Genomic DNA, 69,177 nt, shown 5'->3' with positions numbered 1-69,177 from the left:
AAAATCCAGGAGAGTTCTGAGAAGCGACTTGGACCTAATGGTGAAGCTGAGTCAGAAACACTGCTAGTTAGGTGAAGTCTTCCGGTCACGGTCGCTTCGGGACTGTTCTTTCAGTGTGAACGAGTCTATGACACACTAATGGCCCACTTGGTATTTATGGCCACTTTGCCGGGCCGAAACTAAACACACAAGGTGTTGATTGCTGCAAGGTCTAACCGACGTGCCATCCGATCACCGCGGGCATCACTCACTGAGTGAACCTCTGGATTTCTATTCTTGGAGCGTCTTCCGCCATATCGGGGCTAGTTCTTGCTCTTTCAGACTCATTCTGGTACTAGGTATTTTGTCGGCTTTGATCGGCGACGACATCCCTTCGGGAGATTTCGCTGTCGATCAGGTCATTCATCTCGGGATTCGTCGTCCATTTACAAATCGCCATAATCGCTCCGGTAGTCGATCTATTCATGTGCGACTTCAATATCTGCGTGGTTCCTCCTGAAATTTCTTGGTCTCAGTCCCGTCCACTTCTGAGCAGAGCTCACAGCGGACATTCCTGAAAGTCACGTCCCAATGGACTTGTCGAAAGCTTCTGCATTGTCCAACAGGTTGTAGGCGTAAGAAGCGTTGTTATCAGCTGGACAATCCCCAACTTACAAACCAGCACGAGGCCGGCTGAGGCCTACATTATGTCTCATCTGTCTCGTGGCTTACTCTGCTCGAGCCGCGATCCCCACTTGCCCCGGGGTTATTTTTGTTTCATCGTCCTGTTTTCGTTCGGTGGTAGTTGGGTCTCTCACAGCTTTTTCTCGCGGTTCCTCTCGATATCTCCCTCTTCAGGCAGCAGCCATGGCGACCCGCGAACACTTCGTAGCTAGATAGTCGCGACCCCAGTCGCCTTATTCGACGACCCGTCTGAAGGAGCTTCAAGAGCCCGCTTGGGGGACCAACTCCGAGGAAACGTTCGGCAGACCTCGTCAATGAGAACGCGGAGCAGCTTGAGAAAGTTTGTGAGCCGTGGTCGGAATATGAATTATTTTGTGCGGCACCGCAGGCCCGCCATCAGGAGCACTTGCCGTCGATCTGTCTTTAGTTCCCAAATCCCAAAACCTCGAATGCGCAACATTCTCAGATGACGGCAGGGGCAGTCTCCCTGGATCAAGAATGTTAGACGGCCGAATTATCGACTAAGCTAATTATCGATCTCTGCATTTCGCTGACAATGTTTCCCCGATCCACGGTTGTTCCCCTATTCACGGACGAATCGTTAACTGTCACGTCGATTACAACTTTTTTCGATGAGCTGAGCCGAGATGCGGAGGAACGCAGGGAAGCCATAGACTCTCACGCCGCCGGATGAAATTCGATGAAGACCATGCGATGGGAATCGGATACACTTCACTTTTCCGCGTCGGTGATGTTCGCATGCTCCTCTCGACTTGGAACAAAGCTCTACGCTCCGTGTGAGAATGACCTGTGATCGATGAATTTATCCGTTGCTGAGTTTGGAAGTCGGAAATATCGCAGGCTGTTCTCGAGTCATGAAAACTAATCATGTAACTGATGAATACGCATTCAGCATTCTGATGTTACATTTCCGAAATCGATTCCGCTCATCTCAGGGCTCTCAACGTTTCTCCAAGTCTCTCGGCGCATTCGTCAGCTTTATCAGAGATCAGGAGCGAATATCAAGTCGAAAATTCGGACAGTATTCTCCCGAAGGTTCTCAGAAAACAATGACTTCCGGAATACACCATCCCGCGCATACTCGCAATGAAGTTTCCTCGGCTCATGGTGCGATATTCATTCCATTCGGGCGATGCGATAATTCCTTCTTTGACTTCCATCCGAATTCACATGACACGTCCGTCGACACATGCTGCGAATACGGCGCATTCGAACACGGAGCTGGAAGTGGAACGAATGTGGACAGAAATACGATACAGACGCATTCCGCTCGACGGAATCGGAGACTCTCAACTGATTTCGGTCCGGAGCGACACTACGCTATCTACATTGTCCCAGCGAGAGTCGAGCAGTTCGAATTTCGGTAGCCGTGCGCGTCGACGTGGACATCAGTGTCAGAATCGTTCGAGATATTCGCCCTGGATTTCATCTCAATGAGGAAAACTCTCGCTCTCGATGATTTCGCGAAGTGATGGAGTGATTGAGCCTGAGTGGGAGGACATATGTACATTTGTATCTCTTGAGAGTTTTTCCAAAACGAGAGGGCTCTCATTCTCTAGAAATGTCGGATATGCGTGGCCCGTATGCAGCTCTCTCTGATCCCGATCGACGAAGCTCAGGGCGGCGAGTGGCGATCGGCGCGGTGATGCACTCGTGTTTCGGGACTGCGCCCCAGACTCATTATTCAGTGTCTGATATCTGAAACGGAAAGCCGAAGAAGAAGAGACCTGACGATAACTTACGCTGTCCCAAGGAGAAAGCCAGACAGACAAACGACGAGGACCAGAGCGACATTTATTTAGGCGTGTTCATTCCCAATTAATAATGCTGTTCTGTTTGATGTTTTCGGTTCGTATTCTGGAACGGGCTCCCAGGAAAGATGATTCTCTTTCTTTCGAAGACGAGCTCCGGTCGAGAGCTGCGTCTCGCTTCCACTCCGAATTCGCTCTGGGAGCTCCCATGCGGAAGATGTTGAGCGTTGGAAATCTCCAGAATAGCAGCTGGTCGCAAAGTTTACCCTTTGCGCGCATCACTCGATCCGATCGATGTCAGCCACTTATCTACTTTGTTTATTATGGGCTTATTTGCCTGACTCTCTTGTTGACGTTGCTCATGACATCGGTGTTAAGTGCTCGTCCGTCCGAGCCACAAGGAATCAAAAGCCTCCCTCATAAAAGCTACACGCTCGCTCCTGTTCCAAAACGCTCCCGACGGCAGAAATGCACTCATATGTGTCAATGCTTCCTCCCCTTCTCTTTTCCATCCTCGTCATTGATGTTATCGATATTGATCTACTGAAACAACTGTGGGGACCGTAAGACATTGGGACGACTGTTGACGTCGACATATAGCGGGTTGTGCGTCCAGCAGCTTCGAGTCAGAGTGTCGCAAGCGGCACCACCCTTATATTAGTCAGGAAGCGGTTTTTTAACAATGAGCTCTTGACACCCTCTCAGCACGTATCGGGAACTGAATGAGAAGAAGAGGGAGGCTTGACGAATCTCCCGACCAACTGCCGACGCAGACGCGTTTTGACCAGAACGACAAGGATCGAGGCAGGAATCGTCATAATGATGAAACGACTCTGGTCTTGTTCCTCAATCTCTGTCCTCGGTGAGAGCCGATTCACCGTGGGATATGAATGGAGCCAGGAAGATTTTGATTGACGATGAACTCTCAGTCGGCATTCCGTTTCTCCTCCGGCACTTCCGACGCTCCCATCTCCAGCGGAGGGGAGGGAGGAAGTATGTTATTGCGTGCCTTTCCTCGCTCAATCGCTCCAATCCAAAACATCGACGAGCTGGAATAGAGATTTTCAGCCCGATTCCGACGACAAGCCGATATGCTTCCACAACTTTCGGCTGTCGAGGAGATCTTATCGCTCGCACATCCCGAACGATCCTACCTGCTTAGCTCCGTGTCGACCGAGCCCCGAACAACATCGTGGTGAGAGCGGTGACGACGATCAGTCCAGCCTCATCTTCCGCTTGCTCAGATGATTATCGAGACGACGTTGTGAGAGAAGGAGAAAGTCGACTGTCATCTCGGAAAGACATCCAACACCTCCGGGCGTCCGACCGCAGCGGATCCATGAGCGGTCAGTCGATGATTTTCACACCCTTTACACACCCATTCTGCTCGGATCGCTCTCGTTTGTTAGGCTTTCTTCTCGATTCACAGATAAATGGGTTAGTACTCGGAGGATGTTCACATGTACTCATCGACGCATACATTCTCTCGAATGAGCTCCGGACGATGGGTGATCATGACGCTGCTCTTAGGACGCCCACACCTGGATGCGCTTTCGTCGATGGTTCCGTCGAGATCCGCGATGCTCACTTGGGAGTTCAGTTCATTGGTGTACATTGGGCGTACGTTCAGGCAGCTTGACGGGGCTCTCAGGAGAGAGGAATGGATCCGATGGACTGTTTCGCGGAATCTCATCCTTATTGAAGCGGAGAGCGGGTTGGAGTAATTTATACACGAACCCAACTCTTTGGATCCATAGGAGAACGAGAGCAGTCCCTACATAGCTAGCTCTAGTCCAAAACCTCGGCTTCTACGTCTGGAATCTTCTCCAGGCTTCTCTTAGGATTGCTTATTGGTACTTAAGAGTTCATCGGGAAGGATCCGGCAGAAGACTCCGACGATGACCCGTATCAGAATTGAGCTAGAGAGCTCCGGTAAAAACCTTCCCAAACGAGAAACCGTCCATCTCGCTATTCAGAATTGTTCAGATCGCACCTCCCAGCGCTCTTGCGAGAACATGCATACGGAAATCCGCGGACTTCAATTAGTCGTTTATCATACCTGGGCCGAGCCCTATCGATCATGGAATGCATGCCCACGAGAGTGAAATAACTTGTATCCGAAGCTCCAAGTCCCTGCATACCGCTCCTCCTTCCCGGAAGACTGGAAATTAAACCGTTCCGGAGGTCTTATTAGACTGCGGGGATCGCTGTCGCAAGGAATCGTCGCTGGAGTCTTAAACGGTTGAGTCAAACCTCCGTCCGGTGCGCTGGTAAAGCGCCTCCCGAACTTCATCCGAGCAGTTTCGTTGAAGATCCACGAAGAACTATGGAGCCGGAGCGTACCGCGAGATTTCCGCCTTTCACTGCCTTGCATCGATTCTCCCACAGAGTGAGTGAGACAAAACTGCCGGGAAATATGGTTCTCGGAAAGTTTCCTCGAATCTTGGGAGGGGGAGCTCTGGCTCGCGAGAGGCGGAAATCAGCCTTGGAGAATCGTCCGGAGACTCACCTCACTCGACATGTTTCTTTTTAAATTCACTCAATTTCTCAGAAAGTTCTCTCCGTCCGTCACGAGTCATGCCATGAGCGCTAAACATTATTCTTATGCCTTTGTGGTTCTTTGGGTCGCTATGTTCCCCGCTATCATCGACGAAAGCTCCAAGTAGCCGTTGCTCTCTACGAGTTTGGCTCTTCAGGACCGGGAGACCGTATACTTGGATATCGTATGTATTTTCTATGTAGCTACTCGGCTGGGTGTGTAGCTGACTGGTCGGTTGGTTCGCTGGCTTGCTTCAGTTGGAGAGTTCGGAAGTGAAGGACCCTTGAAAAGATTAACTCCACGCGCTCTCGTCACCCGCTCGAAATTCATCGGCTTCTCGGGCGACCCACGCCTCGCGAAAATGAACATCGTCAGCTGCGATATGAACGAGTCGCTTGCTTTTGCACATTTCCCGCATTTTCGCTTTCGGGGAGCAGCGGGCCGAGGAAGTCAGTGAATGAATCTTCCTGTTCGAAAAGTACCCTTTTCACCTTCCGTATCGGATCGATCGTTCGATGGAAAAGCGTTCGCTCGAGGCTTTCTGTTGTTCCCGAACTTTATTCTCTGATCGATCCCGATGGAACGCCATCTCCCGAATGCCGGTTGCTCTCATCATCGATTCCGTCCAAGGAAGCGTAGTGCATATTCCAGCTTGTTCCGAATTCGTCGTGGCCAATGTCAACTAATGTTGGGCTTACAACAAGATGGAGATGGATGATGGCGGTGTTGGTGCGGGACGCAGCCATTCGTGTCCCAGCTTCTCGATTTGTCATCCGGGTCATGTGACATCCGTCATTTTTACATGCGCGCACTCAGACGCACTTACACATTCACAGGGCGAGACGACTTCTTACCCAGAACCCGAACAACACCCGGCTGGAAGCAAACACGGCTCATGCAGACTTTGGTAGACAGCGCGAGAAACGAATCCGGCACGAGCGACACCGAGCGATCCAGGCGCCTACAACGCGTCCTGGGCACTCACGGAAATCGTAGCCGGCACCATAACCTACTCCTATGTATTATTTGTGATTCCAGCGAAAATGTCCGTTAGACCTGGAGACACCCACACATGAGAGCCGGTCCTCCATTAGATTCAGGATGTGAGAGACTCCTCGGAACGATGATTGGAGGAAAATCGACCATCAGCTTACCGAGAAATCGAGACCTAAAGATTTAGATATTCGCACCATAAACTCATTCTGAGAGGATGATTATCTTCTCGATATCTGAGATAATAAAAAGAGCTGGGATATGTTCGTTCTCAGATTCTGCACTTTATTCTTTTCTCCGCTTTATCACAGGGAAGACTACTCATCGGAGTCCGCCACCAGTCGATCCAACAGTAACTCACGAGAACTTTCCGGCACCGAAGTTCGCTGCCCAACACTCCCCCAATTCAACGGGGCGGGGAGGCTCCGCTCGAGATCGCTGCGGAGACGCAGTCCTCCAGAACACTGTCCGATATTCTCATTCAATTTCGAGCTCCCCTGGAAACTTCCGAAAGGCTCTTGCAGGCTCGATATAGAATAGAATGTGCACGATAGATCCAAGTCCCACGGTATAGTCAAGTCCGCAAGTGGGGGGAACGGAGACTCGTCACGACCTCAAACAAGGATCGCTGTGGCGAGCAAAGACATTATCAGATAAGACATGAAGTCGACACCCAAACACTGTGTGTGGTCTTCTTACCAAAAAGCTCCTCGAGCGCACCGGTTGGATCTGGAGAGGACCAGTATCTCAGAAAATTTACCGTTTGATCTCGGATCGATCGAACCAGAGTCGGAAGCCAACCTCGCGCCGCGATAAGAATGGTTCCAAACAAGTGGAGAAAATCGCTTGATTATTCTAGGAATTCGCTCGGCCGAGAGTGGTGATGTGTACCGAAATCATAAGGACTTCGCCCTCAAGGGAGGACTTCCAAGTGAGACACGAGGTTGGCTTCAAAGCTCTCGGGACTTGCCTGCGCGTCGAATGGGTGGCGAACTCCGGTGAATACCGCAATGCCAAACCTTTGAAAATTCCTCCAGACTCGTTCTTCTTGTGACTGGGACGAGAATGAGCTAGAACTCCTCCGGAGATGGCCTTTTGGAGGGGCACACACTTTTCGCATGGTGAATGATCGGCAATGACTGGCAGAGACTCACGGGATCCAAGAATATGCACAATCAGAAACACCACTTCTGCTCACGGAAAAACGTATCCATGTCCGGAGGAACGGCTTGAATCACGGTATCATCGGGCGGAAAGAAAAGGACCACGGAGATCTGCGGCCTCCCAGCTCTCGGCTACGGAATGGTTCTCGCTAAAGGTGAAGCGCTTTATATCAGGGATGTGTTTAGAGAAAAAATAAGATGGTGAGTGTGAGTGTGCAGATCGTGTGTCTGAGTATGTAAATAAATACATGCTAGATATAAGAATAATAATGGACGGAGTGCGCGGCCAACAGCATGACGCCTTCGTGCGGATAGTGCAGACTGTCGGGCCGCGGTTACGACTTCACGATTCCGCGGGTTCACCGGCAAGGGCGAGTTCGTTTGTCCAACGCCGCGCCGGACAACACTCGTGGAGACCACTGACCATTCAAATTGGCTGAAGTTAGGAATTGCCAGGCGAATGCGTGAAGTCTGGCCACTCGACTCTTTCACTTCGATCACGCGGAAGCCTGAAAGGTCTCCGCGTGATCGTGTACTGATTCTGGCGTCACTCGTGTCGCGACTATGGAGGCGAGCGAGCTGTGTTGTGAGTGCAAACAGAGAGAAACTATCCTTACGAGCTTAGAACAACAAATTTTTGCTGAAAATTCCTTCTTGCAGAGAGAACCTCCAAACCCTTTCCTTCGACGATATACCGGTATCGGAGCGAGTCTCGAGACGAGCGTTTCCAGTAGTCTGACGTTCTCCCCGGAAAGCCCACCCCAGAATTCCGAGATTTACCTATCATAGTTGGAACTCTTCCGACGGTGTCTTTCGAGCGCACAGGATCCTAGATGGATCCGCTCGCACTTCATCGGTCCTGCTTCGAAATGCTTACTCAAATGCCCGATCGGAGCTCGGAACTCGATCGGAGAATCGTCCTAATATTTACTGCTTCTGCGATTATTCGTTTTTGAAGAACGAATTCCCCGCGGAGGCTAAGATCGAGAGCTGCGAAATCGATGACTACTGTGGCCGAATCGATGTCGTAAGGAGTGTGAGGCATTACTCGAGCTTGCTCCGAACGAAGACATCAAAGTGGTACTGGAAATTTCAGAGATCAAGTTTGCTGCTTCCTCTACCGACATCGCCCGCAGTCTCAAGTCTCCAAACTCAAAACTGTTGAACCTGGTCGCCCGGCCTATAATCCCATTGCTCTGAACCGGTGTGCCATGAAATTCTGCGGTTGATGGCTCGAACCGAGTGGGTCCCCGGCGCGATCAGTGCTGACCAAAAAATCGGAAGTCAAATAGAAGCGGAAAAAAGACAGACCAAACGTTCTGAGCGCGACCGACGAGCCCATTGTTTCAACACCTCGTGAAATGCTTGTCGAGTGGTGACGTTCCCCCAGACTGATGCGAGAGCGAAATTCCGCGTTTGTTGAAGATCTGCAGAGGCTTCACGAGGCCCTCGGTAGGGCTTGGTTTTGAAACCGCTCCGTCTGGAGCGCTCCGCGAAGAATCACACACCGACCTGGGATATCGGGGTACTCGGATTAGGGCGGATCTCGAAACCTACGAAAAGTAAAGCCGGCTCGGGTGATGCGCTTTGTTGGGTAAACAGTGGATTTGCACCTTGTCGCTCGAGAGCGAGACCACCAACGTGCGACTAGGAGCGACGAAAAAGTCTTTAAACTCTTCAACACTCATTTCACCCATGAATCAGATTCCAAGCATCTGGACACGCGCTATATTCGATGATTACCATTTCTTCCCTCCAATTCTTTATATCCGCTAAGGAATGCCACAGATCGCAACCGGAGAACATAGTCGGCCCCGTTTCAAGAAGATTCCGTTGATGCTTCCGAGTATTCCCGAATTCCCGGGCTTTTGGATTTTCGGCGTGTTCCAAGTCTCATCGGGAAAAGCTTGAGAATCGCTCAGTCAATATGATTGCTTTCCCAGGCGGAGAAGCGGTGCATCGACGAATAATTGAATCGGGGGATCAACGAATGAATGGATGGCTGAACGAAAAAGTGTGTGAAGGGAAGAAAGAATAAATCGTCGGCCTAGCGGTGCGCGGTGTCCGAGAGTGAAGCCGCGGCTGAGCGAGTGTCACTGTGCAGGTCGAAATCCAAATCCCGTAGCAAAACATACTCGACGAGCTAAAAAGGGAAGAGCTTGAAACTTGCTGTGAGCCTTCGAGAGCGAGAATCATCGACCGCGAACTGGTCTCTCTCTCATCTCCTATTCTCCCTGAGAAGGGTTCACGCTGTCTGGCTATCGGGGGAGGTAAATCGAGAATCCTCCGTTCGGCACTTTCCCAGGTTTTCCGCACACCCGAGTTTCGGCCTTCGTTCATCCACATGTCAACCTCGTTCGGAGTTTCTGCGTGGAAACTCTCACTCAGTTGATAATTACTCTAGAGCTTGAGAGTTCACGGACATTGAACGCTCGGTATAATATCCTCTCTCACCCAGGAGCCGTATGACGTGATCAGCTCGGGAATGATACCTTCGAATTCCTCAAGATGGCGCTCCCAGCGGCCAGTCGACTCCCAAACTCTTTCTGAGTTGGGATCTTCGGAAGCTATCTCTCCATGCTCACGCACGATACCGTCCATCTTAGCGAGGATCCTCCATGGAATTCCTACAGCACGAATTCGAAATTATCGGATATTCGAAGAATCTCATCCCCGAAATGTGAACTTGGAGGCCTTCAAACCTAATGATACTGAAGAGTAGACGGACTCGATAGCGATGATCTCAAGTCATTCAGCGATTTTCGGTGATGACGTCAAAAGGATCGTGGAAAAGGGGAGCTCGGAGACCATGGCGAGGGCGGACCGGAACTGCGAGATTCCCCAATTTTCTATCGTGTTCAGAAGCGGTCCTGCTTTTCTCAGATATGTACTCTAGTGCGATCAGGCCGCTTCTCGGCACGGTCCTCTCGAGAGCTTCCGTTAGAAGGCGGTGACATTGGCTTTTGGGTTCGCTAATCGCGATCAGGTTAATTCGTTTTGCTTCCGATTCTGCGGTGATCGCTCGAAGATCGAGCAACGATCGGTGATGGTGTGGTGTGAAGAACCTCGGCCTATCAACGCCTTGTTGCGACCCGACCCGGATCGGCTTATCGACTAACTTTCGAGCGATTGAGCCGGTTCGGATGGGCTCCGTTTCTCGCTCGGAATGGTCCCTCGATGGGTTCCGCTCACGGGGAAGGCTCCGATTCGATTTCAGTTATTCGTACAACATCCGTAGGATGGTTGATTGGAACACTGAGGTGATCTTTCGGAAATTAGTTCCAGCATACGTTCGTCGAATTTGAAAAGCGGTCGTTCACTAGGTGCGTTCTGAAAGATTCAGATCGAGAACAGCGTCTAGATCGCTGGTAGTGTTCTCTTGAGAACTGTTTACTTTATCAGCCGACGTCGAAGCGTCTCATTCTGAACGCGAGCGCGGCGCCGCAACAATTTAGGCTAAATATTGATATTTTATCGTTTGCTATGCGGACCGGCCGGATGGCCAACAAGACCTGCTGGCATTCGGAATGCACGTTCGTCCGTGCGTCTCTTCGCAGTTCGCAGAACACTTGAGATCTCGACGGTCCAAACACAAATCGTGTTACACAACAGACAAATGGATGTGTTGAAACAATTCCCCTAAGAGGAGAACGGATGAAGGAGAACGATGATTTCGAGTCTTCTCGCATTCTTCTGTGGGGAGACGAAGGTTTCGAGAAAAAGTCGACTCGAGCGAGGTCGAGGAAGAGGAAGCGCATTGAATTATCGAATTTAGCGATGTGGAGATCTTATTAGAAACATTCAAGTCAGAGGGGGAAGCGTCCAGTTCCACCGGATTTCTCTCGAAACAGGAATCAAGCTCGAGGAATGAGGTCGGCGGAGGAGCTTTCCGCGGGAGGCAAATAAATCCGTTCCGAAATGGTAGCCGAAGTGTGCCGGGACACCCAGTTGCGTGGATGGCCCCACAACTCGAAATGAATTGAAGTTTATCGACGACTTGACTTTCTTTGCTTGATGTTCATCTCAAGAGAGGCAAGTGGCCTTCTTGATACCGATGAGTGGTGCTTCGTCTAGCTGCGATCCAACGGGGGTTTCCGTAGTACTTGATCATCGCCGAATTTCACGTCCAATTTTCGTCTGACCCTTGAGCGGGCCAAGAGCTTCTTGGGGCTTTTCTCCGCATTTTCAACGCGTGCATTCGATTTACTGCCGCTGTCGACACGTTCCCTCCTTGAATTAGAGAGAAGACTGCCGCTCTAGTGATGGCTTCTGATGCGGTATAGTTTTCAATCTCATCCCGCTGAAACAATCCTTGTCGTAGCCTCACCCGATTCCCATCGGTTCATGCAATTAAAAACAGTCATTGAGGGCAATCCCAGTCACCGGCGGTTCGGCGGGCCATCTCCGAGCGAATCTACTCGCTGTCTTTGAGCATTCTTTTGGAACGGACGAATGCCTTCAGGGTGCTGGCAGGTCAGAGTAGATAAATCAAGGATTAAAGAGGCGTATCTTGTAGTCTGGATGCTTGAAACAGCACATATTCAACGCATCCATCGCAAGCGTAGAAGAGAGGGGAGCTCATGCAAATTAAATAATCCGGCGAGCCGATCGCTGTTTTCCTGGATTAAAAATTGAGGATTATGAGGATGTGTCAAACGTCTCGTTTGCTGTCGATGGTTAGCTCGCGGTCGGCCCGCATGTCTCGTTTGAAACATTTTAAAAACGTGCATGTACCGACATACGAGGCTGACGACTCATCCGTCACTGGGTTACAATAAAAAAAGATGAGCGGAGAGAAAATCTACTCCGCTGCGTCCTCGTTTGCAGTGAGACACACATAATAGTCGGTAAACTGGCTCGCAAGCCTATTAGCTGTTCGCCCACAAGTTGTCTTGGCGAGTGGTGAAAACCTCCGAGACTTCGCCGTGGAGCAATAATTACCCACCATAGGGGACTCATTGCGAAAGATGACGACTGTCCAGAGAGAGAGGTGTCGTCTTCGGCATTGCGTCACGTATTGCGCGCGTGCTCCAAAACACCAGAGATCAGCGACAAATTATTAAACCTACGTTCTTACCTCAACTGGGATCGCATCCGATTCCAAATTTAGCTCTCGAGTGCAGTAAGATGTGGACGTTTGCGTAAATTCATCCGATGGAGAAATAAATCATATTCGGGAAAGTCGGGCTCGTTAAGAGTTCAGAGCAGTTCGAGGCAGCAATATTTCATCACTTCCTTCTGGGACTCTGCGCTCGCGCCGGACTTGAGTCCACATTCAAATTCTACGGGGAAAGGAGTCGCGGAAATTACGATCGATGAGCGCTCTCATCATTACATGCGCATTTACGAAGAATGTCCTCAATAGGCATTTATTGAGGGGCAGGCGGAGAGGAAATTCCCACCACAAGCCCTCCAGTCGCGCTCGACACAGCGGCCGACCGCGGGAAAATGCTGTTCCCAGCTTCGACCATCTCCTCTCATGCATATGCTTGACATGCTCAGAAGCAGAAGGTTCCCGTATCTCTCAATGTCAGTCAAGGTCGATGCTCATATAATACCACAATTCCCTTTATAGAGGGGATACTTGGTTTCCAGCTGTTCTGTCATCTGTAAATGACCCCCGGGGGGAATCGTCGTGAGCATATCTCCGGAGAGGTCGAGAAAACGTCGAGGATCATGAAACATTATCATGCGTCGTGCATGCCGAGCAGGGTTCCTCAAAAAGTGATACGTAGATCTTTCAGAGGAGGACTTCTTACGACGAAGCGAGAAAATTATGTTTCTTTGAAATCTCCCGAAGTCACGTGGAGAAAGCTGCCCCTGTGGTAGAGCGTGCCCCTGTTCAGGCTGGAGCACTTTATGATACCTCTGAGTTTCCATTTCATCTGGTTATACTCTCGAATCCATGGTGCTCTTCCAGAGTGGATCTTCTTTTTGCGGAGGGAACACGAACTTGCTGCTCTCATTCGTGGTTTCTTCGGGTATCCGGATACTCATCCGGATGAAGTCTGCTGCGGTCCTTCGTGTTCCATCGAGTCAGGACTGCGGTTTCGTTGCTAGAGTGCAGACTCTGATATGTCGCAAGAGCGCCCTTTGTGCGGGCACCTATCCTCGCTGCCGCTCGAATTTTCGGTTCCTCCCGGGCGGTCCGCTCACGTGCTGGTGTCCTCGGATCTCCCATGTCGGAGGATCGTCCGGATCAGATCGATCCCCTTGCATGCATTCATCGTTCGCCGACGGAAGATATGCGAAACAAGGCCCGACGTGAGTCTTTCTAACGCAGAAACCGCTGCTGCGGGGGATTCGACCTTGGAAACAATTTCTCTTATTCTTCTTACAGAAAGAGAAAATTTTTCTTATTGACAAGTCCCGACCAAATCATCCGAAAAAATCAGAAACATATTGTTCCCCAGGGATGAATCCCGAGGGAAAGTATGATAGAAGGCTCGGAGACAGCAATTTCTGTTCAGACGTGACAAGCGACGATTGGGCAGAGGATCGATCAGGAGCTTAAAATATTGAAATCCCTTCATGCAAGTTTTCACGTCGAAGCTTGCTTAATCGGAGCTTGCCCACGATGTGCTCATCGGGTGGAGCGATTTGCTCTCGCTGCCGCTATCATTCAATTGTACCTACCTGATTGGGCCATTCTCTCGCTGCAAGCCGGTTGCGGATCCCGGATTTTTTCAGTCTAAATGATCGATCGCTAGTTTAGGGGAGAGGATGGAGCTGCCTGATACTTCTTCATACGTTTATCGAAGCATGGATTTGTCCTTCCTACGAGGTTATTCATGAACGCTCGGAGCCTAAAACCTCTGTCTGAGCAGCTATCCGCCCGTTAGGATGCTCGCTCGTTGGGAGTATCGAGTGTTTATTCTACCACGGCCAACCAGTCCGTTCAACTGTCCGTCCGCGCGTCCACCGGCCTAGGCGGGGAAGCTAGGCTACGGCCAAATGCTCTGGGAGTGCTGAGAGGTGCTTGCTGGTTTCAGCCAGGTCTCCTCTCATTCATCCATCTACCGATCTATCCATCCATCCCGCGAGCCTGCCAGCGGAAACGGTTGCTCTTTCCCTCCACCTTCGTCCCTCTAGCTCTTCGAGAAGCTATCTGGATAAGCCAAGGTGTGTTTACTTAAGGTCTTTGCGCACATATAGATTGGGCATTTGTATTATGGCTACATCCGGCGACCGCGGCCGATATATGTATGCGGCTCCGTAGGTGTTAATCGCCGCGACGGTCCGCCTCCCCGATTTCGTTTATCATAAGGACGATCTCTCCTTCAATATACGAGCCGCTATGGGGTAAGCGCGAACAATTATTGCGATCGATGGGAATCACTTATGGATCATTGCGTCGTTGGGCCCGAGAATCGATGAGCCTGAGGCTCGCATCAGCCGATCTCAAGTGACCAAGTCAGCCTGCTTTCCCGGACTTGGCACTTTTCGATATCCCGTCCTTTGATTCTTGAGAATCGGGGAGCCCCGGGATCTCTTGGGATCACCTCCCTCAATCTGTCTGATCATCTGACTCGCCACACAGCCTTCCTCGGCGTATCGATGGGCGTATGGGATCGGAATCAGATATCCCGGGAAAGATCCTCCTCGGCAGTCATCGGAACGAGAGACGCTTTTTCGGTCTCATCATTCCAGAGAGAATCAAATCAGAAGAATAATGTCTATGCTTAGTAGCCTTGTCCGTGTCGGGAGTCTCAGTGGCGCCTCTTGGGTCTGTCTTCTTCGACCAGCTTCAACGTTCTCATCGTAATCACAAACATAATCGAGCCAACACGAAAAGAGGCAATAAAGAGAAAAAGTGTTTTTGTTACGAACTGACTGTTTATTTACAGTGTACAAGGTAAGGTCGGGATTCATACAGTTATATTTTCATCCACTTGTTCATCTGATCGAGTCGCCATTTGTTTCCTCCGTCCGCGCATTTCTCAATCTCATCTCCCTGGAGCTGACGAGTAACAAAGGCAGTTGAGATTCCGAGACGGGACCCGCGAAGTCCCGATCAGAAACAAATGTCCTGGATTACGCTTTCGAACTTCGCTTCGTTTTTGACTTACTGGAGTTCCCCATTGGAAGCTCGGTCATAGGACCCCAGAGCGACAATTTTTTCTTCCACTCCGAATATTCACTCTCGTTGACTAGTTTAGAAAATGAATTGCTGTGTCAATACTGTAGCAGCCTTTTAAACATCTACTCGGACACGCTAAATTGGGTACGACCAGCCCTGCTGTCGTGCCGTGGGCGAGCCGTTATCACAAAAGTAACCTAAGTGGTTGACGGCAGCAGCAGCGGCGGCTGCCGTTGCGTGCCCCGAAAATCCCGACGGACCCGCAGCCTGCGCAGGATGGTAATCCTGAATGCTGGCGACATAGCTGCCAGGATCAGGACTGGAACAGTCTTGCGTGTGCCACCTGTAGCCCATCTCGGTCAGCTGGTCCCCGGTGTTGTTAATCGGCGCAGCCTCCATTGCGGGATAAACCACGGATTTTTTCAAATGACCGTAGTGCCAATGTGTTTGGGAATACATTCCGGCGTCGATCCGTTCGCTCCCGACTTGATAGAACTCGACACCTGCAGCGCTCTGTGGGGGCGAGGGATATTCCTGTTTGACCGTTGCGGATTTTGAGGTAAGAAGCTGCATTTCCGATGGCGAGCCGAGCACCATGTGCTGTACTGGGTAAGCGACCGCCATGTCGTCTTTCGCCGCAAAATCTGACCGTACGGCTGCTGCAGCTGTCGGAGCGACAACATCTGCGGCGGTGAAGCATGTTTGTTGCTGCTGATGTTGATGGTGTTGTTGCTGCTGCTCCTGTTGCAGTTGCTGTAGCTGCTGTTGTTGCTGCTGCTGCTGCTGCTGAAGTTGAAGATGGAAAGGTGGTTGCGGCGTCGAGCAGGCGAGAGCTGTCCGAGCCGCGGATGTGACGCTTGCAGGTGTTGATGTCAACGTAGTCAATGTTTCACCGCTCGATGAGAAGGAGACTTGCTTCTTCGACTTTTTTGGTTTATTTGGCACTCGCATTGTGGGTCTTTGTGCGCCGTTCGGAGCCGCGTTGACAGCGGGTTCGTCGACGTCGTTCTTGCGCTCCAGGTCGCTTTTCTTGAAACGTCTCCTCCTACGCAAATAACTTCCGTTCTCGAACATGTTGAGCGATTCTGGATGTAGCGTCCAGTAACTTCCCTTGCCGGGCTTCTTCTCGTCGCGAGGAATTTTCACGAAGCACTCGTTCAGCGAGAGGTTGTGTCGAATCGAGTTTTGCCAGCCCTGTTTATTATGCCGATAGAAGGGGAATTTGATCATGATGAAGTCGTAGATTCCGCTCAGAGTTTGCTTCTTCTCCGGCGTGTTCTGGATGGCCATGGCGATCAGAGCGATATAACTGTAGGGGGGTTTCACCATGTCCTTGTGGGCGATATGCGACGACTGCAAAACCGAGTTCTGGTGCGTCAGCGCGAGGTGCGAGCTCCGGTAGTCGTCGCTCGAGGCGTACGGGGAGAGGATCTGAGATCCCATCGGCATGTCGTTGTAGGAATACGAAGCATACGCGGAGCTCAGACGGCCCACGTCGACCGCAGGAGATAGGGGGGTTGTGGAGCGTCGCATTATCATCAATCGTCTCGTGATCGGAGGTCAAGCGAGCAATCGGGACGTGTCGAGGCTGAGAGGAACACCTTATAGACGACTGCAGTATTTGGAGATCCAAGACAACCTCGTTGGATTTGAGGTCCACCTGCGGTCAGCCTAGCCCGATGACCCTCACAGACAGGCTTGCGACTTGCGTTATTGCTTCGAGAACAACACACAGAGAACGAGACGTGCTTTGCACGTAGGTAACGTCACGGGAGTTCACTTCACTGCACTGCACGGCACATCCGCCTGAGCTGCTCACAGCGATGCCGGGAGGCAACTAAACGTGACCCCGTCCAACATTTCCTGTAATTTCGAATATAAACAATTTTAAGTTTCGGTTTATTTGGCAGCGGAGGCAGCAACGACTGAGCGAGCGATGAAGTCTGAGACATAAGCCAAACAGAACGTAGGAGTAAAAAATTAAGAAGCAAAAGGGCGGACGACATGACCATTCTACTTCCACAATAGACCCGACCAGCGTTCGGAGCCATATCGACCTGCTCGAAAAAGAACGTCCATGCGAGCAGTCAAAAATTTGAGAGAGCCGTGAATGGAATTCGGGACCGACATAGGTTTACATTTCTGGCAATAATTGCGGAAGGCTTCCACCGTCTCATCGCAAAAACCGAACTCTCGCTCCGGGAGAGACTCCGCTGCGTCCGCTACGGCAAAGTATCAGCGGCGTTCGTTTCGCTCCAAAGAGTCGGTAAACCTCAACCTGCGCAAAACACGCGTGTCCGAAATTTGAGCAGTACCTAGATTAACCTCTCAAATGTCCCGGGTCTCAAATGACCGAAAGTGCACGGCGAGCTCACTCCACATTGAATCCTATTCCGATCGGGCCAACGATAATTATCGATCCTTCGCCGGCCAGTCGCACTCACCGCTAGGACGGCCACCGGACGTTACGCTGGAGTTCCATGAGGGCACTCTGGACTCGAACTCACTCCCACAACTGACGGACATATGCAGTTCCACGCTCACATCAACAGCTCCGTACGGAAGCTCGTCGACGATGTTGAAAAAAACACTCGTCGATGCCGTCGCAGCTGCCGTCAAAACAGTTGATTACCAGTTCTAATTGCAGGCTGCTTGGCTAGCTGCTTGGCTGACTTGCACACAGGGTTGGCTGGTCAACTCGAACCGAGACCGGTTTGTTTACTTTAGCTCGGCTAGAGCCAGAGTCGTTCCAAAGCGGCCGGCGACAAAGTGCCAACGCGGAACGACCGCCTCCGAGAGGCTCCGCCCACAGAGCGCTCCGGTCATTTGGGCGTGGCTTGCGACGAGCTCACAACTTCGTAGACTCCTCCTGAACGTTCGATAAAAAGAACGAGCTCACACCGTTCGCTGTTCAGAGCATAGAGGAAGAAGGAACGCAAGCGGGAAGGCTGGCTGCTCACTGGCGGGCAGAAAGGCTGACAGACGGACTGCTGCTGAACGTTGATGGCAGGCCATGCTGGTGCTAATCGCGCTCTGTGAGACGCTCGGTGTTGATGAGCTATGACTTGTTCACACGTTCTCGCTCTGAAAACTACCATTTCGGATGAAGCACCGCTTCCATCATCGTCTCCATCAACACTCGTTTCAAGCTGGGCGAGATTTACCCTCAGTCAGTCAGCCTACATCATGGACCTGATTGACTTACAGACCTCGGGTGGACGCTCGAATCTGTCCCAGCGGGAAGAATAAGTTTATCCCCCAACGTTGAGGCGTTACGATGACGGAAAATTCCTTTCTTCTGGATTGTCCGGCTATCTTTCTGTCCAGACTGTCTGGAGGTCCAGAGTGAGGCCGTCGAAGGAAAACTATCTGTCTCAGGAACCCGCGGACATTATTCGCGATTCGCGCCTGCAGAACATAGTTTTCCCGAATACTTGATTCGAGCTCTGGCTTTTTTCGATTCATTTCTCCTGGGAGCGGAAGGAGGGGTTTGATTGGATTCTCTTTGGGGCTGAGAATTTGAAACGGCGACCCGCTCCTATACTTCAGCATCAAGATCAAAAGCTTGGGGGGAGGTGGAGCCCCATCCAGTCCCGAGGTGGACACGCTGCTTGTTAGAAGTCCTCAATCACGACTCCGGGGGGATCCGAATTTAAGCAATGGGGGAGGGTTCGTGATCGGAACGATGATGCTATTTTCGGGTGAGATATTCCGTCTCCGATCCGATGGGGATCTCGTGAGGGCGCGGGAAGGACGGAGGAAAGCCCGCCCGAATAGACGACCCTTGAGCTGGTTTCGAAGCTCGAGCGCAGAAATTGCTCGCAGCACAAGAGCAGCATCCTCAGGTGAGCGGATACTAAGTCACGACGCTCAACTCCCGAAAACTCCGCGTTGATCCCCACGTGACGGATCGGTCGTTTGTAGGGCCATCCGGTGGCGGACTTGAGGTTCCGCATTTCTTCAAACGGGCAGGGCCGAGAATTTTCGTCTCTTGAGCAATTCAGATGCAATTCCATCCGTCCATGATTCCGTCCTTACATTGCGCGAGATCTTTCCGTAGTCGCATCTGCCGCTCAGCTTATTCGGAAGGAAGTACATATCTTCATCTGGATCACCCCATGTACAAAATGCCAATAGCTTACGAAGCATTCCGGAACCGACATGTACATGCAAATAAGAAGATCCGTTCGATCTTCGTGTTCGCATTCCGCCGTTGTCACGGGGCGAAGAAATAATTCTTCACGGGTTACTCGCTCTGGTCATCGTCCGTTTCGATACAGCATCGAAAAAGTAAGCCGCGAGAACGGATTTTCAAAAAGTCGTGGAAAGGCAGCGAGGGAGTGAGATGGTAGAGAATGAGGGAAATTCGAAACCACAATAGAATGACGTAGGAAGGAACCGCAGAGTACGCGAGCTATCGTAATTCATGCGGTCTCTCCATTGACAGCTACAGCTAGATCATATATATTATTATCAGCCCTAACGCATTCGAATTCGTGGGATGTCCCGCAGCCATCAGCGATTGCTACTGGCCTACATGACGGACACTCTCTTGAGGGCTTAAGCGATCCGTAGAGGTAGAAGGAACGGATGGTCTCCCAGCCGAGACTCTTTGAGGGAGCGGGCCTGTAAGAAAGGGTCGATCGCCTCCCCCCAGATTTTGCTGGAAAGAGCCTGCGGCATCCTCGGAAACGGAGTCGTAGGAAATTAAACATCGTGATGTCATATTTCTTCAGAATTTCCTAAGTCACCTACCGCTCCGTGGTCAGAATTGGAATGTCGCTTCAAAATTCCCCCTCACGGCAACCACCGCGTGCCTCCTGTTTCCGTTGCATTTGTTGGATAAAGTCTGACAGAAAAACGAAGATCCCACCTCTCGCCGGTGAGGGTCGGGAATTTTCCCTCAGAGTTCGCATACTTAAATCAGTGGCGGATTGACCCAGTAGGCTTAGTAGGCTATAGACTGCGGCGGCAGTTTTCGGGGGGCGGCGAGATCCTGGTTGGATCTCCTGTGATCCTCGGCAACTCACTCAGTGAAATCATTCGAGACCGAGACGAGGACGTCAACTCTGTCCATGAGCTTGAGGCTGCCAGATCAACGGCGGACAGCCGTCTCGAAAACGTACAGCGAGACATGATTTCTAGGATACCCGATCAACTATTTTGAGTAGGAACTCTTCCTCTCGCTCTTCTGGGATCGACGTAATAAGTGGAGACAATTTCTAAATCTAAGGATTCTTAGTCTTTTTGCGGAATAGAAAAGAAATCTTAGACTCGGAGAAAGCGCCGGGAAGTATCGGGATTCAGTCCCAGATGGGTTGTGTCAGGGCAGCGGTCCTGATCGAGCCTGGGGGCGGCGATTTCGTGAATCCGCCGCTGCCTAAATCTGATGAAGACACGGAGGCATGACAAGACAACTACATTTACAACAATAGCAGCTTCTCCCATGAGCTCGACCGGGAGATAATCATCGACATTTGGATCGAACTCGAACCCCCCCTCCCTAGAAGTCAGCATGTTTCTGGGAGTTTTTCAAGCATTTGAAGCTTTTTTCTTGAAGAAACAACAGAGAAGCTGTAACCAAAACGATTTCGTCTTCTTCCGTCTACAGCAGCGACGACCTGGCTTCCGGAAGCGTTTTTTCGTCCCCGGGATTTCTTTCCTCACGGCCGGAATTATTATGGAGAGGGGCACCTCCTTGTCTCCTTCTGTTCGGAAACCTAGAATGAACGTGGGAAATTGCTTCACGTTTCCTTCGATTAGGTTTTCTCCGATCGAAGGCTGTTTCGCTCAGATGGTGTTCAACGCGGATGATTCCTCCCGGTCATCCAGCCCGGAAAGCTGAAGCGGACAATCCTCGTATATCTAAGTACCTGGAAATGCGATCCGTTGTGCCGGTGGCTTGATCGGCGGGCGAGACAATCGAAGTCCCGCAAAAAACCTCCCGCTGCGAGGACTGGCTCTGCTTGGCGACTCTCCTGGAGATGTCCTGCTCGCTGCCTCAGAAACTGTGGTAAGTCCTGCCGTCGTCGTTTGACGTGCGGATGCGTATGTTCTATCAGTATAAGTAGGGTTCCAATCCGGATACTCGCCGGAAGCATTGCTTTCCTGTATATCGTCTGTTTCCTCGAAGAAACCAGTTTCACGCGTCACTCCTTCGCTCATCGGACTTCAGGAGCAGGGGATATTCCGCAAACCTTACGCATCCTAGTCGGATGCGGCTTCCGCTATGAGATCGGCCTCTGACGCGGGCATGTATCGTTCGCTGAAGAAACAGAACTGTATTCAAGAGCATACATACGAAGCACAACGTTGTTTTCCGCGAAGAGGAATTATTGAGGACTCCGCGATATCGCGAATTCATGAGCTCGGGGATCCGAACTTCAGCGGCTCGATTGAGAGCCCTCGATTGTATACAAGATCCGTTGAGCACGGGGGCCTCAAAAGGTGGGCCAAGAGAAGCGCTGAAGCTTTGAAGCATTCCCGAGAAGGCACTCCCGGACGTATCCTGCTTGTGTCGAAACGGAGGAGGTCATGGGCCTTTAATTGCAGTAGACTTGCTCTAGGGAAGTTCCCGTGCCGAAGAGTACCTTCGTGAGCCGATCGACTACGGCGATTTTGCGCCGAGACCATCACAACAGACTCAAGAGATACACATTTCGAAGTAGCCTTGATATGCATAATACTGCTCGTGCTTGGGAAGGAAAAATCGCAGTCTCAGTCTCGATTGTAATCGATGCAGCCGCTCGGAAATGACCAAGGTGTTAAATATCTCGAGTTATAACACGATAGCCGCGATAGTATCGGCGATGGCCGCTTGGCGGCATTGGAGTCGAACACCCGCGTCGGCCGACGTCGACGGCACGACGATAAGGTCTGATAATAAAAGAGAGTTGTTGTCTGCAACCCGAGAGTGTGTGAGCATCATCGAAATCTTTTTCCTCCGACTTGCGATCGGGTACCCGGAAATCCTTCCGCATTTTGTCCACCGAGTAAAGTTTAACATGGTGCCGTGACCAGGATAATCGCCTGGTGTCAGCACCAACATTGCCGAGCCGAAATCGACGCTACGCGGGCAGGGGAGCGGCCTCAAACGACATCGAAACTCGCAGCATTCAAATTATTTCTCGACGAAGACGGGCTACTCCGGGCCGAGACCCGACTCACCGAAGGCCCCTTCTTCACCTACGACGAGCGAAACCCAGTTGTCATTCCTGGCGAGTCCAGATTCGCTAAGTTGCTCATTATGGACTCGCATCGGGTGAACGCCCACTTCGGCGTGAATACGATCCTGAATCACCTCCGGCGACGGTTTTGGGTTACTCGGGCTCGGCAGATAATTAAGGGAATCCTGCATCGATGTGTCACCTGCCGACGGAGACAGGGAAAATTTGCCCGACAGATCGAGGCCCCGCTCCCCGAGGCCCGCTTGGAGTTCACGGTTCCTTTCCGAGTGACCGGAATCGACTTCTGTGGACCGTTCTTTGTCACCCATCAGAAGACCACCTCGAAGGCGTACGTAGCGTTGTTCACTTGTGGAGCAAGTCGCGCGATTCACCTAGAGCTGGTGCCATCACAGAGTACTCCGCAAACTCATTTGGCGATCCGACGTTTCCTTGCTACGTATCCCGGTTGCGTCAAGTTCATCTCGGATAATGGTTGTAATTTCGTGAAAGCTGCGACGGATATCAAACGTCTCTTCAATGCGATGAAGAAGAAAGAGACAGCCGAGACTTTGGAGGGACGATCGATAGATTGGACTTTCAACTGCCCGCGGGCGCCCTGGAGGGGCGGATTTTTCGAGCGTATGGTAGGACTTGTGAAGGCCGCGCTCACTAAAGGGCTTGGCCGGCGCCTCCTTGGTTATGAGGAATTCCGCACAGTCCTATGCGAACTCGCTGCGGTCGTCAATGATCGACCGATAACACACGCGCCGACGGATTCCGAGGACCCGCTAGCATTGACGCCGGCTCAATTTCTCCGTGGCGGCCCCCACCATCCAGCCCTTGCTGCTGACCTACCCGTCGACGCTCTTCCGGGCGACAAACCAGTGTCGGGCGAAGAACTGCGAAAGAATTTCGTTGCGAGGAGATCGTATTTCAAGGACCTCTCCGTGCGGTGGTTCCGCGAATATATGCTCCTCCTCAAGTCGGCAAATCAAACGAGAGGGCTCTCGGCTGACCCCATCCGGGTGGGCCACGTTTGCCTCCTGAAGGAGGACAATTTACCAAGGATCCGCTGGAAGCTCGTCCGAATCGTTGACGCTCACCGGGGTCGCGATGGAAATATCCGAACGTATACTGTAAAAGTTTTCAAATCTAAGAACGTCTCGCCGTGCCGCCCAGCTATTGTGTCCGCTGGAGGTGACGGCGGACGAGGCAACTGACAAAGAATAATCTAAGTGAAACGCTCCCCGTTTCCGGGGGGAATGTTAAATATCTCGAGTTTTAACGCGATAGCCGCGATAGTATCGGCGATGGCCGCTTGGCGGCATTGGAGTCGAACACCCGCGTCGGCCGACGTCGACGGCACGACGATAAGGTCTGATAAAAAAAGAGAGTTGTTGTCTGCAACCCGAGAGTGTGTGAGCATCATCGAAATCTTTTTCCTCCGACTTGCGATTGGGTACCCGGAAATCCTTCCGCATTTTGTCCACCGAGTAAAGTTTAACATGGTGCCGTGACCAGGATAATCGCCTGGTGTCAGCACCAACATTGCCGAGCCGAAATCGACGCTACGCGGGCAGGGGAGCGGCCTCAAACGACATCGAAACTCGCAGCATTCAAATTATTTCTCGACGAAGACGGGCTACTCCGGGCCGAGACCCGACTCACCGAAGGCCCCTTCTTCACCTACGACGAGCGAAACCCAGTTGTCATTCCTGGCGAGTCCAGATTCGCTAAGTTGCTCATTATGGACTCGCATCGGGTGAACGCCCACTTCGGCGTGAATACGATCCTGAATCACCTCCGGCGACGGTTTTGGGTTACTCGGGCTCGGCAGATAATTAAGGGAATCCTGCATCGATGTGTCACCTGCCGACGGAGACAGGGAAAATTTGCCCGACAGATCGAGGCCCCGCTCCCCGAGGCCCGCTTGGAGTTCACGGTTCCTTTCCGAGTGACCGGAATCGACTTCTGTGGACCGTTCTTTGTCACCCATCAGAAGACCACCTCGAAGGCGTACGTAGCGTTGTTCACTTGTGGAGCAAGTCGCGCGATTCACGATTAATGGTTGTAATTTCGTGAAAGCTGCGACGGATATCAAACGTCTTTTCAATGCGATGAAGAAGAAAGAGACAGCCGAGACTTTGGAGGGACGATCGATAGATTGGACTTTTAACTGCCCGCGGGCGCCCTGGAGGGGCGGATTTTTCGAGCGTATGGTAGGGCTTGTGAAGGCCGCGCTCACTAAAGGGCTTGGCCGGCGCCTCCTTGGTTATGAGGAATTCCGCACAGTCCTATGCGAACTCGCTGCGGTCGTCAATGATCGACCGATAACGCACGCGCCGACGGATTCCGAGGACCCGCTAGCATTGACGCCGGCTCAATTTCTCCGTGGCGGCCCCCACCATCCAGCCCTTGCCGCTGACCTACCCGTCGACGCTCTTCCGGGCGACAAACCAGTGTCGGGCGAAGAACTGCGAAAGAATTTCGTTGCGAGGAGATCGTATTTCAAGGACCTCTCCGTGCGGTGGTTCCGCGAATATATGCTCCTCCTCAAGTCGGCAAATCAAACGAGAGGGCTCTCGGCTGACCCCATCCGGGTGGGCCACGTTTGCCTCCTGAAGGAGGACAATTTACCAAGGATCCGCTGGAAGCTCGTCCGAATCGTTGACGCTCACCGGGGTCGCGATGGAAATATCCGAACGTATACTGTAAAAGTTTTCAAATCTAAGAACGTCTCGCCGTGCCGCCCAGCTATTGTGTCCGCTGGAGGTGACGGCGGACGAGGCAACTGACAAAGAATAATCTAAGTGAAACGCTCCCCGTTTCCGGGGGGAATGTTAAATATCTCGAGTTATAACACGATAGCCGCGATAGTATCGGCGATGGCCGCTTGGCGGCATTGGAGTCGAACACCCGCGTCGGCCGACGTCGACGGCACGACGATAAGGTCTGATAATAAAAGAGAGTTGTTGTCTGCAACCCGAGAGTGTGTGAGCATCATCGAAATCTTTTTCCTCCGACTTGCGATCGGGTACCCGGAAATCCTTCCGCATTTTGTCCACCGAGTAAAGTTTAACACAAGGAATGCGGGGAAAGACGGTGGACGGTGGATTCGCCGGGAAAAAATTTGGGATGAATGCGGTGCTATTGATACGAGACGCATTGATCCCGTCACAAGTCAGACCCCGATCCGCATAGGATTCGATAAGGCGGCGAAAATCTGGTGGAGCGCCCCGACTCGAGCACTGTCGCGGCCGCGCCACGGCTCTAGGCGGAACGGGAAAGTACGCGCGCATTGTTAGCTTGAGGGCTACGCTAAGTTGAGCGCTTTCAAACACAGAGAAACTCGTGCGCTGAGACCGCATCATGGCTCAAGCCAGCGGGGAGGGCGAGATACTCACCTGCTTGGAGAAAGATTCGATACCGCGGTAGTGTCTCAGCACAGCTCATCTACGGAATCTGCGTCGTCGGAGAATGCTCTTAGGATCTTTCGAGCTCGGACACGCTGTGCAGGGGTTTCGGCATATCCACGATGCGGTTCCTGCGGGAGGTCTGCGACACGATCCTCGAAGCGTACTACGGTTCACGGGAGATTCCTGTGCTACGACTTTGAGGGACTTCTGATACTTCGGCGAATTGCATTAATTTCTAACTCCGACCTACGGACAACGCATGTTAGCCGTACTGCGCTTCTACGGCATACGGTCGGTGTCCGCAGCACGGTTTTTCGGATTACGGGTGTTGAGCGTAATGAGGTTCTACGGACTTCGGAATTGTGAGCGTGATGCGGTACTTCGGACGACGGATGGTGAGCGGAGTTCGAGTCTACGGACTACGGACGATAGCCGAAGTACGGCTCAATGGTTACAGATCGTAGTGGGTTAATCCTTTGCGCTTCTCCCACGGGGTCCGCATTTTCGGGAAAGGCATTATGAAGTCGGAGAATCGAGAAGGAATTGCTTCCTGCGTCGGGAGCCGGAATTCGTGACTCTTGACTCGTGACCAAGGGACGCCATTCGCCAGCCCGACTTCCAGAAACAAGAATTCGTTGGAGAGGGACTCAGAGTCAGAGAAATTCCCGCGAAATTTCCCGGAGTTCATGATGCGGGATGGCATTCGGTTCCCACCCTGGGCGCGAATCCAGCGAATATTGTCTGTACATCGGGATCAGACATCGAGCTGCATGGATGTGAATGCGTACCCCGTTCCGCATGGGGCGGATTAATCTCTCAATTTCTTAGGGAGGTTTCAATTATATCATGCTCTTGTTCGCGCTTTTAAAGCCGTACGAAGAAAAAAAAATCGTGAAGGTTCGGAGTGTCGAGCTCCCGCCCAGATCATGACAGGACGAGGCGCGCGGGGGTCGGAATTCCTGAGCGAATCGACAGAATACGCAGTTCACAATCCTCAAATCGACGCCTTCAAAACCATAGAGCTCGACGAGAACGAGATGTACAAAAAACTACTTCGGAATGTCCTCTTCCACCCGGAGTCGGCTTTCATTCGAAAGATCCTCTTCGAACTCCAACCATGGCCTAATAGTGAGGTATACATCTTTGAGCAACAGGATGTCCGCGTACCGTTGGCGTTGGTCGCTCATGCTCTCCTGACAATACCTACGGGAATGACGTGCCCTGCTAAAGAGGCGCTCTGCAGGCACGCTTTTTGGCTGAATCGTATTGAGGATTCGAGTTATCCGCCGTGGCAAGACGTCGATGCCTCGCTTATGAAGTTCCATCAACTCTTTGGTGGAAACTGCGTCCGATGCAACTTCTCCTTGACTTGCCTGCATAGAGACTTCGAACTCGTCAAGCAGAGGATGGCTATCTTCCGCGCGGGCTTCACGCCGGCTGCAGCACTCTGCCTGTACGAAGCGTTCGATCTCCCTTTCAATATTGCCGGTGTCAGCGAAGGTCGACATGATCCGCTCGTTTCCGCTCGCCGTCGCTCTTTCGCAAGCCTCGTCAAGCCAAGTTTCGAGAATAGACTCTTCGACCCTCTTGTGCGCATATCTACTCAGTCGCGATGCGATACCTCGACGTTGGAGAATGCGCAAGCAGATCCCTTGCGCAAGAGCATTTGCGAGGTGAGTCCCTTTTACACGTAATTTCCGGAACATGACCTAAGAGCATTACCATGAATGAATTCATTGATCCGCATGACAACGCAATATTTTGAAACCTCTTCGGATACATAACTACGTACCTGCATAGCACATTCTGCGTTGTACAATGTCAGAGTGGCCGTTGAAAGTCGCTTGGAGCATTCTTCCACGATCGATAAAACATCGACGATTTCTCTGATCCGGAGCAGCTCCGAAGGAGCGAACGATGGAACATCGTCATCGTCAATTACATCCTTCACAGCGTCGCCGAACGCCGAACACGAGGAAGTTGTCTAACATCCGTAATGTGCTATTCCATCGGGAGTCCACGTCCAAGAATACTTTCTTCATGCTAGACATGCCAGACGCGTCCGCGGCGGCAATGAGCTGATCGTTCAGCAAGGAGCTTACATGGAACTTTCGGACTTCTCGACGAACCGCGTTGACCAGGGAATCTGCCGATCTTGGCACAGACTCAGTGTCGATGTCGCTCTCGACGATGTACTCAAGTGAGTCCTCGATGCCAACACCAGGATCAGGAGCATGCGGAGCTATGGAAGACTATCCGGTTTACCAGAATAAGGAGTCAAAACACCTGCACACAATGCATGAGCTGCTAGAGAAAGTCCCGAGGGAGTTTCACCTTCTATCGTCTCTGGGTAGTTCTCACCGTCCCCGGGTATGTCTACCCATTGCATTGGCCGAGGATCGAGATTCTCCTCAGCACCCAGGTCAGACGCTCCCGTATCCGCGTCTCCTGACATTTTCAGGGTGTCTATCGCGGCAAGGTGGAGGGCGTGCGCAAAACAAAGCTGATGGTAGAATGGCTTCGGAGCCGCAGCCTTTTGCAGGTCCCTACCCAACTTTATCATCACTGAAGCGCCGTCAGTGGTTAGACCACGGATATCTGCGATATCTAAGTCAAGGTTGGCAAGAGTTCTCAGCAGAATCTCCTGGATGTTCGCCACGGTAGCTCGATCCGAGAACCTCGAGAGAAGATTCACGGATTTGCCGCCAACTTTCGGAAGGTCACGGGAGCAGTGTAAGTTGACACCTGGATGGGACAAACCTCGCCGGACTTCACAACTCTTGATTTCACAACGGGATTCTGTACCCCTCCCGGCTACACCTCACAGCCGAGGTTTTGCCTTACGGGCATTATCTTAGCTTGCCGCCGAGGACGCCCTCGAGCAAACTTACTCCGGGGGATTGAGGCCGAATACCTGCTGTTCCCTTAGGAAATCCCGTGGGGCATTTTTCCAGCTGGACGTATCGAACCTGCGTCACTTCGTGAAGAGCACGTTTGCACGGGAAGTGACAGACGCGCTAAGCACTCGACCAGCAGCGCGTATGGAAGTGTTCTAGCTACCGATGTTTTTCAATTCGAAACTCAAATGTTTACCAAGAGATCTCTTTCTCTGGTGGCTCCATCCGTCCGCCATTAGCGTGAACACAGCCCCCTCCTCTTCCAGCTTCGAAAATGCTCCTTTGAGATCGGTTTTCACGCGCCTGTGGATTTTCGGCGTCGAAGAGTATTCGAAGTTCGGAACGCTTTGATCGGATACCATGATTGGAATGAGTACACATCCATGTACCCCATTTCACATCCGATAGCTACTGAGATTCCGCGAACACTCATGTTTCGCGAGTTTCCATCGCTTCTTGAGATCCGAGACATCTTCCGGTTGAAATCCAGATTTCAAGTTCGTCTGATGAATCGATGTCAGATGACTTGCGGGGCAGCCGAGAGTCGAAGCGATCAAAGAGACAGCATGATGCTCTCTTGCGGCTGCGAATATCACTTTATTCACTTATTCATATCCGAGCTCCTCGGAGTGGAAAACCCCCTAAAGTTAGAGTCGGTATGGAATCGGATGCATGTTTTCGAGTTTCGTCGCAGCTTCTTCTCTCAATTTAGCTTCTCCTTTCTTCCGCGCTGATTGGAAAGCCAACGAATCCAAAGCTGTTGCCGGAGCTTCGAATAATAGGACCAGACACCAAGCCCCCAGGACGATGAACGTCGCATCAGCGACGAATTCGCGGAGCTGTAAGGGAATCGGGAGGCCTTATATGAGTTCTCGATCATTCGACGCCATGCGAGTGCGGCGATTCGCTAGATTGTGCGAGGCAGACGTGGCGCAGATTAGGCGGGAAAATTTCGGCATCTCGGCCATCATTCACCACGCTGATGGCATGGAGCATTCATCTGATCGTAGTCAGTGCTCAGTGCCACGGAGCAGTCGTCGCAGGTTCTCCCGATCTTTACCCTTCCAGGAGATTGATCTATTGTGAGGGCGACTCCCCGGTGCTCCGCCGGTTCTCCGCCGGTTCTCCGCCGAAACCCTGACGCCTCCTTCCAACTCTATCCCAGGGAGTCTCAACAGCCCGTTCGAAGCTCGAGCTTTCATCTCCTGAGCGGGTGCAGAGCTCCGCTATCGGATCCTCTCCTTTGATCTTCGGAATGGAGACAATCATTGGAATTGAGACTGGAACTCTCGGTATTAACTCACATGCTGGTAATAAGAGGCGGAATACGGATTCCGTGTGGAGAACATAGAAAGCCACAGGGACGGCCACTGCATCAGGTAAAAACTCAAGGATAATCGACTGAGGACGATGAAATTCGGACGGCTCAGGAACCAGCGGATTAAGCCTAGAAGGATGAGAATATGCAGAATTATGTTTTGAAGTTAGTTCAGATAATCCCCCATCACCATCGGGGCGGGATACTTCACATTCTCTCGAGCCCTTGGATCTGTCGATATTGACTTAACATCCCACTGTCGTCCCCAAATTTGAAACATCGGAAGCAACTCACGAGCTCTCCCACATGAGCACATGTAGATCAACCAGATGAGGCTCGCAGCCCACAACGGTCTGGATATGGCTGCGTATAGTACCGACTCCGATACTGAGGCGTAACCCCGATCATTCCAGATGCAGGACGCTGAGAAGGCAAGCGTCCTCGATTATCATTTATGGAACAGCCTCCCGTTCACGGGGTCTGAGAATCGTCCGAAGATTCATTATCCGTCACGAGGAACCTACGGTACATTTTCTCAGCCCATCGAAATCTTGAATACATAGGGGGACTCGCCCCTCAACCTGGTCGCATTCATGACTATCGATATCACTCACCCATTCCGAAAGCGATTATGAGGGCACTGTATAAGATCCAACCGGCTCTGTACACAGTGCTCCCGAGATCGACATCTTTATATTTGTCCATGAGATATCCACCGAGAACACCGACGGCTGCCGGGCTCAGGTGGGTGAGGCTATGCGTGTGCATGTGGAAAGCCAAATGCAATGTCTGAAGGAAACTCATCGCTTTACTTGCCGAACCCAAGCTGGAACACACACATTTCCATGTTTTTCAAACTGGTGCTTACCGCTATAACTCGCTCCGGTTGCAGAAAAAATATCGGAGGCGCGCCATAGTAATACGTCAGACTCGCAACGTACACCATCGAGCCCCCGACGAGACATAGAAGGATTCGGATGCTCTTGCCTGGCTCCCGAGTTAGCAAACAGATGGGTAGAATGAGTATGCAAACAATCTGCATATCTGCTGCGGTGTACCTGGGACGAGGTGGAGCGGAATTATCATGCGAGTTCTTTTTTCAGGATCTCGGCTTTCATTACGATCGGCTCTCACGTACCACTGGTTCTCGACGCAGGCTTCTTCCATTGTCCAAAAATTGTTAATGAAAATGGCATACGACCACCATCTCACATTACAAAATTTCTCAAGGTACGGATACATATAGTCGATGCTTGGTCCCGAGGTAATGAGAGGCAGAACATAGAATACGGCCATGGCTCCCATGCCCGTAACAATGAACCTGACCGCGCGACGCAGGATCACTATCAACGCGAGCTTCCATGCAGACATCTGGAGGAGGAAGGTCGTTGCGTTCCCCACAACTCCTCGCAATCCGTGTACATATATCGGATCCATTTCGCCCGGAAAATACTTGCATCAGTTTGCTTCCGCACGTGAGCGATAATTCTGTACATTGTGAAGCCGAGAAGTGCGAAGAATGTCTCCAAGGCCAATAAGGACTGATTAATTATTACGCCGGATGGGGATTTGAACATCCAGGCGACGGTCAGCGCGCTATCTGGAAAGCGAAGGGAGCAGTGAGTTCCTGAGGCAGCTTTCATTAGGAGGAGACCGAGAGAAGCGTTCGATAAGACCTACCCGTATTGCCCCAGTCTTTCACGAAAACATGTGCGTAGAGAATCCATAGTGCGCTCAGGGCTCGAATCCCGTGCACACAATCTAAGCTCCTCGATTCGGGCACCAGGGTGGTATTGGTGATCTTCAGGTAGTTTGCGCGGGCCGAAAAACATCGAGCGACTCGAACGAGACCTTGAGAACCGAATTAGCCATTCTTAGATCGGGAATCGGATTACTCGGATTCGGAGGCGAGGGAGAGGATAAGATGGCATAAGAAGATACAGTTCCGCTAAATTAATTGTCTGCTCGAATTTTGATCCAACGACTTCATATTGAAGGACGGTACGGAGAATGATTTCGAGCTAGGAGGACCTTTGCTCAGTATCTCAGACCTTTAGATGCTATCTGACCCATTGATTGCATTATCAATGAGCACTGATGTTCTCGCTCTACGATACCTGCCTCGTGTATCGTTGCCGCAGAAAATGTCAACCGTGGTGCCCAGTATTAGCAGGCCAGTCAAGATTCCGATTACGACTCTGCAATGGACGGGAGTAGGCATTCTTCAGAAAATCCATGATTCCTCCCCAGGATTCGGTAAGAGTATCGACACCTATAGCACCGACTTCCCTATTCAGGTTATATCGAAGACGAACAAAGATCGCATTCATTCCTGTCGCCAATCCCTCTCTACTCGACTCTCATATGATATATCGATTGGGGGCACAATATTCCCCAATCAGGTCACAATTAGGAGAGTATTTGAAATAAGGATTCCGGAGCTACACACCCACATATTACGGTGCCGGTGCTCGGTGGTCGTCCCTTGATTTGATCCCTGCATCCTAGAACATCCGCGCTGATTCCGTATTTCCCGACGACTGGAAGCAAGAACATGTGGTGTAATTGTTAGTGAGGACTGGGATTATTGTAAATTAAGCTCACCAAGGGAATGACTGGCTTTCCTATGTGGCATCGAGTCTCCATCTAAGAGAATAAGAGTCGGCACTCACATTTTTTTGCTAGATGAGAAATGACCGAGGAATCGCAAGTTGATGGCAGACATATTCCCACGCGGTATCCGACGGGAGATTTCTCTACCAGGTCCAGGACATAAGACACATCCCCTCCGCCGAGAAGTTCCTTAGGGCGAATAATTTTCTCATTTCACGAATTTTCTCCTTCGTATAGGGAAGGGGTGTCAAAGTCAAATCTTCGGTGGGCCACGGAGGAGCACAGGGAGAAGCCGGCGGGCCACATTCGAAGTTTTTTTCGACATTATGCTTGATTCACGTTGTTTGAGCGGAGAGCGGAAAGCTGGAGGGAAACACATATGTACATGCATGATGGGTCACAATCGATTCTCGATTTTTTGGAGCTGACTCTTTCTATTCGCGATTCGAAAATTACAAGGATATTATCCTATGGAATTCCCGAGGATCGGCCGCGGGCCACGAAGAAACTCAGGGCCACTGGTTGCCCGCGGACCACCTCTTTGACACCCCTGGTATAGGGTTTCCGCCAGTCTCCAGCTTGCCCCGCCCCCTACCGGCATCGTCAGGCGTCTCGACGGAGCAAGTTGGAGGGATTCGAATCATACGGAAGAGAGCGTATTGCTTTCCGGCTATCGGCAGTCAGAAAGCGTCTGGTGCTCGTTAATTTCGGTATAGATCGGAGTCAGGCACGAATCGAACATACGACGGCCCGAGTTATAGACGGAAGAATAGACTCGGAGAATCGACGGAAGGCTTCCGGAAAGAGCGGATCGAGCTGACTCGCATCGAGGAAGTCTTCCGGTGTCTTCGACTCAGTGGCGCACCGAGCCCATTCGGCGCCCAGTACGGAAATGCGACCCCTCTGTCTCGAAGCTTTCCTCTTCAGAGACTTCACCACTTGGACACGACGGGGGTAATCCGCGTCGTGAGAAAGACAGAGAGCGTATTCCCCACGGGGAACCTGCACGGTATTCGAGCGTTCCGAAGCAGAAGACTCGGGCGGGGCTGACTTGCTTCGTGAGGATTCCCGTGAGCGCCTCCTTGGGGTTGGCGCCGGGGGCACGTGCCCTGGTTCCCCCAATCTCTCTCCCACCAGACATGCACCTGCTTCGACTCTCCGGTGATCCTGAGACAGTTCTTCTCCATCTCCGACTAAGATCTAGGAATTCTACGGGAGCTCTCCTCTGACCTGTCTTGGAGCAAACTTGGCAGCGCAGGGCCGGACCTTATCAGAGAGAGGAGAGCTCCCCGCCGAGAACAATTCTGGAGTCATCGCTGTAGACTGCAACTGCAGCCTTCCGTAAAATCGGAATCGTTCGATTCGAGAAGCGTCAACACGTGCCAAAAATGAGGATAGTTCGGAGGCTCGCGGGAGGCATCACTGGAGATTCTGTTACGGGACCGAATCCAGGGAGGAAGCGTGTTTCCGCGCCTCCACTGTCGAACTGTTCCGAGGGTCAGTTCACATCTCGAGCGTGTTTTCCATCCGAGAACTCGATACTGCTTTCATCGTGAGAGGCCCCGCTCCGTGATCATCTGATCCGTAACAAGCGTACAAATTATGCACATATACTGTTTGCGGAAAAAGGCTTCCCTTCGGACCGAGGACGCCGGCACGTGACTCGGCCGTCGCGGAGCATGACCTCACTCCATGGACGGGATCTAATTGAACGAGGAAGCAATAGTCGGTCTTCCCCGGAAAGCTCGGAGAGGCAGAATTTTCAACTAGGCTCACCCAAATTCTCGGGTCCTGCTGGATGAAGCTGGGGAGAGTCCTGTGTAAGAGCGGTTGTCGTCTCATCAGGATTGAAGCTGTGCAGTATTGACCTGCGAAGGCGACCTGCGAGGAAAAAACCAATAATAATGATTTTAGCCGAGCTCAGGCGAGTCATAGAGAGCAGACATCCGCATGCTATAATTTCGTGTCGATGTCGATAGACAGCGGGGTTCTGGAGCATCGATCATAAATCTGCGCTACTTGTCAGAGAATGAACAGCATTAAACGGCACGGAAACGAGGTGTGACTGGAGGCAGATAGGCACCTGTGGACTGTTAGGGGCCTCTTGAGAGAGTCTACATGAGCGGTCACCACGGGGAGATTGACCAGCCGATTTGTCGCGATAATTTCACGGGGGAATATAGGACTGCTTGACCACGGCGTACGAATGCCCTAGATGCAGGCGGATTCCACTTCTGTCTGGCGCCAACGACTTAGAGCTCTTCGAGAGGTTTCTCAAATCGAAATCCTCAGCATCAGCGAGAAAGTGCTGCCATAATAGCTCTGGATATAATATACCGACGTATCGGTGAGAGACCCTAGGAATGCCCGAGTTTTCCCCAAGATCCGAGGAAGGAGCGTCGGGGGCACTGATTCCCGGCGGAGAAGGAGAAGGGCAGGGGAAGAACGGGAATCGTACCGTCATGAGGGGACGATGCATGATAACTTCACATGGTCCCTGATATGAAGATCCCATAGCAGACTAAATGAGGAAATATTTTCGCGGTGTTCGCTGTTGTCTATTTTCCCACCTTCTTTGGATCATTTTTCTCGGGTGCTCGAATCCGTAGACACTGGTCGTAGCTGCCCATTGAAGCGAGACGACCATCGAGCATGCCGGGTAGGATACCGCCAGAAGAGTCCAAGACTGCAAAAAGGCAAAGTTTTCTATAAAATCTCTTTCCCCGTGTTCCGGGAGGAGCCGTGGAGAATCCTCGAGAATCTTTCGCTCTAATTAGATCGAGCAAGACGAAGGAGCATGCTTTGAACTAATGGCTTTGTTTTCCACGAAATCGTTTCTTTCTGCGTCGCGGCACCGCGAATTGGGGAATGAGTCACGCTGATCCCGACACTCACATCTCATTGCCCATACTTTTCCATCGTTCAGCCCTGAGGCGATCCTTAGAAAACTCTGAAGACACTCTTGCGGAATCTCGTCATCGTAGAGAACCTCCTGGGCGTATGGAAGGATCTGTCTCCGCATCTGTTTAGTCAAGTTGGCAAGGACAGGCTCCAGATCTTCATTCCATGTCGAATAATCTATTTCCTGGCGCAGTACGTCGAGAATGGATTGGGAGCAGCCGGCGTACTTGGCCCATAGCGAGATCAGCACTATCGATTTGAGCAACAGCATCTAAATGATCCTTGGGCGCGGGATTATCCGACGCCGTTGTTGTCGAATGGTCCGAGCTCCAAACAGTGTCGGGGGATCGGATGCTCGGGAATGGGATCCTCCTGTGCGTTCACAAAGATTATCTAACACGTTGCACACGGAACAGAATCACGGCGGTAATCTCAGGGCGGGATTGGAGCGACTCCGAGAATTTCTTCACAACCTCCCTTTCTTTATACCACTCTTTGATTCTGATTTCCTCAAGCTGATGTCTCGCTGTCCTCCGGTGATGTTCCCTCACCGAGGGGGAGGCACATTCCGTGATACCTTTTTGACTAGGGATTTGCCACTCCTTGAGGAGGCGAACGCAGGAGGGATGTACATCTTCTGTCCGAAAGCACTCTCACTGAGGCCAAAACTTTTTCGGGCTGAACTACACAGCCAAGGTTTAACGTCCCGGGTACTGTTATTCACATTGCTCCCGAGGACGGATCCATAGAGCAAATTTACCCAGGAGGATCAAGGCCGAGTACCTGCATATATTTCCGGCAGCAGGGATTGAACCCGCACCGCCTCCCGCGCGAGCGGCGTCGAGACCAGCGAGAGAGATCCCGATCCGGACTTTGAAGTTGAGGTGGAAGTGACCCCCATCATCCATCATCGACGAAGGCGCCTCTGACGAGAATACTGTGTTTCCAGAGAACGACATAGGTATTTTCATATCGAATTCTGAACGCCCCGTTGATGAAACGCCTTATCAGCTTATGAAAAGTCACTGGAAACCGCCCCACGAGTTCAGTGTTGCCTGTACTGCCCGTATTTCGCCACAGAATTACTCGCTGATCGGGAGAGAGCCAAACTCGAAAGACCCGTGAAGAGCCCACTGACGAAGTTCGCGAGGCTCCTGGGTCCTGGGTAAAGAGGGCGCTCTTCAAGCTCACAGTGAGGCTTACTATCATATCGCAGCGCATGGGAGATAACATTTCATCGCGTTTCATGAAAATTTTTCGCGTCGTATCGACAATCGAATTGACACCGAGCGTCTTATTCAAGTAGAGAAGGACAGATTCGTTCAGAGGCCACCGAGACGATGGAAGAATCGATGGCTCGTGCTCTTCTGAAGATGGAACACACAACGAGGGCAACTTCAGACAGCTTCTGCGAGTGTTGGCTGAGAACGGCAATGCTGTTCTGAAGGAGCACTTGAGAATTTCGGCTTCGAACGCGCTAAATACAAGGGAGACCGTACAGAACGAATTGACTGTCGGACGAGACGTCATCCGTCGAAGCGTCCTGTCGGGCATCGATTTTCAGTCTACTGTTAGATGAGATCAAGCAGGATCTACGGGACCGGTTCAAGACGGACGAATCCAGTGCCACAAGGCCTTTGGCCTCCGTGCTCCCACAGACCGTACTCGCCCCGCTGGGTCAGGATATTCGGAACGTTGTCGGCTCATTGCATTCGAGATATCACAACTTGATGAGCGAAGTTGGACTTGATAAACTTCATGAAAAATTCTGCATTGGCAGCAAAAGTGGAAATCCAGCCGAGATAAACTACACGACAATGTACCCTTGGGTGCATTGAGCTCCGCGGATTCGGATGTTTATCCTAACGATAGTTTCTTACTGAGTCTCGCCAATCAGCGTGGCGTCAGCAGAGCGTTTTCTTTTCGACACCAAGACGTCTGAAAACGTATTTAAGAACAACCATGATTGAGAGCAGGTTGACGAGTCTCGCCCTGATAAACACACATCGTGATATCTATGAGCGTATCGAGTCGGTTATGAACATTCGGATCAAATAATAGGCGAACGAATTTCACGCGATAAGTTGTTCAATATGCCGTGAAAGACTCCCTCAATCTTGGATACACTCGTCTTATGAGGTTTCTTTGTTAGCTGCGGAATCAAGCTCGATATGTGCGCCGAAGCGCTAAGAAATGCAGCTCATAACTCGATACTTCGCTATAAATTGGCTTGCCTGTGTGGGGCAAAGTAGCATTCCGTTCCTCCAGCAACAGCAAAAAAATTCCGGATCCGCCACTGCTCACGGGGAAACATCACTGCCCCTGAGCCGCGATCAGATTCGAACGTTTTGTGTTCGCAAAGCAATAACTCCCCACGAGGAAAGTTTTCTGAATACTCGTCGCAAATCACAATGCCGCATCCATGCATGAACGTCGCCGATGAGATCGATGCTCGCTTGGCGGGATTGACCTTTACATGATATAACACTTGTCTGCCAGAAAACCGCAATCGATCGGTCGTGCTGAAGGGACAGGATGGTCTCAACTACCGAAGTATCTGTCGAATTCTCTAATTGTAAGTGAAGCATCTTCCATCGCGGTTATTTCTTCTGACTGATTCGAAGGAAGCTCGGACGCCGTGGAGAGCTCCGCCGCGTCGCCAGCATGGGGCTCCACCGAATCTATCGAAGGCGTCAATGTCTCCGACCGGTCAGTCGTATTCGTATGCTGCTCATTCGGGCTCGGAGCAGGACTCTCATCCAGACCTCTTCGCAGACTCGTACCGAACACTCGTTTGTATCATCAGGAATAGGAGCATCGGAGGCGACGTCGCAAGCGTTTCCCATCACCAGCCAGACGGAAACTAGTCAGACCTCGTGTAGCTAGCCTTGTCTACCTTTAAGACAGCAGCCTCCATGGCTGCACCCTAGGAGCGACGCCGTGATTCTGAGGAGACGGAGATAGGGCGAAAAATCACAACGATATACCGAATAACCCCCTGGTCGGGAGCGAACTGGGGCGTTCGATATCGATGACCGCAAAATCCGGAGCTAGATAATGAAGATCAATGTTAAACGCGTCAGTCATGACAACAAAAGTAGTTTCCGCGATTGATGCAAACGAAAAATCCGTATTGGGTGCTGCCGAACTTCCTCTTCAGAATTCAACTTCCGCACAAACAAGTATTGTCTTTCCGTGAAGACTCGCTTCTGGCTACTCCTTTCCACGAATCGCACCAGGGTATGTACAAAGTATCCGACGCGGGGAGCCTAGATTAATCAGAAATCGGTTTTGATTGCCAGACTATTGACAGCGAGGCTGGGCGCAAATATCTTACGCTTCCCCCTTCCGCCAGCGCCAAAAATCAAAACAAAACAGACAAATAGAAACTAGTAGGCCGTCAAGGAAAATCATCAGAGCGGGGGATTAGATTCCAAAGGGTCTGGGCAAAACCTGTGGAAAATCTGCCCGCCGAAGCCGATCCGATCGAGTTGGGTCTCATTTTGAAGGTAATTTCGAGAGGGACATTTTCCGCATGGTCCCGGATCCGATCGCACCTCGTGGTCCCAGAAAACGCCCGAAGGAGTTTTTCCTTCAAGCCCTTCTATCTCGAGAACGGCTGCAGCTACAGAGTCGAGCGATAGCGCGATTGGAAGCTCTCGTCGAGAGCTTTCGTTTGAGACCCCTCGACCGAATCGGCCTCTTCTGAGATTTTGAAAATAGGGGACCCCAGTTTTCTAATACTGCGTTCTAGTACTTCTACACGAGACGCACCTTTGATACTATGTCAGTTAGAAGTCTCAAGTGTCCCCCAACCATTAGATATCATACCGGGAAAATCGAAGGGGTGCATCTTGCTTTAACAAGAAATTGTCTTAGATAAACTGAGTCAGAGGCGGATGGAGCTAATGACTGAATAAAGTCGAAATCTTTATGGGAGACTATAGTTCGTATTGATCTCTCGATACCCGATCTTCCTTAAAGAGTGTCACCTTGAATCGCTATATCCGTGTGCCTCCTCGATGGGATTGGGTGAAAACTTTGAGGATGAACGTTTTCTCCTGTCTCTGAGGCCGAATCGGACGACCAAGGGGTGCAATCGAAAGCTCTCGGCGTCAGCTTCCAGATTCCGAGCTCAGAAACGGGCTCCCGGCGCTCGTTTCGGAGTAATCGGGCAAAAAGAGGCGAATGGGGAAAATTCCGTGAAAATACGGATTTTAGCCGGGTGACTAACACGGCAAGGTGGAGGGCGTGCGCTGAACAAAGCTGATGGTAGAATGGCTTCGGAGCCACAGCCTTTTGCAGGTTCCTACCCAACTTTATCATCACTGAAGCGCCGTCAGTGGTTAGACCACTGATATCTGCGATATCTAAGTCAAGGTCGGCAAGAGTTCTCAGCAGAATCTCCTGGATGTTCGCCGCGGTAGCTCGATCCGAGAACCTCGAGGGACGATTCACGGATTTGCCGCCAAGTTTCGGAAGGTCACGGGAGCAGTGTGAGGTGACACCTGGATTGGACAAACCTCGTCGGACTTCACAACTCTTGATTTCACAACGGGATTCTGTACCCCTCCCGGCTACACCTCACAGCCAAGGTTTTGCCTTACGGGCATCATCTTAGCTTGCCGCCGAGGACGCCCTCGAGCAAATTTACTCCGGGGGATTGAGGCCGAATACTTGCTGTTCCCTCAGGAAATCCCGTGAGGCATATTTTTCCAGCTGGACGTATCGAACCCGCGTCGCTTCGTGAAGAGCACGTTTGCACGGGAAGTGACAGACGCGCTAAGCACTCGACCACCAGCGCGTATGGAAAATTTCTAGCTACCAATGTTTTTCAATTCGAATCTCTCCCTCTGGTGGCTCCATTCGTCCGCGGTCAGCGTAAACACAGCCCCCTCCTCTTTCAGCTTCGCAAATGCTTCCTTGAGATCGGTTTTCACGCGCCTGTGAATTTTCGGCGTCGAAGAGTATTCGAAGTTCGGAACGCTTTAGTCGGATACCATGGTTGGAATGCAGGTATGCGCCGGATATCTAGCACCCCAAAGAATTCGCCTGTCGCGACGTGAACTTACTCCGCTTCGGAATCTATGTGGCGTCGAGCTATATGATCGCTGACTGGACCTAGCCGGGCGAGCCAGAATAGGATTCGCAAGATCATTGAATTGAAGGCCATTGACGACCCTCCCTTTCTTCTCAAGCATCGCAAGATGTCCCCGCAATCCAGTGTAGCTTCCCTTTCCGGTCGACAAGATTTTCCGACAATCCTTGCACTGCGCGCGATCACGGTGGATTTTCTCGAATTCTTTCCATATCGGATCTGTCGGGAAATAGGGGACCGACTATATACGGGATAGCGTCAAAAATATCAGCAGCCTCCTCGCACGCTCAAATTTACCTTCCGCTCTACCCTTTCCGTCAGCTTTCGATTGAGGGGGCGAGCCGGAGATCGAGTCGCTTCCAATGGTCCGATCTGCTTCGAGCGCAACTAGAAATTTTTGACCGGACCTCATTGAGAAAGCTTTGAGCGGTTTCGAATCCTCATCATCTTATGCAGCTCAATTAATTTTCGTCACGGACGATTCGCGGACACGGGGGGATAATTGGTCTCGAAATTGAATCAGAATCTCACCATTAACTCGTGAGCGTTTTTGAGCCGGCATCTGTTGAAGTATGAATGTTACACGATATGGATGGAGCCGACGGGAAGTCTCACTATCGGTCGTTCGATGATTATCAGCATCTAGGCAATGATAAGCATATTTCACTTTTGTCGTAACGACCTCAAGATTGCTCTGATGATGAGATATAGTTCTAGAGAGATAGAGGGAACCTCCCGCGTTACTAAACTCTCTTCTTGCCTGACCTTCCGCGAACGACGGGATCGAGATTGGGGAATGGTCGGCTGTCGGCTATACAGACTCCCGGATCTTGACTTGCTGCTTCGTCGTCCGCTATACCAAGATCCGAGAGACAGAATGAGAGGCTCATATATCGAATATCGAGCTCGAGTCGAATTATATTTCGCGCTTACGCTATTGGTCAGAACACAGAATGCTGGAAACTCTGAGGTGTCAATCCGTAGTCCGTGGTCCGATCTCTAAAGATGCTCATCGAATCTAGTGTTGAGTGCTTCAATTCTTCGCAGCGAGACTTGATGGATCTTTGATATTGTATCGACAGCTGGAATACCACTGTTAAGGTCTCTAAATTCCTCTCCATAGAATGAGCTCACAGGTGTCCGTCGAACGACAGGGCCTCCTCGGTGTTGCATGGATTCATCGACGACTTCGATGCAATCCAAGGTTTCTTCCATGAAGTCTTCTCAGCTCCATCAACACGGTGCCTAAAATACATCGTAGAGTTGTCCTCCCGAACGTGCGGACGCCTCGCCTACAGAGCGTGGAAACAATTTTCTCCCCTATTTAGAAGCCTATGAGAGGTGAGGCACGCTGGGGCAATGGTGAATTTGAGGTGGGCCTTCGGAAAAAAGTTTCGGGAACACTGGTGTAGAGCATCCTCATCGAGATCCTCTGACATGCTCTTTCGCGGGCACACGCTGCGAGTTTCCCCCCATGAACATTTTTGAGTCGAGGTTCGAGAACATCCTTCGTTTCCGAATCTCCGGATTGCTGTCCTCGGAAAGTTACCGTCGCCTGGCTCAAAACTTCTTGAGGCCTTCCGCGGAGAAAAAGAGACTGGTGCTCAAATCAGGTAGACGGCCATGAAAGACTGTTCGATCAGAGCCAAATATTCTTCCACGGACAGTTTCGCTGTGCAGAGCTGCGAGCCGAGAATTTCAGCTGCGATTGGAGTGATCCTTATTGAATCGAAACGATGATCACAATAAGATTCACGCCCGAACTGAACACATCGCTCGCAAGCTCTGACTCGCACCGATTCATTCTAATCCCAATGCTCGTGGTTTCCGGCTTCGCATCTCTCATGCACCTTAGAGAACCCAGAGGGAGAGTAGGGTGCAATATCGACACCGAGAAGATGAATTTCGATATGCTGCTCGCTCATCCCATCTGACGTGAACACATCTAATCTAGCGGTAGTGAAAGGGCAATCCAAGAGAGTGAGAACATTCGGTGCAGGGGTCGCGAGCGAAGAAGAGGGAAGCGGGAGAAAAGAACAGTCTGAGTCGTGCCAGGAGTTCGACCCGATCGATGCGGGCAATCGATGGTCCATGATATTCTCGTTCCGCGGCGCTCGTCACCAGAAGACCTGGTGCCTTCTTTCCAAGAAAGATCGGCATCGGCAAGAAATCGTGGCGAGAACCTTTGCATTCCTGATGATGCGTCCCCACCCTCTCGATGAGCGCGTTCCGGCACCCCGATGGCAATTAACTTCGTCGCAAGAGAGGCAGCGACACTCTCTCTCCGGATCACCCCGCTGTAGGTAATCCGAATGATATAAGAAGACCTGTGAAACTCCCATTCGCATCACTTGATCCGATTCCGTTCTAGCCGATCAACTCGCACCGTGTACTCCGGCGCAACATGCTCAAGTCAAGGATGCCCCCGAAGCCGAAGCGAACGAAGGAGGAGCTGGAAGCAGAGCAGGAGGCTAGGAAAGAAGCGTCGAGACGATTCATCGAGGCCTTCTGGAAAGAATGTGATAAGCGTCACGGAATCGATCGGGCGAAAGAGCGGAAACCCGCTGAGAGACCACAGGGGACTATAAGTTTTATGACCACGAAGGGCGCGCCGCCGGGATTCGGCAAGAGCCAGTCGAGCCGACCACCGACTTCTTCGACTGCCGGAGCTGGAGCTCGGGTCGCGCTGGGGTCGACGGAGCCCTTCTGTTGGCCTTCCGACTACGACGATGACGATGATGACGATGACGACGAGGATTCTGAGGACGACAACGAGGAGCCGGAGCGCTCTTACGGTGCACGAGCATCGTCTACGCTGAATCAACAGACGCCACGAAGAGCTCCTTGAAAATGGAAGCCTCATGAACCCCTGCCAAGAGCTCCGATCATGGACGAGGATTGTATAAAGATATTAGAAAAAAAGTGCTAAATAAAGCGAGGCAGTTCAAAAGCAAAGACAATGTCCACTTTTCTCGTGCTCTCGCGAATTCATTCGAGATTCGGGCTCTGAAATTCCCGAGCCCTCGGCACTCTGATGGGAGTGCTTCTTTTCCGTGAGCAGCAAATCGCCCTCCGTGTGGAATAGTCCGCGTGTTGTAGCATTTTGTGCCTCGGCATCATCCATCGGTCTCCGCGATTCCCGGCGACCGACAAGGGGACGGAGCACCCAGCCTATGAGAGTGGTCGGCGGAACGCTGGAAGCAAAGAGCGACAATGCTGCGGTCGACAATTCAGTATTCGGTGGTGAAGAGGAGAGGAACGATCCGACGCAGAGCTTTCTCCGAAACGGATTGGCGCAAGTACGGTAGGATTGCAGAGGAGTACCATCGACGGATGAACGACGAGTGTAACCGAACTTTCAATCCGCTCCGATGAGATCTCCGAAGAAATTCTGAAGCCTCTGGAAAACTTTGATCGCCGAGTCAATGGCCCTGCCCGATGGCCGATAAATCTGATGTTGGAAATAGGCTTTTGGAAGTTCTTCTTGTTCAGATGCCGAAGCACAGTATATGACGAGGCGCCTGTCGCCAGGCTGGAAGCGCAGCGATTCCCGAACGGAACTCCAACATGTGAAGATCATGAAAGTCGTGCAATTTCGAAAGACGGTAAGGTGCGTAATCTCGCACTCAGATTCGGGAGTTCTGCGACCGACGGTAGGTGAGAGGGCATGCGAGAACAGTCCAAAGAGCCCCATGCCGAGGATCATCAATCATCATTTACAGAGCTCGGAAGTTCAGGCATTTATCATTAATCACGCTCCATCAATTCATTATTAGAAGGTGAAATTGAGGGGTGCAACGATCGATTTCGTTCGGGGACCGAGAGAAACCGAGAATTCAATGATCATTAATCTATCTATCCATCAATCAATCTTTGTGCGCAAAAAAAAGGAGAAGAAGTGATGTAGGTTATAAATGCCTGAACTTCCAAGCTCTAAATCATCATCAAAAAAACTTTTTCGGGCTGATCCACACAGCCAAGGTTTAACGTCCCGGGTACTGTTATTCACATTGCTTCCGAGGACGGATCCATAGAGCAAATGTACCCAGGAGGATCAAGGCCGAGTACCTGCATATTTTTCCGGCAGCAGGGATCGAACCCACACCGCCTCCCGCGCGAGCGGCGTCGTTGCGGCTATGCACGTTTGCACGAGTCGTGACAAACGCGCTAACCACTCGACCACCCGTCGGTTCTAAATCATCATCAAGGGCGCCCGAAGTCTCAGGGTATCGCCGAGGAGTTTCGTGCTCCCCTCTACCTCTGAGTTCAAGGCTCGTCTCCGTATGAATCTGCATTGGTATGGGTATATGTTCACGTATGATGCAACGAAAGACAGCTGGGATGGAATCAAAGACACCTGAGATTCAAGACGCCCAATCGAAGTTCGAGCTCCGGCATGCGGTTAGCGTGTCACGGCCAAAAAGAACTCAGGGAAAAAGTTGCTCGGACAGCCTCCAAGTGAAGTAGAGAAGACGGAGAAGAGACTAAATTCCGATTCCACCAAATTATTGTCCCCATGGAAGGGTATATCAGACATAATTCCATTTAGAAATTCACACGTTTATCTCCGGCACATTATATACATAATTATTTTATTATAACACCCACAATCATCATCCCTGTCGACGATTATCACATAACATCCATAGATCATGGCTTCCGCATCTGTGGCGAAAGTCTCATCGGAGTTTCCCAAGTCGTCTTGGTTCGACTAGCGCAGAAAAGGGTCGTCGCGAGAAACAGGCTCCTCCAACTCGGGGAAGAATTTCGGTGGTCGACTCCGAGAAGAGAGTTCATGCTATATCCCAACCGACTAGCTTGACTCCTGCAACGAAGTGTTTCAGGCAGCAGAGACTACGTCCAGGACAAAGAACCTCCGACAATCTCTCGCCGATTGGCGCGGCCGAGATGTCGGTGACCACAACCGGGTTGTAGGCCCGCAAGGTGTTCGCCTTCTTAGTTTCTTCAGTGAGAACGGACCGAATTTCCGCCGAATTTTCAGCTCTGTGCACATGAAGGTGAAAAACGTCGAGCTGACTCAGGAGTCGAGGAAGTCGTAGCCTCAGCATTCCGATGTCTATCGTCTTCAAACTATCGGAGCAAATGCAAAACTGCACCAAGCTCGAACCTTCGACGGCATCCCAAATTTCCATGGAGCCCAGAGATAAGTTGGGAACTTCAAGCTTGAAATGCCGCAAGTTTTTGCAGAGACCGATGAAAGCGGGTAATCCCCTCACACCCATCGAGATATGCGACCTGATCCTCAGGGTTTTCATCGAACACGGCCGCTCCAAACATTCGAAGAAATCCCTCGTGATAGACCTCGCGTTCAGGGTGAGATCCTCGAGCTCTTCAAAGTGACTGAGGCATCTGGTGAATACTCCCGGAATCATCACGTTGCAAGAGAGGCAAATTTTCGACGTCGATTCGACGTGGAGTTTTCTCAGCCTGAGGTGGCTTATCGCCGACAGAGAACTTCCGTCCAAGGAAGGATCCGCCCGGTTTCCGAAAACCAATGCACAGCCCGGCAAGGCTAGCTCCCGGATCGTTGACGGTGTGTCGCCCAGCGACCGCCACGACTCCAATGAATAAACCAGGTGGCAGCGCGTGAGGTCCAGCTCCACCAGCGAAGAGAGAGCGCTCATCAGAGGGAACCTGCGGCCGGCATTGAAGTCCCGCGACACGACCTTGAGAGCTATTTGTCCATCACGGGATAAATCCGGGAGCTCCAGAGGGAGCTGTGGGTGTGTTTCGAATCTGAAAACACGGTAGAGTCGGGCGAGCGATTCAGGCTCCGGTGTACCGCCTCGATTTACTTCGCTCCTCGAGCTTCGCTCGAACCAGTATGTGTCCCGCGTCAGGCGTCGGAATTCCCCGTGGAATCCGGGGGATTCGCTGAAGATTCGTATCAGAAGGAAATCAGCAGGACTCGAAAAATCCCCGGAGAGGACGATGGTCTTAAGATTGTCGAGGAACACTGGACTTAAGCCGCGGATCACCCACCATCGATCCATGACAGTCCCGATTACATTAATCTGCAAATGTTCGGCGTTTGTGCAGTGCTCCAAGAAACGCATTGTGAAATTCGTAACGTTCCCCGCGGCAGAGAACTCGACGTAGATTTTTTTGATGCTCGGATACAGCTCAAGGTCGCCCCTCTCGCCGCGTTCTCTGATCGTTGTGCTGAGACTTTCCAGCTTCTGTAACCTCCGGAGAATATGCAGCAAATCTTTCGTTGAGAGCGTGGTGTTGACGACACTGAGGTCGGTTAGATCGCGACAATCTTCCAGGAATATTCTGATACTCCTCGGGTCGAACCAACAGTTGGAGAGGTCGACAACTCGTCTTCGTTGGCAAATTCTCCTGAGTCGATGATTTGTCAGCGCGAAAGAGACGAGAGATCTTTGATCGAGATATTTCGTCACGTGATCAATAATCTCTGTTGGCAGATCCAACATCCGCTTCCTGAAAGAGTCGATGCCCCAATCAGCTGATGAGTTGAGCCACAGAGCTTGATCTGATACTTTGTAGTATGGGGAACATAACTCACGGATTTTCTGGGGAAGACGACTGCCTCGGTGTCGCGGAAGGCTCACTGACGGAGCATGAAGTCTCTGGGAACATGATGACTGGAAAAGGGGTTTCTTGGACACAGGATGAGAAATTTCACTCTAAGACCCCTTCGGCACTCCTATCGAAGAGCTCGGAATTCGAACAGCATCAAGCACCGAGGCTTCGCGGTCATCAGGAGCGCCGAGCGAGCGAGTTCCGTTCACCTCCTTCTGCTCTCTGCGGGTCGAGAGAGCAAACACATGAGCGCCACCGTGGATTCTCACTCGGAGTTCGTACCGGATAGTCGACTTCCACTTTTGAACTAGAAAGAAGTCAGCGGGGAGAGATTCGACCCCGTCCTCCCCCCAAGAAGCTAAACGACTCCAAGCTACTCGAAGATTCACACGCGTTCTTTCCTCTGGAATCAGCGGCGGAACTGAACATCGACGACTACGCTGGAAGACTATCGGAGACCTTAAGAGACTCCAGCGAACCCCCTAGGCAACGAAGAGACAGACGATGGTTCAATGCGGAATGCTACGCCGCACGACGCCACATGTTCGCGATGCGGGACATTCTGATGGAGCGCCCTGTCTCTGTCCAGAGTCTAGAGTACAGAGAAGCGCGAATTGTATATAGAAAAACGCATCGAAGAACAAAGAAGGAATACCACCAAAGAGAGGAACAGAGTCTCATCGCAAAGGCTGAGGCAACCCCGTATCGGTGGCTCAGTGCGACCATCAAACCTCGGGCGACCTGCCAGATACCGTCGAAGGATCTCACTAGACACTTCTCGCTCCTACTCGGGCTCGACAACTCGATTCCGCGAAGCATTTACTCTATCCCGACGGTCTGGCCGGAGTGGATCGAGAGCCTGAGAGATGAACTGGAGCGAGACTTCGAGGTGGAAGAGGTGGCCGGAGCGATCTGACGCCTACCAAACAACAAAGCTGTGGGCCCAGCCGGGTTTAGAAACGAGCACCTGCGACAAGCCGAGGCTCTGATTCCGTGCTGGACCCGGCTGTTCAATGCCTGTCTCCTCAGGGCGGAGCTCCCTCTCAGCTGGGGAGATGCGGAACTCCTCATCCCGAAGGGGAAAGGTGACCGGCTGAGCACCTCCTCGTGGAGAGGAATAGCTAAGAAGTGCTGTCCCTACAAGCTGTTGGCCGGACTCCTGACCAAAAGACTGACAGCTTTCCTGGAGGCACTAAACCAACTGCCAGAAGAGCAGCACGGGTTTCAGTCGGGGAAGAGCACACTCTCCGCCTGTGAGATCCTGCTGAGCTACATTCACCAATCAACGCAAGCCCCCGGTGGTCATGTATACGCCGTCTTTGTAGACTTCAGAGTGGCGTTCGATACCGGTGCGAGAGACATCGTGGTTCAGAAGCTTGCCGAGATCGGTGTACCGCAGAGATTCCTCCGCCTTCTGGCGAGAATCCTTCAGGAAAATCATGGAAAGGAAGCCACAACCGAGATCGCCACCTGACAACACGATTCGAAGCACACGGGTTCCACCACCTCACCTGCTCGACGCCAAGCTCTCATGAGCCAACCGCGACTTGTGTGTGCAAACTATGCGGAGAATAGGGAGGGCGATACCACCTGCTCCACTGCCGGAACGAAAAGGCTGTCAGCAGCATCGATGGAGTCAGCTCACACCCCATCTGACAGAACGCATCCCCCACCCCTCACCCCGTCGGAGGAAAAGAATAAGAGCATGCCCCAATACATGTTGTTACTGTTATTGTTATTTTTTAAAGATACATACCGACCCAAGGTGAAATAAACACTTGAAAGACTTTCGAACAGAGTCTTGGAGTCGGTTTTCAAGCTCGGTAGCGCCTTCCGGCGACGGCTCCCTCCGCGAGTGGTTCAAAGCCGAGGACGGTGCCGGGGTCAGCGGAGGATCTCTCAGCGTAGTCAATGATCTCTATCCAGAGCCTCTACTCCCTCTCCGAAACGCGACGACCCGCGTACGAGCGCGGACTATCCCGCTTGGGGGATTAGAGGACCGTCTATGCCTAGGTGATATGAAGAACGGTGACCGAAAACATCCGCGCGCGTTCGGTAGCGACCCCTCGATCGAGTCCTGGCCGCTGAACACTGGCCGCGTCGAGCTATTCAGCCTCATCTCGGCATTGATCTATTGAATCGTGAGCGGGAGCTTTTCTTTCGAGAGTAAATCTGACGCGCTCGTGAGAATTGTCTACCTTTACTCCACTGGATACGCTGCGAAGCAGAGTTCTGCTCGACGGGCGGTCTCACCCGAATTAACTCTCCGACTTGATCGAAAAGAGCCTCGATTTTGATTATGAACCCTTATCGTCCGACTGATAAGGAACCGCAAAATAGCTCCCGCGAGATTGCATCCCGAAATCTGCAGACAAGTCATCGGAGACAGCTTCACGGCTCCGCGGAGGAAGTGCTTCTGCGGGTCCCGGCAACTGCCGAGTGAGTGACGATGTCTGCAGGTTGCTCGGCGTCGAGAGACGTGAAGTTCTGCACTGAGTTGATGACAGCAATGAAATAGATGATCTTCTTCGTAGAGAAACCTCGTTCGCGCGTCATGGCTCGTCTGAAGAAACCCCGCTCAATCGAGTCCGGCAGCGAGAGCCGGATCCCTTGTCGTTCGGCTCATCCGAGAGTCCTAGTCTCCCGTTAGCGGGGCTTCGCCCCACCCAAAAGACGTTTCTATTCTGCATTTGATTCGTCCCGCGAGGGTACTCCTTAGACTAACAATCCATCACTCATCTTACATGCATTCAGTGCAGTGGAATACAGGGTTACCGTGAAGAGTTAGCGAAGACAGAGGGTGCTCCGCTCGGCTTGAGAGCGTCCAATCGGAAATTTCGGAGAAATCCGCGAAAAGCGGGTCAGAGACAATCGAGCGGTACGGCCGGAGTCCGACCTAATCTTTTAACGAAATCAAAGAGGAGCCTGGTTCGGGTGAGCTTTTGGAAGATTCTGCGAACTCCGGATTCATGTATTAGGATCAGTATTAGGATTCGTTCACGTAGCGGAAGAAGATGTAGAAGATTACTCTCTAGAGCAAGCCCTGTTCACGAGATCGCTCGACTTCGCTAGAGAAGCGGGATCTCTCCGATGAAGTATCTCGGTCGGTCTATGTCGGTGCTTCACAAAACGCCATCCTCAGAGTTAACTTGAAGGAGCCGGAATATCGGGCCTCATGCGTTACAGCCTACGAGTGAGTTTCGTTACCGCGGCAAGCTTGAAAGAATTCGGGAACCACTTGCGCCGAGCGTTCTATTCTCATATCTTCCCGGATGAAGATTGGATGAAGTTCACGTGCTCGATACCCTTTTCACTGCGCGAATCTGTAAAATATCCTGCGACAATTCTGGACGAGCTTGTTTGACTGGGCACCATATTCCATAGATTCGACCCACTCAAGCGAGATCCATGCATCCATTCTTTAAATATTAGGAGGAGTTTGATGAGGAACTTTATTTTCACAGAAAAATTTTTATAATACAAGGGCCTCATTGGTCGTGTATCTTTCGGAACACGACAGAAGGATAGTTTATCTTCTGTGTAAGCCCATAAGGTGACTAGCTTCGGGATGCAAAATGATCCATTCAAGGATTGGTGTTCCAGCCGACAGGTTTGAATTCGGCGATGAAATGCTTCGTGCAGCACAGAGTTCGCCCGGGGAGGCTGGCGTTTCGAGCGGTATGCATGCCGCCAAGTGAGCCTTGCCTCACGTCAACTAGCTGCACCGGATTCCATTCCCTTGAGCGATTCGCCCTCTTGACCTCCTTCTTCAGAAGCCGACGCAACCTCCAAACGTTCTCCACGTACCTTCCATGAATGTGCAGAACGTCAAGAGCTCTCAAAACTTGCTTCAGGTTGAGCTTCAGAACCCGTAGGTTTATCGCATCTGGTTTATCAGAAGCGAGACAGAGCTGCGTCAACTTCGAATCGCTGAGCGCATTCCAGAGATTGGACGAGGCAAGCGGGAGATTGCTCGACTCTAGTTTGAAGTGCCGCAAATGAATGCAATTCTTCATGAAGCTTTCTATTCCTGTCAAGCTCTTGAGTATACATGCCCTGATTCTGAGTGTCCTGACGCAGCATGGCTCCCTCAAGGCCGGGAAGAACTTCTTGCCCACCGAACCGACATCCAGTGTGAGTTCCTCAAGATGCTTGAAATCGCCGAGGAACTTGGCGAACAATGCCTCGAATTTCACCTCACATGAGCGGCAACTAGTTCCTGCCGACTCCAAATGGAGGTCCTTTAGGCGAAGCTTTCGAAGAGCTTTCAAGATATCCTCGGACATGTGCGGAATCCGGAGGTTGCGATCGAAACTCGCTATAGCGCAAGTCGGCAGGGCCAAGCTGCGGACAGCTGGCGAGGAGTCAGCCAGAGACCACCATGATTTCGACGAGTAAACGCTATGGCACTTGGTGAAATCTAGTTCCACCAAAGACGAGAGAGCAGACATCACAGGCATCGGCAACGAACGAAACGTAGAGACGATTTTGAGCCCAATATCACCCGGACGGTAAATGTCCGTGAACTCCTTGACATCTCCATCGATATCCTCAAAGTCAATATAATTATAGGGCTGGCGGATTCTCTCAAAATCCTCGGGGTCACTCAGGAAGTTAATCCGAGGGTTCTCCCTCTCAAAATACAAGAAGTCGTTCAATAGGTAGCCTATGATATCATGATGGACCAGGAAGTCATCCCTGTTGAGAACGTGGCCAGCGAGGGAATACGGAACACCGCTCAATTTCGCCGAGTAAACCAACCTGCTCACTTCGTTGAGAACGAAAGGGTCTAGGTCGCGGAGCCCGAGGGAAACTTCGTTCTTGGAATTCCCTATGACGGCGACATGCAGATCCAGTAGCTCGTGCAACCGCTCTATGAAACGCAGCATGAAGTTCATGACGTAATGATCCGGCGTGAACTCAACGTAAAGTTTTCTGATGCTCGGGTAGAGCTTCAGATCTGTGATCTTGCCGGCTTCGGTCAGCGTCACGCTGAGGGTCTCCAATTCATACAAATCTTCGAGAAGGGCGACCAGGTGCTTAGTCGATAGGGACGAGTTGACCACATTCAGCTCCACGAGATATGGACATTTTTCGATGAGTGTCTTCATAAGGTCAGAGCCTGACCAGCAATTGCTGAGATCCAAGACGCGGACTTGCGACGGGTCTCGCGAAAGTATCAGAATCATGCTCTCGTTTATCATCGTCGAACGTATTCGCCGCAGAGACTTCTGACAGATATCACGGATACGGGAATTGGTGCTCACGAACGAGCAAAACGATGCTTGGTCGAGGAATGACGCGATGAGCTCGATCATTTCGTCCGGAAGGTCCAATAAGTGCGTCCTGGAGGATCAGATCTCGATTAGGATCGGTGGCCGGCCGAACGCACAAAAATTCGATTCGGAATCGAGGCGTTCCCCCCTGAGAATAAAGATAAAAGAACTCACCAGTCTCCATCCGACGTCGCGGACCTTGCGTTGAATTTCAGGCCAAACTTGAAAATCATGTGTTTCGCTCTCGACAGCATAATGGTGAGAAGTCGTCTGATGTTAGAATAACGATGAGTCGAGGAACCGATCGTCGGCTCCGAGTCCGAAGTGCTCTTAGCTTGAGTTACGTTGCGTACGTCTGATCTCCTAATGAGTGTTCTCAATCGCCCTCAACCAAGATCGAGAGGGTTGAGAGGAGGCGAGAGCCACTGCGAAAGCCAACGTCCCCCGAAGCTAGATTTCGACGCTACCCGCGAGTCCAATCATTCGCGCTATCCGGGCGGGATCACCTAGGACCGTGGCGGCAGCTCTCCTAAATCCGACGATGTAACCCCTTCCCGGCTCTGACGAGCGCTTAGAGCCCTCTCGCGGAGCTCACGGGTCTTTATGTGTATCTTCTGATCTTCTCCCATCTAGGTGACGGAACTCGAGACACGGTGTTTGCAAATCATGGAGGACGCGACCCCTTCCCCGAACATTTCCGTTCACGAGTTTCATTTCTTTGATCGAAAAACAAATCGCCCTTGACAACAAATGGCCCACAGACTTGATGCCCGGAAAACCCGATGCTCCTCCGAATGATATCTTGCGCGAGAATCGAGTCACAAAATATATTTTCGAGTAAGAAAGTTCTAGGTTAGTAAATGGCTTCACGGAGCGGATCGACTCCTAGAGCCGAGGTTTCCCTTCCATGTACATGAACCCCGGCTCGCCATCGGGCTGGTGCCTCGCTATGTTCAGAAAGCCTCATGACTGCCGAAGACTTTCCCCTCGTTGGGCAATCACTCTTGATGCAGCCCGAGCCTTCTAATGGAGAACACGAGGTCCTGCATCCAGAATTGTGGGTTTATATTTATTCTGGAATATCATCCGCCAATCCTGATCCACCATGCGATCGCGGCGCTATCCGCGTCGTCCGGGCCATCACCATCTATATCACGCGGAGCCTCAGAGGCTTCCTCACTCGTGACTCAGAATATGCGTTCCTGAGCGTGCGGCGAGCTTGCGTCTTCCTTGCACGAGTTGCAGTCCTCGGTTATGGAAAAGCCACCGCTGCTCCTAGATTACAAGGGAGGAAGGGTAAACACGGGTGAGGAAGGGAAGAGGATCTTCCCAGTCAATGATGATCGGTTTTTAGGGAAATGGAGGGAGGACCAGTTTCATCCACTCACTCTTTGGACTTCTCGATTTCGTATGTCCTGTCATTCATTGTAACCACGTAGTAGTTATTTGTGGCGTCATAGCGATGGGACACTCCCATTCGGCCTGGGGAAGTCATAGTCCCGGTTAACGCTTGCCTCCTCCGATTGGCGCGTCCCCGGTCGTTCTGATCATTTCATATGTCTTGCCGTGGACATCAGCTGCTCAATACTCACTCAGAAGTTGAAGCAGAAGATCGCTATCGACTTTGCCGGAGCGGATATAATTATTCAGGGTGTGAACTTCAGTGGGAAGCTCAATCTTATCGCTACCGCTCTCTCCGACAGTGAGGGTGTACACCTTGCTGCCATCGTAGCCGCGAACGTTGAGGCGCAGGCGAGATCCAACTCGCTTCGTACCCATGTTCAATCGCACCGGTATTCTGGAACAACGATGAAACTCATCCTTGTGCCCAAAAACCCGGATTGTTCAGCTCGTGGGCTTCCGTCAATTTACCCCAGCGTGGCTTCCGTCATGAGGGAACATCTCACCTTAGTTCACCCGAACTGAGCTGGATAAGCATTTCTTGTTTGTCTATGTCCATCTGAGACGAGACTCCCGCGTCGTTGAGAGCGTCCACCAGGGTCCTCGGCAGCACTTTTTTGGATGCGATGTCGCTCTCTAGACGGGCCTTATCCGTGGGGAGATCATACGATTGAGAGCCGGCGCTGACTGCAAGCATTCATTTATGGTAGTTCTGACCATGCTCCTCGGACTTTACGACGGTGCTATTGTTTGTAGGTCAATTGAGGAAATCTCCCTAGCCTTCGACTCGATATGATCCTCACCCTCAACGCCCCTCGATCTCGGGATGATCTTGTAATCGTACTGCTTTGTCGTCGGCAGTCCACTGAAATACGCGTCGCCGGCCGGCGTCAAGACCTTGAGTGTTGAGCCGATACGCCGCGAATCGACCCCGATTCTCAGCAGAGAATCCCTCACCAACTCCATGGGGAAATCGTTGTCTTTCAGAGCCTTCTCGAGGGCGATCTGATCCCCCGGTAGCTTATACGATTGAGATCCAAGCTCGACAGTGACCTCGTCCCCGTATCTTCTCACGAGAAGCTGGAACAAGTGAAAAAATGTGGATGAATTGTGACTTCCGACCCACAGATTAAGTTAGGTCAATCTCGATCGGATCATCGGGAATAGTTCCAAAACCAAACACACACCCTTGAGTGCGTCGTGGTCTTCATTCGGATCGCAGAAACCACATCGCGGGGAGGGTTGATTTTCTCAGACTCCAAGATCTCCGTGACGCTCCTCGGCGACACAACGCCGGTCTGTATGTCACGCTTGAGTCTTTCCCAGTCATCCGGCAGATAGTAGCTGCCGGAGCCGACGCGGAGAACTTTCGGGGAAGTCGCGGATGGACTTATGGAATGAGTTCCGAGTGCTGTTCTGGACCCGAGAATCTCCTCCTCTGAGTGCAGTTTAGTTTTCAGGGTCTTCGTGGCCGAGTCGTACTCTACCGGAACGCCATGCGTCGAGAAAATCCTCAGGATGTGATACGCGACCTCGGGCTCGCGGGCCAGATAGCGATTGAGTCTGGCTTCATCGCCCGGCAAAGTGTACTTGTCGTCATTGGCTGTGATTGTAACGCTGCTGACTTTGTCGTCAATTTTCTTGATGGCGACCCGCAGAGTGAGGCCTTGAGGCGACGACGGGATCCCGATCATTACGCGGCTTCCATCCCGCTTAATCGGAACGCCGAGTTCTTGCAGCTGCCGTATGATATCCTAGGAACGAAAGCGTACTCAGAATTCGGATCCCGAAAACCGCAAGAGCAATGATCCTATACCCCACCGAATCCCTTCGGAAGACCCATCCTTGGAGCTACTTAACCAAAGACTATCAGAGCAACGGATTCCACAACTGAGAAGGGTCTCACGTCTAGAGTGTTTGTGTCGTCGACGATTTGCGGGAGACGGGTGAGATCATCTGGAACGCGGAGGGTCTGGCCTTTGACATCGAGATTCACGTCGCCCTGGCTATTGGTGTAGATGCGATGTCCACCAGAGAGAGGTTCGTGGCTCGGCCGTCTCTCATGGATCGGCTCCACTTTCTGCTGGGTTATTTGCTGTACGGAGACATTCATACTTCATCAGGTCCTTATACCTCGGTGCATCTCCCGACGACCGTAAATACTAACGGCATCGGAAACAATCAATGGTAGATCTGCAAAAAAAAACTGAAAGTTCTTGCTACTCACCCTGTTGGAAGACGACACGGGGACGATGGCAGCATCGTCGAGCATGTCCTCAATCACACGGTCCTTAATACCCTTTCGGAGTGCGTTCTGGATGAGGTTCTTCTTCGCGTAAGACACCTCATAGGTCTGCCTATTGACTTCGATTGGGGTCTGGAAAATTCCTGGCTCATACGTCTGTCAAACATTGGGGAAACCCCGAGCGTCCGCTCGCGAGGACTGGAATCCCGCAATGACTCATGAATGTGGACTCTCTTGAGGAAGCCAATGCTTTTCGTGGACAAGAGCACTCTTCCTGGATCCCATTGAGCTCACCAGAGTCCCGGTGTCAGGTTTCAGGAGCTCCCTGTAGAGGCGTAGCAGCTTCGGTCCACCGGCGTCCGTCAGCAAATAATTGATACAATCCTCAGAGCACGAGCCCTCCATGAGAGGCGCTGCATGTGCAGCCCCGATGAGGGCGACCAGGGAAAGAAACCTCATCCTAGCGATGGAATAGGGATTGGAAAAATCACTCTCCTATTTCTGCCTGGCAAACGTACGCTGCACAAAAGTCCACAATCTCTCTTCCTGGTCAAATATTGGTGAACTCCTAGCTATTTTCACAGTTTTAGTGCTCCGGTGAGCTTCACACGCAGAGTCGGGAATGCTCTACTCAGATCTCGGGGACCTACTCGGCTAATTCGGTAGAAAGATCAAATTTGTATGCAGCGTCAAGCTAGGAATCGAATTCACCGACAAAGCATACCTTGAGGGTGGTCACTGAAGATTTGACCGGCGGAGCGGATTTCCGAAAGAAGCACCCGAAAAAATTCTGAGAAGGTGAGAGAGTGGCGTGCAAAAGGTCGGTGAATTCGCCGGCCGTCTGAAAAACCGGCTGGATGACCTCCCTCGGCGAACTTGCTGTGGAAGCAAGACCATTCATGTTACCGCCCTTGTTCGAAGAGACTCTGCGAGATGTATTTTTCCGATACTCGCTCTTCGTCGGACGCTTCTCCCTGAGCGAAGCGCAGAGATTTCCAAGTCGAGTCTCGCCGTCCAGCGCTTCACACCATAGAAGTTGAGAATTCTCCAAACAACGGAAATACGACGATTGAAATGGTACTCATCCCACTCACTTCAACAACTCGCGCGTCTCCTGGAACAGTCTGGAACTAGTCGAGTCTAGCTCTTTATATTAAACGATTCCTCTCGCCGTTCTTGTTTGGAAACAGCGGAGACCTTGTGCCTTGAGATTTCTGGTACATTATCAAGTCGAGCAAAACGGATAACAGGGAGAACAGCCAGAGGATTCGTGAAAGTGAGACCGTCTTCGCACCATACCTGGAACAAATCGGCACAAGCCGGCAGTGAGGTCATATGCGCTAATACGACGAGACGATTTCTCAAGATCCTCCTCCTCACATGTTTCGGGAGCTCTCTCTGGAGACACCCCGTTTCCAATCCGCGCAATCGGGGAAAAGAGGACTCATTTATTGATGTACAATTCATTGCAGGGAGGGTCAGAAGAGGTCGAGGCCCTGCTGAAATCATCACTGAACATCGCTCCTAATTCCATTGGAAGTCTCCCTCCCTGATTCCGTTCAGGTCGGCACCGCGACACTTCCGTAGGGGTCAGACACGGATCGAAACCTACGGAGATCCACCCTCATTGGAAATCACCCAATCACGAGCCGAATACTAACATGGAGTCGAATTAAATGTCTCTCTGTGGTTTATCCGAGAATAATTTGATGTCGTTCTGGTGTCATCTCTTCATTCGCTAATCATTCCCTTCTATGCTAGCACTCGAATCACAGGCATTGTTCAAACGCGCCATCGGAGTGGATGATCGCTTGAGATTTGCCATTGCGCATTCTGACTCGCTTCGGCTGGACTTCGGAGTATGTACATATATCCACAGCCGAGCCTCGCATCTGCGATGAGTCTTTGAAGCCCGGTCGTTGTAATCGTTGAAGCACAGACCTGACCTTTGCCCGCTTCGAGCGAGCGCGCTTCGCGATCATGATGCATTGATTTTTTCTCTTGTTTTCATGTCGACCCATCAACAACATTTTCACCGCGCTATGAAGTCACCGTATTCACTTTTCGGGGCCTCTTCATTCAAATTACAACACACTGTCGTGCTCGAGCATATTACCCCCGAGCATTTGCTGATGAGACAAAAGATTTTCTGATGTCTGGAGCTTCGGAATACGAGGGTTTTGCGAATGGGCAATCGTCTCTTTTTTCGTCGTTTTCTGATGCGATCTGGGAGATCCGATCCGGATCGTCAGGCGGATTATTGCCCGTCGGCTATCTTTCGAATGTCAAAAGGGATCCCGAAATCATGCCGCTCGAAGGCACAACTCCTCGAAGCGCTTCGCTCGGCCCTCTATTTGAGACAGCTTGTTCCGCAGGCCAGACCCTCACGACGCGACGTGGCCTCAAAATTCTGAGGAAGGTGATACTCGAAGTTTTACGGACTGCCGGAGAATATCTCCATCGGCATCGATGAGGGAACGATTCCAGGAAAAGTCCCCATAAGGGCCATGCGCATCCTTCCTCGTTGGGATCACTGTCTCACCCAGCGGTCCTATGCGATATCTTACCGCAGTAGCACCAACGAGATGGTTCGATGATGACGCGTCCCGCGCTCCAATAGCTCCACGCCCTGCGGTGCCGCGACGCTCGGTCCAAGAGGAGCCGAAGCAGCAGTTCTGGGGCTGAGGCGGCGAAGTAGCTAAGTGCTCGCAGGCGACGTTTCAGACGGAGCGCACACGTCTTCGATCGCGTTCAGAAAGAGATATTGCTCCGGGAGAATTCCCTCTCGGGGTACCTCCCGCGATCGTGCTGAGATTATCGGATTTTCTCCTAAGGAGTTCCTGGTCGTAGGGAAATGTGGAGATTCCTAGTTCACCTACGACGGAAAAGTGGTCACATTCATCGGCCGATAACAGGTTGCCCGAAGGGCGTCCTGATCTCGGTGATAGACGGGATATTCCCCGGCGCGCTTGCGTTCAGGGACCCTTCGGTCAAACTTCGTATCCGGCACAAGAAGTGGCAGAATTGGTGTAGTTTTGGCGAAAAAAAAACACCACGTGGCTCTAAAAGCGACTTGCCGGGCTGGTCGACTCGACCAACATCAATGATGCGGACTCGAGACAAACATCGTTCTATTCTACAACATCTGTACCAGACTCTGGAAGTCGCGTGGAAGCCTACAAGCTTGAGCTATATTGAAAGACACTGGGGAGGCTTGATTGGAATTCACGGAATGGATACGGAGAATGTTATTCCGCTGTCCGTTTTTGCAATATCGGGTCTCTCTCTGAACGAGTCGATTCGGTATGCAATTGAATGTCATCCAAGACGTCGGGTTTAGCTGACAGCAGATTAACTACCTTGAGGAGGCATCAGGCCTTTCGATACCATGTTTATTAATAATGATGAACTCTCCACCATTCTCGGTTTCGGTCTCGGAACAATTGTCTCTCTATTTCCTGTTCATCGCCAGCGAATTCTCCGTGAGATCTCTGACGAATAAAAGTTGAAGATTTTCAATTTCATGTCTTTCATTCCGAGTTATTGATAATAATCGCATGCAGAGCGAGTAACGATACCTTGAGATCATCGAGAACTCCCGCGAGGTTTCCAACTCTTATTCTCCGGTCGCTGCGGGTTTTTCGAAGCTCGATCCGGAAATCGATGCTCGATCGCGACTCATTTCTGGGTCGTCAATCCTCCGGTATGCGTCTGGGCTTTAACTTGAACTCCCCAGAAATCCTTATTCAAGCGAACGAGATTACAGATCGGGTGGGCGACCGCGACCCCATCACAGCTCTTTCCCCAGAAGAGGTTTCAGCAACATTCAGGGCTGTCGATCTTTCTCCATGCAGCGGAATTCGGAGCCCCCAGATGAGCTCCCTACACATTTTTCACGATGATGACAATATACTTATCCCAAACACGCATGTCCTTCCGGACACAGATGTCGTCCGCTATGATCTGAAATTATGCGAATAGTATGAAACTGCCGAGATCGGTCGACTGGAATCGGTAATTCATGAGAGCTGTTCGGCCGACATCTCCTTCGATTGCTTACTTTCCCGCTCCCGTTCTGAATGACGATTTTCCAAGCAGCGGGGCCCTTGGCCTCTCCCACGCGAGATATCCCGAAGCAGCCTTTCTGAGCGTTATTCGAAAAGCCTATGATACCGGTTCCGTACTTGCGAGCTATGATCTTTTTATACTGCAATAGTATATGAATGTATTTCAATGGATTATGCGTCTGCGATTATTTTTGGGATACCGAATGATGAATAGTTGATATTTTGGAAATAAGTTAGTAAAATTTCGACTCCCAAACCTCCATCGCGAAATGGGCTATCGTGTCTGTGCTGAGGGGGATGAATTCCTCCGGGAGGATTGCTCCGCCAGTCGCGTCAAGGACACGGAACCGAACACCCTGGGATGGAAACGAGTTAGATTTGCTCGGTGAGACAGAAGTTCACAGCAAAGCTACTCCATGCATCCGAGCTCGGTGGAATATAGCAAGAGAGAGCTGGATGAACGAAACCTCAGGATTTGGCTAGCGGAAGGCAATGAGGATGACAGACTGGGACGGAGAGGAAGCTCACGTCGCCTCTCAGCGAAGATTCGTTTGAGATCTAGGCTCTCCCAGGTCCGATTTCACGCAGCGAAACAAGCAAGGGAAAAATGCTAGATGATCAGTGAATACGAGCCGAGTTATGACTGCAGCAAACAGAGAATAAGGAGCGAAGCGTAAGTATATCCTACCTAACAGAAGGGGCCGAAAAGAACTTTTCTCAATCAGACGGATAGAAAAATTCGGAGAATTCCGTGAAGCTTGCTGTCTGGTAGGATATACTTACTGGGATTGGAGCGTCCTCACTCTCGCCGTAATCGCTCGAGTACTCCCCATCAGAGCCCTACGGCGGAACGAATGAGAAATGGGAATCAAGATTCATCGTGAGGAAAGCGAGCCGCTAATTCGATCCGCTCGATCTTCCATGCTCTAGAGTCCCAGGTCATACCTCTCTTGTCAAGACTTCGAAAAAAGAATTAACCAAAATTGCGAGTGTGCCTGATTTCTGCCAGGTGAAGAGCCGAGGCTCTCCCTGAACGCTATTGTAGCTCGGGTCAGATTCCCCGACCCTTTCCAACAAACCGATTTAAGTAACTCAGGCTTGCCATGCTCTCCGCTGCCTAGCCGAGGCTACTTTATTCGGGATCGCGGCTATCAGGCTCGGGGAATCGAGACTCAAGACTCCAATGAGCTCCGGAATCGTGTACGGGGAAGAACACAGAAATTCCCCGGGATTTTGGATTTTTTTCGATTCTCCTCTCAGTGTGATTAGTGGAAGATGGAAAGGATCAAAACAGAAAGAGACGTAGGAAACCTGAGAGAATCGGGACCGGTGGGGCTGCGGGGTGCCGACACGGCGAATCTCAAACGTACCTCCCGCCAGGCGTTGCCATCGATGACACCTTGAATTCTTGCACGAAGATCGGGTATTTTATGCAGCTCCGAATCCAGTTCGCGGAACATCTCCGAGACAAAAGCCTCTTTATCCGGCTCCGAGACAAGGCATTTTGGGGATGCGAGAACACAGACCGTTGCGAGCGTCAATACTGTTGCTCGCAATAGCCACATTGTGAGCTACGTTCGAGGTTCGTTCGGTCCGCCTTCGAGACACACAGACGATGTGAGTGAGTATACTCCTCGGTTTGTTTCTTTCCCGGACTCTAAGCTCAGTGACTCTCCTTAGTCTGGTCGCTAATCCTGGGGCCGCGAGAGTAGGAATCGCGACTGACAATCGTTCGAAAACGAATCAATCCGACGCGAGGGAGTAGGAGCCGGTGATAAGAGCAGAACAAAGGACGACTTACGTTGTCGTCGAGCGATCTTAGCGTATCGGCGTCGGGGTCTTGTGGCGAAATGCCCCGCAACGAACCCGAGCTCGTTTATATGTCCTGAAGGAGAATTCCGTGAAAGTTTATCCGCTAGAGGGTGGCGTAACTCGGACTTCGCGTGCGTTCCGGTCGCATCTGGCAACTTCCCCTCGATAGGACGCTTTGTCTCGGGCTAGAGATTCCTCTCACATACATCAGGGGAGAATCTTCCGCGCTAACGACTCATTGATGCCATTCGGAGTTTCTCGTATCCAATGCATCCGATATGCTCCCCCGACTCGGAGGGAACCTCCCGCATTCTCTGCGTGCCCTCCGAAGCCGTCCGAAAGGGGCCCGGGCTATGAAATTGAGACCCTGGACAATTTGGAGAGATCAGTAGAGACTTATGATATCCCTAGTAAGCCATGCTCTCGTGACAGCAAGTGTCGTAAGCAACCAGAAACGTTGAGGAGTTGAGTTCGGTCAGATAAGTTTTTGCGGCTTTGCTCTTCCGCCCTCTTCGAGTTGCGTCTGTAAAATCCCCTGAACTGTGAACAGTTATGAGATGGATCTTCGGGCTCCACCGAAATAGCTCTTCCGTGCGCTGCTATCGAACGTCACGGATCCGCGGGAGTTGGCGTGGAGAGCATGTTTCTCCTGAAAACAACTCGGCTGCGCCGTGGATGGAATTTTTCGGTGTCGCCGGAGCTCATTGTGAGAACTCCGAGCTACGATATTGTTGCGTGATTCTCTCCGCGGAATTATCATACTTACCGTTCTCCGGTTTCGGAAGTCGAAGGGAAGCAGCGTTCCTCCACTCCTTTCGAGAGGTAATCAGGATCAAGCTGCCTTTTGTACGACGAGGTCTGCTCCGCTTAGAACAGATTCTTCCTATATGATGACCTGTTTCCCGATTCGAGCTGCAGAAAGAAGAGTTCTGTCGCCGAATTTCATATGTAGTACTTCGACACTGAGACTACAATCTCATTTAGTCTGTCGAAGTGTACTACGCTCCATTTCCGCGTTTGATATCACGCTGTGGCCCCGGCTGCGTCCACGCTTCTGCTATTCAAGCACTCTCCATCGGTTTCCACTTCCCCAGGCCACTTCGTGTATGAGGAATGAAGACCCGGTGTCAGTGAATTCTGCTATGAGCAAATGAATCTGCCAGTCAAAAGTGCGGCGATTGAACCCGAATTTTCGACGGTGTTGCTGGGAGTGTCTGCAGCACACACATAAATGGCCTACTGATTGGCGGTTCATTATTCTGCTCATTGATTTCGAGGCTAGTAAGTCGCATGGCGAGTACTCAGAGTTGCAGCTCGTCACGCTTTCGTTTACTCGGTAAGGGGTAATCGTGGTATAATACCGAGAAGGCATGCTTGGACAATCATCATCAAACGAGACTTGTAGTTTCCCATAAACCTTCGGCGGGCAACCTGGATCAAGGAGACGACTCACGGCTCTGTTCCGAACACGCAAGTGTTGCCGTACCTCAGTCGAGAGCGGAAGATCGGCTACGGAGAATGAACAAATTGACAAGGAGGCATTCTAGCACTCAGATTTTCCCAAGAATTCGCCCAGCAAACTTTCACAAGATTTCCCACGTTAATCATAAATCATTTCTAACTTAGAGATCAGCCTCGACAGAAGCTGTTGATCTGTCGGATCAAGGCCACGGAGGTCGTGAAACGCGCACGGAGCTCCCGAAACTTCTGAGTCCTCAAATAATCAGATATTTATTTTCATGGATTCTGTTCCAACTTCGAGCTACTGGACGCATATAGTGCCGCAAGATGGGCTGTCGAGACAACACTTAGCTCCCGCTGGACAAGGTTTGGCATCGTTACATTGATCGTTCCTCCAAATGCACATCTTTCCGTGGTCGACTTCCGGGCATCCGAGGTCGTAAGCCGATACAGCGACTGAAACCGCCGCACAGGTGTCAACTCGCAAGCCATATACCGATGAGAGAGAAGCGATAACAATCGTGATAACCTCGTTGGATCATCATCCCGAGAGGCCTATTCGACCAGAAATCGAGGCGCAGACCGATCAAGCTCACCTTGCGAGAAGATTGCGACCAACAGGAATATCATCAACAAAGCTCTCATTTTATCTGCCTTGCTGTCCTTCTTGACGGTTGTGAAAATCTCTGGCGAGCGCTGATGATTTTATATGTCGCTTTCTGCGGCTGAGAAAGGGCATGGGGCAGAGGCCGAGAGCTGAGACTTTATCAGCCTGGGAAATTCTTTTCGAAGGTCACACCCTAATTCATGAGCCGTTCCCGGAGTCATTATTCAACAGATGACGGAGTTCCCATCGGGTGAGACAATAGGCCCGTAAATGTCTGACTTCGAGTCCGTTGCAGCTTAGGGCTAGCTCGTTGCGCAATAAGATACGAGACACGAGCGGTGATCGAACATGTCGAGCAGGGCCAAATCGGAAGATATCAAAGTTACAAACTCGAAACCAGCCGTATAAGAGATTTCGCCCGCTCCAAGATCCTGGGAGTAAGCTTCTAAATTTCAAAGGCGATTTTTCTTAGCGAACACCTCTTCTCGGGTTTCGCACCTCCAGCTCTTCCCCCATCGCCAGAGTCATCGTTGTTGCTCACGAACTCACGAGGCGGTCATGATAGGGAACTCGCTTCGAACGTTCCGAATACTCGACAGCTTTTCCGCGAAGATAACAAAGATTCCTGTGGGAGACCACATGGATTCCATGCATCTGAATCCGAAATTCGTTCTTGATTCCAAGGACCTCGCCTTGTATCGAGAGGCTCATCCATTACCCGCGAAGTTTTTGATACCCGCGAAAACACTCTCGAAACCGATGCTCGTCCTCGACTTTGACGAAACTCTCCTACACGTTGAATACAAAGCACCCCCGAATTTCGACTTCCAGACAGAATGCGACAAGCGAGCCATGTTCGTTCAAGTTCGGCCTCATTTGAAAACTTTCCTCGCGAAAGTGAAACCTCACTATGAAGTCGCGGTTTTCACCGCCGCGCAGCCAAACTATGCGGACCCGATGCTCGACCGCGTTGATACTGAGCGTTGCATACAGTACAGATTCTATCGGCAGCATTGCCACGTTTTCAGAGAAGTCTACGTGAAAGACTTGGAGACCTTGGGAACGCCCCTCGAGCGCACTCTGATAGTGGACAACCACCCGGGCAGTTTCATGGTCCATAGGAATAATGGCATCCCAATCAAGTCCTACATGGGTGACAGTGGCGACACCGCCTTGCTCGAGCTGTGGGGTTTCCTCGACGAGATCAAGAGCGAAACGGATATGATTCCGAAGGCGGTTCAATACGCAAACGGCTGGCGCGAGAAACTTTCGCGTCAGAAGAAGAAGGCTGAGGCAAGCGCGACGCAATCGTACGAGTCCAGCACCTCATCAGGACCCCAATGACGAGAGACTCTCACGGGTCGTCTACTCATTCCCTACAACGTACGTTCTAGTGATGAATAAATAATCCCACGCCGGCAGCGAATGCGATGAATTGTTAATTCGGGCGCTTGCAACTATGGCTCCTTTCGACGGCTGACTCACCTCGGCTTATTCGACGATCCTCAGCAGGAGGGCCGGCGTGACTTGGTGCACTCCGGATTTCGAAGTTGGTGCGCTGAACAGAGGGAGAACTCTCCATTTCCCCTGGGCGAACCCTACCGAGCTCCACGAAATTTTCTATTTGACTTCGTGCATCGCAGGCTGATGACGAAATGCGTGGAAACGGACAGCTCCGCGGTTGAAGGAGTGGCCGACGGATGATCTTCGGTCCGAGCTTGCGTCGATCACTCCACCCTGCGGAGCCGTTGACCAGCCCCCAATGTACGCCCCGATCTCGATAGACGCTCATCAGCTCAAATTGGAGCCCATGATCCAGCCTGCAGGCTCCAAAAATAGCAACAGCGATTTCTCATTGAGGACTCCCGGGGAACGGATGGCTTCAAATCGATCATTCGGATTTTAACGCTCGCGATTCTTCGATGCGATTTCGAAATTCTATATTCAAAGGGAGCTTTCCGGCGTTCCCCCAAGAGCTCGGAGGCTGTGAGCCCGAGCCGCTAGGCTGGCCTAGTCGACGATGGATGATGTACATGACCGCGTGTTCGCGGATCCGGGTGTGAGGTCTCAGACGGCGTGGAAAACTCTCCGTGCATATTTTCCAGAATGATCGGGCGGACAGCACGAGTCGTCCGCATGTTTGGGCTCATGGGAATCTTCCGGATCGAGCTGCCTACGTCGCCCCAGAATCCGCTCCCGAACAGTCCCCAGCCTTGAGATAGATGTGTCTAGTTCGGAGGATTCGAAGACACCTTCACTGTGCGTAGCAAAATTCCGGGCGGCGTTCCGAGCATCCTCGAGACCTTGTCGCTGCCAAAAATTCGACGCATCAACGATCGCGTTCTGAATCGGCACGGATTGGTCTCAAGGAATGTCTCGATATCGCCGGTCTGCGAGAGAGTGGGAATGAATGCCGAGCAAAGTCGCAATCTTTTCAAATAGAGCTCACCTTTGATGTTGTGAGTGCGGGATCTCTCTGATTAGAGCATTTGTATCAAGTTCGAGATCGTACTCGGAAAAGCGCCGATCCAGTATATGGATCGGTTCCGAAGGTAAGCATCATTGTGCTCTCGGTGGCGAGGATTGCTGTTTCCGCCCGCGGAAATTGCGCTCCGATGCGATGGGGGATTGAGTTCCCTCCCTTGAGCTCATACATGATAGACTCAGACCCGAATGAGCAATCTCCTTGACTGCGTGAAAATCAGTCGCTCATACCGACGGTCTTATCAGTCGATAATATACCCCCGTCCCCGTCGCTCGAGTCATTCGTTTCTCTGTGAGCGTACATTCGAGACGTATCGAGCTGTAGAAAGGTCCTCCACAAATCTCTGGTGATCTATCCGGGGAGGGGAGCAACACTATCAGGGGAATGAGCCGTTCACCAACATAAAGGATCATTACAGACTGCATGAATAAGAAATCGCCATTTCGTTGGTCGATTTCGATTTTACCCCCTCTCCCTACCCTCACAAGTGTCATTATCATAGGCTACGGATCTCTCACTGGCCCTCAGAACAGACATTCCCGGGCTTGAACGAAAACATTCTGAGGATGGTATGTTCAGATCGGAGTGGAGTTGAAGCGCCTTCAAGAACCCCCTTCTTGAACTAGCAGGCCCGGGATGGCGAACTCGACGCACCCATGTTCCTATGATAATTAGTAGTTCTCGGAGGAAGGGTATTCCTCTCCGATGGTCAATTTCCGCAACCTTTTTGAAGCCTAGGTATTATGATTCTCGAGTTCGACGGGGAGAGTATCATCCATACGGGCGCATTCCGGAAAGGGGATGCTTCCCAATCGTCTGGAGCCCGCTCCTGAAGTAATAGGGTGATTCCAATCGATTGACCAGCTCACGATAACTTCTATTTGTGGAGCCCTCCAATCTGCCGAAGAGGAGGTGACATGGCTGCTGCTATCCACAGCTCCCTCCAACATCGACTGCTCGAGCGCCCTTACTTAAAGAAACTCATCCCTACGGCAGTATTCCGACATGCTACAACGCTCCTCACTGACCAGGGGGCTCTTTCCAGCTATGCGATTGACCATGCGGAATACTCATAAGATCCCGGCAGCTGCGGATTTTTTTTATTCGGACTCATCATAGATCCCGAGAGGACGTATGAGTGGACGAGCATTCTCGGAGACCAATTATCAGCGTTTTCCTCCGCACGTGGTTCAGACTCTTCACTGACCCCTCCCGTTGGAGCGTCAGCAGCGTTTACTCTCCAACGCTGCAAAGTAGCTTCTAATGCGAGAATTGGAGAAGATGTAATGAATAAATAGTTCGTAAAGATTTCCTGACCGATCACACGCTGAAGCCCGGTGAATTAATCGTATCGATCACAATTATTACAGCACCAGCGCCTAACGCTGGATCGATGCGCTGCTGGCGCATACATTGCTCCCGGTGTCGCAGCCTCGGGCATTCCTTGCGATGTGAAGCGTTGAAAATTCGAACACTCGGAGGAAGTCAACAGAGAACTTCGGAACACGTTGCGTAGGGCGATTGCTCCCAGCAGGGAGGGCGATTGACGGAGATCGTCTCGAGAGCCCGCTGCTGTGCCCTTCTGCCCTTCTGACGTCTTCTCTGTCGATGTTGCATGCGATCAGCTTCGCGAATCCGTTCACGGTTCTCCGCTGATAGTGTACCTCTGTGTTGACGTTGCCTCAATGCTCCCTGCGTCGGAAAAAGATCTTGAACCTGAGCGAGTTCGAGAGGCGATCGGTTCTTCAATCGCTGAATCCATAGTGAAACACAAACTTCTCGAGGAACACGGGACAGAAAAATATTCTCAAGACAGACACCTTAGGGTACACTGAACAGTAAAATATTCTTGGAGTCGGAGGAGCTCGATTAACCGTTAGGAGTTTATTTAGGCCTCGAATATGCGCTCTGACTGCGTGTTGAAACGATCAGGAACTTGGAAGCTTTTCTAAAGGAAAGTAAAAAGTAAAAAGAAGAAGTAATAGAGGATGCCCGGCGAGCGGACGATATACAAAGGAGTATGTCTAGGGAAAACAAGGCAGGAACCGCATGCTTCGCGGTCATCCGCGGTTAGCCCCGAGGGAAACGCTCTCGGCAGCACTGTGGTGTGGCGAGGGGGACTCGATGACGTCATGTTCCGCACTTCTGAGGGCGAATTCTGGCACTGAGATGCAACCCCTCAGAACCAAAGGCCTGAGGGGCAATGAAGAGCGCTCGGATACCTTGTCGAAAGGTACCGATCGCACCCCTCCTTCGGGTAGCTGCCATACCCCAACGTGACAGACGCGCGGCGTTTATATATGGTACTAGCGCTCCCGGTCGCCGCTTCGCGGCGACTCGGTATCGCTAGACTCACTACTGATGCGCTGGCTCCGAGTGCGCTGGCTCCGAATGCCCTGGCTCCGGGTGCGGTTGCTTTGGTCGCGCGTGCTCTGGGTGCGCGTCCCGTTCCCCCGCTTTCCCGTTTCCCTGCTATCCCGTTTCCCACTCTCCCGTTTCCCCGCTTTCCCGCTTTCCCGCTTCCCCACTTTCCCGCTCACCCACTTTCCCGTTTCCCCGCTTTCCCGTTTCCCCGCTTCCCTGCTTTCCGGTCTCCCCGCTTTCCTGTTTCCCCACTTCCCCATTTCCCCGCTTTCC

General features: G+C 51.5%; 6 protein-coding genes and 1 long non-coding RNA gene across 7 annotated transcripts; 2 read left to right on the top strand and 5 right to left on the bottom strand.

The window, feature by feature from the left end:
• Positions 1-15,345: 15,345 nt before the first annotated feature.
• Positions 15,346-16,659, bottom strand: LOC100902875 (forkhead box protein D1-like). Its single transcript, XM_018638932.1, has 2 exons — positions 16,213-16,659; positions 15,346-15,993 (listed from the first exon to the last, which is right to left on the bottom strand). Exons 1-2 carry the CDS (start codon positions 16,657-16,659, stop codon positions 15,346-15,348), a joined length of 1,095 nt encoding a protein of 364 aa, XP_018494448.1.
• A 5,303-nt stretch (positions 16,660-21,962) lies between these two features.
• On the top strand, positions 21,963-23,596 carry LOC100902727 (uncharacterized). Its single transcript, XM_003741841.1, has 2 exons — positions 21,963-22,084; positions 22,231-23,596. The coding sequence occupies exons 1-2, from the start codon at positions 21,963-21,965 to the stop codon at positions 23,594-23,596; spliced, it is 1,488 nt and encodes a 495-aa protein (XP_003741889.1).
• Positions 23,597-29,336: 5,740 nt separating this feature from the next.
• Positions 29,337-35,792, bottom strand: LOC100902584 (nose resistant to fluoxetine protein 6-like). Its single transcript, XM_003741840.1, has 13 exons — positions 35,516-35,792; positions 35,191-35,306; positions 34,397-34,501; positions 32,680-32,809; positions 32,461-32,547; positions 31,688-31,858; positions 31,465-31,607; positions 31,146-31,378; positions 30,876-31,065; positions 30,622-30,796; positions 30,302-30,430; positions 29,994-30,136; positions 29,337-29,528 (listed from the first exon to the last, which is right to left on the bottom strand). The coding sequence occupies exons 1-13, from the start codon at positions 35,790-35,792 to the stop codon at positions 29,337-29,339; spliced, it is 2,091 nt and encodes a 696-aa protein (XP_003741888.1).
• A 17,716-nt stretch (positions 35,793-53,508) lies between these two features.
• On the bottom strand, positions 53,509-57,233 carry LOC100902161 (uncharacterized). Its single transcript, XM_029111045.1, has 11 exons — positions 57,203-57,233; positions 56,833-56,987; positions 56,403-56,568; positions 56,071-56,240; positions 55,770-55,977; positions 55,051-55,617; positions 54,667-54,943; positions 54,370-54,550; positions 54,055-54,260; positions 53,851-53,944; positions 53,509-53,737 (listed from the first exon to the last, which is right to left on the bottom strand). The coding sequence occupies exons 3-11, from the start codon at positions 56,565-56,567 to the stop codon at positions 53,650-53,652; spliced, it is 1,956 nt and encodes a 651-aa protein (XP_028966878.1). The 5' UTR covers position 56,568; positions 56,833-56,987; positions 57,203-57,233; the 3' UTR covers positions 53,509-53,649.
• A 2,235-nt stretch (positions 57,234-59,468) lies between these two features.
• On the bottom strand, positions 59,469-61,827 carry LOC100901867 (uncharacterized). Its single transcript, XM_003741836.2, has 6 exons — positions 61,546-61,827; positions 60,959-61,015; positions 60,433-60,531; positions 60,169-60,315; positions 59,687-60,071; positions 59,469-59,599 (listed from the first exon to the last, which is right to left on the bottom strand). The coding sequence occupies exons 1-5, from the start codon at positions 61,738-61,740 to the stop codon at positions 59,991-59,993; spliced, it is 579 nt and encodes a 192-aa protein (XP_003741884.1). The 5' UTR covers positions 61,741-61,827; the 3' UTR covers positions 59,469-59,599; positions 59,687-59,990.
• A 1,864-nt stretch (positions 61,828-63,691) lies between these two features.
• LOC100902012 (uncharacterized) lies at positions 63,692-64,131 on the bottom strand. The gene is made up of 2 exons (XR_145411.2): positions 64,045-64,131; positions 63,692-63,904 (listed from the first exon to the last, which is right to left on the bottom strand). It is a non-coding gene; the product is annotated as an uncharacterized LOC100902012 (long non-coding RNA).
• Positions 64,132-64,694: 563 nt separating this feature from the next.
• LOC100902303 (probable C-terminal domain small phosphatase) lies at positions 64,695-65,399 on the top strand. The gene has a single exon (XM_003741838.1). It carries the CDS (start codon positions 64,695-64,697, stop codon positions 65,397-65,399), a length of 705 nt encoding a protein of 234 aa, XP_003741886.1.
• Positions 65,400-69,177: the final 3,778 nt, after the last annotated feature.

The sequence above is a fragment of the Galendromus occidentalis genome, unplaced genomic scaffold (genome assembly GCF_000255335.2).
Source record: "Galendromus occidentalis unplaced genomic scaffold, Mocc_1.1 scf7180000077209, whole genome shotgun sequence".
In the NCBI taxonomy this organism is placed as follows: Eukaryota; Metazoa; Arthropoda; class Arachnida; order Mesostigmata; family Phytoseiidae; genus Galendromus; species Galendromus occidentalis.
Note: the sequence above shows the minus strand (reverse complement) of the source record. Positions and strands in the feature narration are given on the sequence as shown.

What these genes read in the sequence shown, in the direction of transcription:
- LOC100901867 (XM_003741836.2), bottom strand. Translation starts at nt 61,740, where the DNA reads ATGTGGCTATTGCGAGCAACAGTATTGACGCTCGCAACGGTCTGTGTT. An exon ending in ATGGCAACGCCTGGCGGGAG is followed by an intron (nt 61,016 to 61,545) that starts GTACGTTTGAGA and finishes GTTCCGCCGTAG; the next exon opens with GGCTCTGATGGGGAGTACTC. An exon ending in GTGAGGACGCTCCAATCCCA is followed by an intron (nt 60,532 to 60,958) that starts GTAAGTATATCC and finishes TTTCCATCCCAG; the next exon opens with GGTGTTCGGTTCCGTGTCCT.
- LOC100902161 (XM_029111045.1), bottom strand. Translation starts at nt 56,567, where the DNA reads ATGAGGTTTCTTTCCCTGGTCGCCCTCATCGGGGCTGCACATGCAGCG. An exon ending in ACGACACAAACACTCTAGAC is followed by an intron (nt 55,618 to 55,769) that starts GTGAGACCCTTC and finishes TTTCGTTCCTAG; the next exon opens with GATATCATACGGCAGCTGCA. An exon ending in CTCAGTTCGGGTGAACTAAG is followed by an intron (nt 54,261 to 54,369) that starts GTGAGATGTTCC and finishes TCGTTGTTCCAG; the next exon opens with AATACCGGTGCGATTGAACA.
- LOC100902875 (XM_018638932.1), bottom strand. Translation starts at nt 16,659, where the DNA reads ATGCCGATGGGATCTCAGATCCTCTCCCCGTACGCCTCGAGCGACGAC. An exon ending in ACCTGGAGCGCAAGAACGAC is followed by an intron (nt 15,994 to 16,212) that starts GTCGACGAACCC and finishes CAACTTCAGCAG; the next exon opens with CAGCAGCAGCAGCAACAACA.
- LOC100902727 (XM_003741841.1), top strand. Translation starts at nt 21,963, where the DNA reads ATGACCAAGGTGTTAAATATCTCGAGTTATAACACGATAGCCGCGATA. An exon ending in GTCGACGGCACGACGATAAG is followed by an intron (nt 22,085 to 22,230) that starts GTCTGATAATAA and finishes TGCCGTGACCAG; the next exon opens with GATAATCGCCTGGTGTCAGC.
- LOC100902303 (XM_003741838.1), top strand. Translation starts at nt 64,695, where the DNA reads ATGGATTCCATGCATCTGAATCCGAAATTCGTTCTTGATTCCAAGGAC.
- LOC100902584 (XM_003741840.1), bottom strand. Translation starts at nt 35,792, where the DNA reads ATGCTGTTGCTCAAATCGATAGTGCTGATCTCGCTATGGGCCAAGTAC. An exon ending in AAAAGTATGGGCAATGAGAT is followed by an intron (nt 35,307 to 35,515) that starts GTGAGTGTCGGG and finishes GCCTTTTTGCAG; the next exon opens with TCTTGGACTCTTCTGGCGGT. An exon ending in GAAAGACTGGGGCAATACGG is followed by an intron (nt 31,608 to 31,687) that starts GTAGGTCTTATC and finishes TTCGCTTTCCAG; the next exon opens with ATAGCGCGCTGACCGTCGCC.